At 47.2% G+C, this 72,089-nt stretch overlaps 1 protein-coding gene and 2 long non-coding RNA genes across 3 annotated transcripts; 1 reads left to right on the plus strand and 2 right to left on the minus strand.

Annotated features, from left to right (window-relative positions):
• Positions 1 to 37,393: 37,393 nt before the first annotated feature.
• Positions 37,394 to 38,968, minus strand: LOC144164383 (uncharacterized). The gene is made up of 2 exons (XR_013321177.1): positions 38,910 to 38,968; positions 37,394 to 37,519 (listed from the first exon to the last, which is right to left on the minus strand). It is a non-coding gene; the product is annotated as an uncharacterized LOC144164383 (long non-coding RNA).
• Positions 38,969 to 40,796: 1,828 nt separating this feature from the next.
• On the plus strand, positions 40,797 to 47,524 carry LOC144164388 (uncharacterized). The gene is made up of 7 exons (XM_077694915.1): positions 40,797 to 40,901; positions 41,964 to 42,145; positions 43,231 to 43,390; positions 43,902 to 43,964; positions 45,752 to 45,839; positions 45,928 to 46,068; positions 46,601 to 47,524. Exons 1-7 carry the CDS (start codon positions 40,813 to 40,815, stop codon positions 47,483 to 47,485), a joined length of 1,608 nt encoding a protein of 535 aa, XP_077551041.1. The 5' UTR covers positions 40,797 to 40,812; the 3' UTR covers positions 47,486 to 47,524.
• A 1,938-nt stretch (positions 47,525 to 49,462) lies between these two features.
• Positions 49,463 to 51,358, minus strand: LOC144164400 (uncharacterized). Its single transcript, XR_013321188.1, has 4 exons — positions 51,104 to 51,358; positions 50,187 to 50,283; positions 49,958 to 50,116; positions 49,463 to 49,887 (listed from the first exon to the last, which is right to left on the minus strand). It is a non-coding gene; the product is annotated as an uncharacterized LOC144164400 (long non-coding RNA).
• Positions 51,359 to 72,089: the final 20,731 nt, after the last annotated feature.

Raw genomic sequence — 72,089 nt, forward strand, 5'->3', positions numbered from 1 at the left:
GGCACACTCATGCAACGCACTCGCACCTTCTCACGGGGTCTCCAAGACCTCTGTGCAGCAGGTGCGGAGAGGCCCTATCCGTGATCCACATCCTCATACAATGTAAGGCACTCGACATTACACGACACAAACACTTCCCACAACTACACACGCGACATATTCCACCACACCCGTCATACTTCTTAGGAGATGAAGCCATGTTCTCTGTTCAGCGAACCTTAAGGTTCCTATCTGAAGTTCGTTTCTTACAACTCATCTCTTATCACCCATAGTTTTACCCCTGGTCCTATACACCAGCCACCGTATTTATCTTTTAACCACTCACGTTCTTCACCCTGGCCCTTTACACCAGACGTGCTCATAGTATTTAACTGACTTTATCCGATTTCCCTCCTTATCAAATAACTTTGTATTTGGCGCTCTTTGCCCATGTCGGCCTTGCGCCATTAAACTTAAACCATCATCATCATCGTCCAACTTTCGCGCCTGGTGCCATTGCCGAGCGGCCCATGAGCAGCGACCGTTGGCAGGCGCGGCGAGCGTCGGCACGGCCGGACTTGAGGAGCGGCGGGCGCGCACAACCGGCTGCCGCGGGAAAAATGACGTCATCAGCGTCCGCAACGTCACCAACCTCCTTTCCCGCTCGCCACTCGTTGCCATGACGATAAATGCAACGTTTTTCAGACGCCACGTACCACTAGGGGAGGATTTGGCGCTGTTGGCGCGAATTACGCGGGACCACGGTGGATGCGAGAGAGGCCGCCCCGTGGCGTGGCTAACAGGGATGGTAACACCTCACTTCGCAAGCTTCTTCACCGTACGATCACAGCGCACAAACACAACACGACACACAAAGGATGTTCACCGGCGGTAGAAGAGCGCATACGATGGCTTTTCCTTCAATAAATTCGATGTATCGCCAGCTGCACTGCAATGTCTGACCTTCGATGCTGGTTGAAAAGATTCGCACACGGCACATAAATCGCCAACAACACGAGGAAAGCTATAAATTTGCACAGAACAGCGAGAACGACCGCACGACCGCACCACGCCGGACCCCGCACATCCGGGATTGCGACCAAGCGACATTGGCTTGGTTTGAAGTCGGTTTGCGATGGCTATGCCACAGCTACGCATTCTTGTGAAAACTGAGCGTGAAAACATTGACACGAGATATCAAAAAAACCTACGGCGGCTTGTGAGTCCTATGTTAATATTTACAATAAGTTTTTATAGAATTATTACCATCCCCTCTAGCAGCAGTAAGAATATTATATTGCAGATAACCGAACACATAGAGATAATATACTGACTCTAGAGGGAAAGCGCGCCGCTGAGCCAATGCATTGGAACCGTACGACACACAGTGGCAGACATGATACAACGATTTGAAGGTTGCCAGCTGAGCTTTTGCTTACTAAAAACGGCGAAAGCGATGGGTTGTAATCTGGCAACGTGCTACTGTGTCGTTTCCGCGTCCGGCTAGCGAAGCATGCCGGGATTAATTGTAACATGGCGGACCGCTGGCCAGGCGGATTTTGTGCAGGCGGCGTCGACAGCATTGCGTGGTTTTATCTCCTGTGGGTAGGTAACCGACGTGTTCTCGGTTCAGCGTGTGACTTCTATGTACTGAGACTATTTCAGCAAGATGTGGCAACGCTCACCAACACTTGCGCGCAAGCTTGAATGCGACTGATCGCATGCGCGAGGACGCCAAGGAATCAGCTGATCCGTACTGGGGCGAACAGAAAAATGAATCTCCGTCATGATCTCCGAGCATTTTTGCGCTGTGCCGCTTTACTTGCCATTCTGTGACATTTTGCGCGTCGCTAAATGCTTTGCAAATGAAGTAAAGTGAACTGTGACTTTAGCTGAATCTAAAACCTTTATTGACACACACACACAAAATCCGCTATCGCATGGGCCAACGCTGATATTGCCGGTGAGTCGCGGCCCTTTGAAGCACAGGAACAAAAGAGCGCGGTCGATCGCAGGCCAACGGAGTGGCAGAATGCATGCCAAAGAGTATACGAAATACAATCAGCGGCGTGTCCCGTTTTCCTCTCTGTCTGTATTCGTCAAGCTCTAGCTGCTTTCCACCACTTCAAAGGGAAAGCCTGCGGGACTGAATGGGCAGTAATTTGCTGCACAGAGCGCGCGGGGAGAGAACATTGACTTATTGTCTTATTGTGACTGATTTAAAAAGAAACCGCATTTCGTTACCTATTTTTTCCTTCTACCTTTACGAACGTTTGCGCAAAAGATCGAAGCACGGAGAGTTGTAAGAAGTTCCATGAATAAAACAACTGGAACGGAACGATTATAAAAGCTCCTTTTATTTCTCTTCCAGCGGGAACGATCGCTGCCACTCCGTAGCCTGTAGTGAACTTGCGGTAGTCAAGGTCAGATCGGAATCGCTGTTCCGGCGTCAGTGCAGGGGCAATAGATAGGGTGCTTAACGTGAAGAAACGAATGACAGCCTCGCGAGCGCCCGGGAAGGCACTTGCTCAGCGCGTGCGTCCGAGTTGTTCCAGTTGTACACGTTTTGCACGCACGCAGATCTGAGCTGGAGACTGCACACACACACTTCGCAAGTCGGGCGCAAGGGCCTCGCCCCTTCCTAGCACACTTAACGAAAATCGAAACCAAAACTGAACTACGCACTTACTCTTTGTTCGCTAATTAAAGCTTAATTACAGTAAAAGTTTTTTTATAGAGCTAGTTTAATTACTGAGACAATTATTTGTAACTATTTTGCTTCAGTTCTTTGTTTTAGTTAAATAATTACGGAACAACTGTTTAGAAGACTGAATAAAACTGATCTGGCAACCATGAGAATTATATCATGTCAGCGCCCACGATTCGTACGGTCTCGGAGCTCGCTTTACCCCCCTGACCGAACACCGCCGAGGTCGCAATGTTGGCTGTCAGCGCCACTGGTGGCAGTGGCAACGCTGCGTACTAGACATTCGTGACAGCGCGGTCACTCACGGCCGGGCTGGAGGAGCGGCGGGCGCACACTTTCATACGGCCTGCGCTTCGTGTGTAGTTCCCACCTTTCACCGCCGCTAGTTCGTGGCGCTGCGGACCAACCCTCGCCGGTTGACCTACAGCACGGGCGGGGTAGAGCGGCTGCGCGCGCGCATTTTCCACTGCCCTAGCACTGCCGTGGCTACAGGTGATATCTGTCCGTGTAAATTTACATGTGCGTCATTAAAATAGGCGACTCCTTCCCCCCTTCTGAATTTTTGGTCTAATAGGGTCAAACAGCCTAACATTATCACTTGGAAGCGCCTAATAAAAAAATTGAAAGAAACATTTTAACTCGGGGCACATGAAGACAAATATGCGAGGCCTTCCTATCTTATCAGCGACTGTATTATATGAAAATGGTGAGGCGCGCAATAAACGTGGTATTTCCCGTGACTGAAATATCAGTTCTTATTTTTTCTTTCGGATGATGCCATGGTTTGCACACGCACAGGGCACGACCAGTGACGCGAATGATTTCCCGCCGAGGGAGATACGGTTATCGCTTATCTAACCGTGTTTTTGCTGCTCACGCTCCGGTCGGGCTGAGCGGACCGCTGGCAGCGAGCGCACTGTCAAAAACATACAGAACAAAAACAAAAACAAAAATTACAAGAACATTATGCAACTGAAGTGCACAACCAGTCTTCTTTTTGTGAGATTAGCAGCGAAGGCATTCATTGGTACCGGTAATATTCCGCGGCAGATCCAAAACACGTGCGGCAAGCGTTGTCGGCTCGCTCGGCCAGAGGCGATGCGTCGACTAAGAAAAAAGAGGGTTGGGAGGGTAGAGGGTTGGTTCGAAGCGCCCTCACTGTCAAGAATCTGCTGTATCGTTTTCTTGTTGGGTGCGCAGGCCGTATGAAAGTGCGCGCTCGCCGCTCCTCCAGTCCGGCCGTGGGTCACTTTAGCTTAGCTCTAGCTTAGCGTAGGAGGGTGCCAGAGGAACCAAAAGAACTGGTTATCGCCGTGTGTGGAGGTAGATGGCACGTCTTTTGTGTCCGGGCGCCCGCTTCGGCGAACTGCAGCAGGAGAGAGGACGGAAGAATTCTGGAAAGTCCAATCTTTGAAAGCAGCTTCAAAGTTCTTGATCTGCTTGCGGGCGCAGGATATTTGCGAGGCGCTTGTGTTTGAGAAACGTAGTCCGCGGACGTGTTGACATCGTTAGCGAGAGAGCGGTTCGGAGTGTAACAAGCGGCACGCCAGCCCGCTAATTTGTTCGGTTTCTCCTTTTTTTTTTTTTTTTTTGTAGTGGCGTGAAGCAGTGTCAGGCTCGTTCTTTCTTTTTGTGACCCTGTGCAGTAAAGATGAGTGGTTAATCAGCGCTTCAGTTTGTCTTTCTTCATTTTTTTTCTTCGTTTGTTCGTTCGTTCAGTTCGTGTGAGCGGCGGTGCCTTGGACTGGCGTACGGAGTTCTTTTGCAGTGAAAGAACTGTTTTCACCTGTTTTAATAGAGCGTAGATGCGCGTTTGCTCCTTGTGGGATTCTCTGCATTCCACATTGCTGTTCTACTGTTGTTATCATAGACAGTTCACGGTATCCTCAAGGAAAGTTATGTATGACGGGGAATAGAACTCGCGTCCTTGGGCTCAGACCACGGCGGGGTGCGCGAGTGATAACTGGAGTAATGAGTAATGAACGACGATGAGGCGAAGCCTGCGTTCGCTTGATTTGAACGCTTGTTTTAAAAGTTCGCTGTGTACAAAAATTTAATTGTTCTTTTTTCGACGTTTCGGGATTTACATCAAAGTTTTGCTGTTTTTTTTTTTGAGTATTTATAGGCACAATTTCGTCACTGGAATATTCTTGTGCGTTTGGGTTTGTGAGATAAGTATTCATTTCTGCAAAACAGCGCTGTTAGTATCGTGCCTCCACAGAAAAACACGGAATCATCGCACTAGGATGCGATGTCACATATGCCTTTTGTAGATGTAGCAGATTGAATCGCGTTTTAAATGTACCTCCTCCCCACCTACCTTCCCGGAAGACAAGGTATCACAGCATTGTATGTGTGAAAAGAGGTAGGGGGAGTGACGACTTTTTTTTGTCCCCAGAACTGGGACCCGAGATGTGTAGCCTCCCCCCCCCCCCCCCCGCCTTTCCGTTTTTTCCCGGCCGAGATATGCATGCTTCATGATTCCGCTCCAACTTTCCCGGAAGACTGACTTCGAATATGTCCACTGCCGCTAAAGCGGAAGCTTAGCAGCAGTAGTGGAGATTGCTCACTCATTATGTCAACGCATAAAGAAGAAAATCCGCTGCCATAGCAAGGAAACGATTCCGCGGGAGTCACGTGCCAGAAGAGATGAGTCACTAGAGTTTTGTCAATGTTTATTTCTTACATTGTTTTGTGCAAAGCATGTTGCGGCAGTATTTGAGGAAATGCAGTCAAAAATTGTCCAATATAATTGATTTCCCCACTTAGCAGGTATATTTATTATTTGGGCGAAGATGCTGCTGGTAAAGGCTACTGGCCTAAGGAGTTTTATCAGCTTTGAAAATTAAGCTCGAACCATAAAACATGGACAAAAAAGAAGGACACTGATATATATTTCAACAACGTAGCACCAACTAGCTCGACTCTCAATTTTACTTGATTTTTGTCAGTAGAGACTCTATTGAGTTTCAATTAAACGAAGTCATTTGATATTCTGTTGAGTTTTGTCCATTGAACCCTTGTTGAATTTTTATTGACTGTACTCAATAGAAATGTCAATGTATAATAAAAAAACATAAAAGTAACCTAGTAGTCCTAATTCAGCAGACACAGTGGGCAGCGCTGAAAAAAATAGTCCTTCAAAGTGTATGTTTCAGCCTGGTGAGTTTTGTCAATTGGTTCTCCAAAGAGTTTCAATAGACTGGTGTCAATTGCTTTTGTATTGCGTTTTCTCAATACAAATCCTTTTGAGTTTCTACTGACACATCTCAATAGCCAATTGAGTTTGAATTAGGTTTCTGTTGACTCAATAAAAACTCAACTGGAACTGAATTGAAACTCAAAATCCATTTTTGTAAGGGTGCAGCCGCAGTCAAGGAAACTGACATGCACAAACTATAGGGAGGGATACGCATGCGCCCTCCGCTATCTCGACAGCAGGCGCTGGGCCGCAAGGTGTCGCGCCGATAGCTATCGCGCGCCGCTCGCTTGGTCCGGTTTATTCTGTGGACGCCTGTACATATGACAGTACTTAGTGGTGCCTTGCATCATTCAGCACTGAATTTTATCATTTTAGCTCTGAAAGAATTTCTAGCTCTGTTATAAGGAATTTTAAGTTTACATTGCTGTGAGCACATATATTTAATGAAGCTTGCTTTCTTTTCCGTACAGTAGTTAAAATTTGTAGGTTAATGCACGGAAGCCATACTTGAGCTGTAATGCATGCCGTAGTTGCAGACTATCGGCTAATTAAACCAGCTGGTGCATTAATGTTGTCTAAGACTTTGCGCACGAAGGCAATTTTGTTTGCCTTCATAAGAAAAACGGCTGCTCTAGAAATGCACACCTCATGCAACTGTTTTAATAACAGCAGCGGAGTGAGGAATGAGTTTTAAAAAAAATTGAGAGGGGTTTTATGAAAAACAGTTTCGCTCCGACCGACTTTATATACAGTGACCTCCCATGCTCGCCGATGCCAAATGTTTTTTTTTTTCTCCTTGTTTGGCCTTTTTTAGTTCTTTCCTATGCCAGTGCACCAGCTTGTGCTGCTTGTGATCCCCATTGAAGCATTGTGAGCTATTTGTCCGGCCTGTTGTCCATGGTATTTCGCCTCCTCCTCAGTTGCACTTATTATAGGCTCATTGACAGTGTGCCAAGTACACCTGTGGGCTCGACAGTGTGCTTCAGTGAATCGCTTTCTAAATGCGAAAATATTGCTTGCTATGCTGCGAAACGCCTGCACCCGGTCGGTGTCCACAGAATGCACATTCGGATATTGTCTGCAAAAAGCGTCCACAACAGCTGACAATTTCCTAATGCATTCCTAACATTCCACGTCACAGAATGGTGCGCACATCCATGGCATTCCATGGATGTTTGTTCCATGGCGTGGACCAGAAAGAAATAAACAAGAAGCACTTGGTGTGCAGTGTTGCATATACTGCTGCAGAAAAAGACACATTTGGCGCTTGGTCAATTCCGATTTCCTTGCAACACGCTCCATAAGACGTGCAACACAAAAATAAATGTGCATTCAAATAAATTGCTCCCGCGGTCTTTGTTGGCCCTCTGCTTCAGTCGAGGCAGTGCCGCAGCAGCATGGATAGTGATTCTGTAATGAGTGGCTGCACCGAGTGCACTGTCGGGATTGTAGGATATAGGCGGCATTGGCGGAACGCTCGACAACAAACCAAGCCATAAAAGACGCTGTCGCGCTGTCATCCTGTTAGAGTATCATGAGATCCTGTGCAATTTTCTTGCGTTGCACTTTGAGTCAACCCGATGGTTTACTGTTGCATACAGCTGAGCAAGGCCAGCAGCGGCATGGCAAAAGCATTTTCTTTTTGGTTGGTTCTTATCGCTTTGGTATACGGGCGTGGCTCAAAAATATATCACGAAGATAACTATGTGTACGGTTCTCATTGCCGGCCCTGACCAGGGCCAACTCTCGTATACCCAACTTTGCCATTTGTAGGGCTGGCGAGCCACCTTGAGGACGGTGCTACACGAGTGGCACAGTTTATGTGAAAGAGCCGCAGCCCCTGAAGAAGTTTGCATCAACTAGTGCCCCTGCAGCTGGAAAATTGTTATGCTCCCGCGCAAGAATGACGGCATTTCCCTGCTTGAAATGGCCAACTTGGAAATGCTTTGCACAAACTCAAGCGTTTCCTGTCAGATTTCGCATGTGCGCAAAGACCGTCACGCCAAAAGAAAGCTTCTCCATGTAGAGCCAAGGTCAGTAAAGGTTATGAATGTTTGAATGGATGGGAATGCTCAAAAATTAATAATGGTAGTCGAGCCAGAAAGTGTGGTACCCGTGCGGTTTAGTTGTATACGTTGACTTTTCCATTGGTGAGAGTCAGGTCTGGACGAGCCATTGTATTCTAGGTGCTGACCGGTGATATACATACTAACTAGAACGGTCGGTTGTTATTGGTACAGAAACTGCATTTCGTGCCAACAGTCACTCTGTGAGCAAAGTGAAGCTGGTGAGGTTGGAGATTATTTAGCCCCACCTGATGGAGTGCGCCGTCCCTACCCAGCAATTTTCAGCACGCTGGCCCTCATTGTCGCCGGCTGCCATGGGAAGGTCGCTATCTATGAAGCCAGCCTGGTTTTAGCCGTAGCGCAGTAAAAAAACAGCGCAGAAGGAAAGATCCTTTCATTCATCCTCGTCACCTGACCATACACATAATCCACATGGATTATATGTGTATTGTTGAAATGCAGTTGCAGCATGCCAGAATATAATTTTGAATGGGTACGTGTTTACCTCTCATGGCCATTTGTATTCTTTCTGGTGCCTATAGTTTTGTTTTGTACACCTAATTGTAACCACACAAATGGCGTGTACAGTGCATTTGTGTAAATAAAATTTATTTACAAGTGCGATTCCTTTTCTTGTGTTGCACCTTTTCAATATAGTTTGTATCAACTTGTCCAAGTGTCAGTCCTACGAGTAACCTTCATCGCCAGGTCCTGCCTAACAGATTAAAATGAAAATATGGCAGCAAAGCAAGTCATCAAACCTACTTTATTTTTCACTAAGTGCATACAGAAAATTTTCACTGAAGAACTGTCTGTTGGTCTGTGTACACTAGCTGGCCGGAAAGGCCTCCATGGAAGCATTACAAATTGAAGGAGCTCCCATTCGTAACATGACTGGGACAACAACTCGACCGAAATGCTTACAGAGGTGGCACAACTTTGCACTGCTACAAAGAGCGTTGCCTGCCTGTCTGCTATTTTTGTCTGAAAAGGCAATATCCGGTGTACACCATGGTTTGCTCACTGTTGAAAACAATACCCCAAATTCTGAAAGGCTGCAATAACATAACACTCGCCTGTCAAAGCACTAAATTTTTGAGTCGTAATATTATAAAATCTGAAAATAAAGGTCCTATATTGGTCTATGTAATTGAGCAACCCCAACAGCTGAAACTTGTACCCTTTTTGTGTGTGTGGGAGGGGGGAGAGGCTTTGTTCAACTTGTGTGCCGAAGCTGCACATGCACCTCGAAGCACACCATATTGGGGGCTATGGATCAATTTTGACAACTTGGGGACCTTGAAATGTGCAGCAAAATCTCTACACACAGGTTTTCTTTTTCGCCTCTACGAGAAAAATGGCTGCCATGGCTGGGATTGAACCCACATCTTCGATCCTGTCAGTGAAACATCCGAGCCACTGGGCCGTTACAGTGGGTAGTACATAATGGTTTTAATTTAAACTGGATCTATTTCCTGTTAGCAGAAACGTAATTTAAAACAGAACAAAAAGTGCTTTTGGTAATTTTTGCTTGCATCAATAACCTGCTAAGGTTCCCTACAGAACGCACAGCTCCTTAAGTTGTATCAAGCTATAGAACACATGGCAGATCCTGAAGACGTTTTTAAGAAGATCGCAAAATAGAGACCCACGATTAAGGCAAATGTGTTATCCAAACTTATATGGACCGAGCTTTCAAAATGTAAGTAGTGAGAAAATGCGATACCCTGGAACACATGAACGCAATAGCCTAGAAACTTCTAACAGCACCTCTAAAGTGAGTGACCTAGCGTAAATTATGCTGTGTTTTTCCTATTTTGATTATGCCTCAGGCAGGGCCACATTTAGTCAGGAAAGCCAGCTTGCAAATGTGACGTCCGGCTGGATATCACAGGTGCCACGCATGTATACCTCCTCAGTTAACGCTATTTTGCTAGCAAATGGCAGATTTATGCTGTACGCTTCTTCTATCCGAAGTGCAATTTTACCGTTTTAGGTATTCAAAATTTACGAACAGAGCTATAAAAGTTTGTTCTGCCATACAACATACAATCCTTCAAGCTTCACCACAACGAACGCCTGTTTGGGTCGGCTTTTCTGCACGACAACTAAGCCTTGCAAGAAAGCCTAATGCAAGCAACACCTTGAGCAAAGCCAGAGTGGTAACTCTGCTGTACAGTAACTGAAGTGGAATGTTACCTGTGCAAAGTTAATAAGCCGGAAAGAAGTGTCCGGCCAATGGGATGGCATGAACGAGAAATTGAGTTATTACTTGTTGGCTATGCCTCGGTAGCATACTGGTCCTAGTAGGCATGCATAGCAAGGGCCTTATTTCAATGACTGGAGGGGCTGCAGCCCGTCAAATATACTTCTATTCAGAGCACGTTGAAGAACCCACATGTCTGCAAGAAAATGTGTGCCAAACTTTTTTCACTGCTCCAGTCTCTTATTCACCTTTTTTTTTGTACCATTTCTAAATCAGTGCACAAACTCTACATGTCAGGTTGTGATTAACCAATTTATCTTTTCTCTCTCTTTGAGCTCTGCTTTCAAAGCTGTAAACACGCTAAATCAATGATATTCAGTCGAACCTATTTTATTCTATCTGCAGTCACTTTTTCTATTCGTGTGTGATTTGCGGTACAAAATTTGATATTTGTACACCCCTTCAAAAAGGTGTATCGCAGGAGTAGTAAATCTAATTTCTTTGGAGGAAGTGGAAGTTTTTTTTCCCCAATCTGAAGCAGCGCGCACAGCATGCTTTTTCTGTAAATTACATACCCTCCATTATAGAAAAAAGAATTTGTGTGAGTAGTAGCGCTTGAGCGGGGGAAGCACAGTTTGATTATCGTTCTGATTTTTTTTTGTTCAGACTGACGAGTGTGACAATGAGCATTGATATCAATTGAAATACTTTGCCTGTCCACCCGTGAGACTATTTAGCTTGCAGAGCCAATGCACTGCACGAATACGAGGCAATAAAGCCGCAAAGGCCGGAACCCGGATATATATATATATATATATATATATATATATATATATATATATATATATATATATATATATATATATATATATATATATATATATATATATATATATATATATATATATATATATATATATTGTAACGTGGCGGCAGATGACACGAACCATGAGGCGACGAAGCGATGTATTTACATGACTATTTACAGGCAGCCATTCCGAGCCCGGGCTCGCTGCGCCCCGCACCCATCTTCTTCCTTGTCGTCATTAGTGGTGGGCCATGCCGGCGCGGGTATTGTCCCGTCCCGTGACATCACCTCCCCGGTCGATGAAGACCGTCCTCGACGACGAGGCAAATTGGCGAATAAATGCGGCTGAGATGAAAAATGCAGTGACAAGTCACTTGCCGCCACGGATGAGGATGACGACGATAATGCCTGGCCCAGCAACAGCGATGGCGTCAGCCGTGACGAAGCACCCAAGGTCCCTGAGCCACGTCGGACGGAAGGGCGGGGGAACACATCATCGGCGTGTCTGGGTCGGCTCGTCTCGGCTGGTCTTGACTCGGGTCTTTCGGGCTGGGGACACGTGGCGGGGGACATCGTCTTGTTCTGGTCTCGACTGGGCTGGGGCGGTCCGGCGCGGCTCCATTGTCCTTGACGGCTGCGTCCACGTCGATGCGATGCGGTGCTGGGGCCAGGATGGGGATGACGAACCCGCACACTCCACCAAATGTAACGTGGCGGCAGATGACACGAACCATGAGGCGACGAAGCGATGTATTTACATGACTATTTACAGGCAGCCATTCCGAGCCCGGGCTCGCTGCGCCCCGCACCCATCTTCTTCCTTGTCGTCATTAGTGGTGGGCCATGCCGGCGCGGGTATTGTCCCGTCCCGTGACAATATATATATATATATATTGTAAGAAAACTAAGCTTGAGCTCCCCGCTTCTCACAGTCGGCGGCTGTCCTCTTTGCTGTCTTAGTAAATTGACCACTGGTTGTGCTCAGCTCTCTTTTCCCAAACCTTCATGCCTCTATTCCAGTTAAAACGAACTCCTTGAATAGGATGAACAACACTTTTGCTGGCTTGTAACATCCACAACGCAAAAACCTCAGCTTAAAACAAATTTCTGGTAATACATATTTTTACGATTTCCTCGAGTTTGTCTTAATGAGCGTCTACTGTATATATGCTCTACCCTGCTCTCCTTACTGTCGTTCTCTGTGTATCCTGTGCAGCTACAGCCCTTACTAAGTGGGCCCAGATGGAACCCGCTTGTCTATAGCGTGTGTGAATGAGACGCAGCATAAGTTGCTCTTCCTTTGGTTTTTTTTTCTTTAAATGGCCAATTTGGAAATGCTTTGCACAAACTCAAGCGTTTCCGTCGGAGGAGTTCGGCTTTTGAGGCACCAGACACGTGCATGAATATCTCGTGGTCAGCCTCCCTAGTGCGTGTGCACTAATAATACCCTGCCCTTGCCAATCCTCGAGTGGGCATGCGCCATTCTTCAGCACACTTGCACACAGTTTGTCGTAAGAAGCATGCTAAGCTTCTTGTTAAGTGTGTGATGAGACACCCTTGACTTGACAAGTTTACATCAGCCAAATGACCTAAAGTATTAGGGACCATTTGAAAACACGCACTTTCGGTAGTAAATTACCCAGGCTGTTTCATTGTAAAGGTTGTAATTGTGCACCCGAATTGATAAACAAAAATAGCGGAAGGAAGCTGTGGTGTAATGACACATTAAGTTTGTATCAAATGAAGGAGAACAATATGTGTGAGTGAGACCCCTCTTTATCAATCTATTCGAAGGAATGTGCCTTCTTAGATAAGTTCTTTTTGTGTGTGCTCTGGTCGAATGCTTGTGGCCTTTTGTTATTGCTTTTCTCATACATGATGGACATACCCTAAATAAATCAGTTGCAAGTAGCGTCCGTCCTGTTAGTTCAATCCTGGGTGATTTGGTATAAAACAGCGCCTCATCCTAACGCCAAATACAAGCATAAAACAGCGCGGCACTTTTCTGCTGTGTATGTCTTTGTACCTACCTTGCTGAAATTAATAAGCGATGCAGGCATAGTGGGTAGCACAAGAAACATGCAGTAACTAGAGCTTCTATGTACAGTTAAAATGCATTGTCCGTTTCCTTGTTCACCCTTCGCACTAACTTAAGATTACATGCTTTTTTAGATTCTTCTAAACTGAACACAAATGCTGGCACACGTCAAATTATGCAACGACTAAAGATCCCACGGGCTAGAATACACTACAAATTCAAACAGACTTGACAAGCTGATACACTGCAAACATACCAAAGCGGAGCTTGCAGGCTCTAGTAGAATGAGGTTATTCATAGAAGTCCTGAGTAATTAGTCACTATTGCTAGGCATATTCCATCACAACTACGAGATAAAAGTGACGGCCGGAAGCACGCCGGCTAATACACGAAGAAGCACTGGCACCAATGTCGAAAGCTTGCAGGGAGCGTAAAGCTCGCCTTCCACTCTCCGATTCCTTGGCACAAACGGGTGGCGGTGCTGCACCAAATGCACCAAGGTGAGCCAACTTCACACAAGGATCACACGGAGAACACTCAGCAGCAGTTTGATGAAAGCAACCAGCAAGATGGGCACATTTCCGGCGCTGTACAGTGGAGATCGGCTTCTTCTGTAGATCGGCTGATGCGCGATACCCGCTTCTAGGTTCTGTAGTGCTGGGCCGTGCTGGGCAGCATCACAGCAGACCGCAGCGACTAAACCCACGACCGGAGCCGGTCGTGCTAAAACCCGCCCGCAACACGGTCGTTGTTCCGGGCGCGTTGCAAGTGTTGCCAGCATAGCCATGAGGGGCAGCGTCCAGCGTCGGTCGCGGTCGGAACAAATCAGTGTTGCCAGCACGCGTTCCTCGAGTATGCTGGCAACAACGTCCGGTCGGCGGGCGGGTTTTAGTCGCTCCGGAAGGAGCGGCAGGCGCGCACGAAAGTGCGCGTTCGCCGCTCCTCCAGTCCGGCCGTGAGAGTACCACGGCCGGACTGGAGGAGCGGCGAACGCGCACTTTCATACGGCATGCGCATCGAACAAGGAAACGATACAGCAGATTCTTGACAGAGTGATGGCGCTTCGAACCAACCCTCTTTTTTCTTAGTCGACGCATCGCCTCTGGCCGAGCGATCCGACAACGCTTGCCGCACGTGTTAAATGCAGAGCATTTCAGTAACTCACGATGTCACCCGCGTTGACGTCCGTAGTCGTAGTCCGCACCCCTCTCCCTACACTATATAAAAAAATACTATCTGGCGCCTGGTTTCGATCCCTCGACCCTGCGGGCGGAACGCAATGTACATGGTGCTCTACCCACTGCGCCACAAAGCGGACACACAATGGGAGGCTACGAACGCACCTTATATCCTTGACTCATTCAAATTACTGCTGACGAGCGCTCTCTCGTAGCAGTTGCCACAAGTGCAACAACATTAGCGTAACGCAAACTACTTAACGTCGTGCGCCCCCTGGAAATGCTCTGCATTTGATTGTGCCCCTCGCGAGGGGCATGTTTCACTGCGTCGCCATGCGAACACTTTGCCACGCTTTAGTTTCAGTTCCGTATTGACATTCTTTGCTGCCTTAACCAGTTTCAAGGAGCAAACGTATGCTGAAAGGGCGCCTTTTCGCGAACTTGATGCTTTTTGGATGTGCCGCGGAATATTACCGGTACCTTCGCTGCTATATCTCACCAAAAAGAAGACTCGTTGTGCACTTCAGTCGCATAATTAAGTTTTAGCTGTATGTTTTTGACAGTGCGCTCGCTGCCAGCGGTCCGCTCAGCCCGACCGGAGCGTGAGCAGCAGAAACACGTTTAGCTAAGCGATAACCGTATCTCCCTCGGCGGGAAATCATTCGCGTCACTGGTCGTGCCCTGTGGCGTGCAAACCAAGGCATCATCCGAAAGGAAAAATAAGAACTGATATTTCAGTCACGGAAAATGCCGCGTTTATTGCCTGCCTCACCATTTTCATATAATACAGTCGCTGATAAGATATGAAGGCCTCGCATATTTTTCTTCATGTGCCCCGAGTTAAAATGTTTCTTTTAATTTTTTGATTAGGCGCTTCCGAGTGATAATGTTGTAACGTTCCCCTTTATTGGGTCGAGTTCACTAAGTAGTCAAACAGTCCGGTTCCTGTCCTTTCACCTCCTCTTCTTCCTCCTCGTCTGCCTGCTCTTCTGGCTGCTGCCCGGCTCCTCGTCGACCTCTTCCTCTTCCTGTTACACAGGCCGCCCCTCTGTTGTCAACCCTCCTGGATTGATACGGCACTACGTTGCACATAGACGCAGCTTCCACGATGTTATTAGGTCCATTGTAGCATATGTACTTCAAAATTCCTTGTTTGCGAGCAGTCTTCACAACCATGTAGGGCCCTGAAAAAGGAGCCTTTCAACCCTGCAAGCCTTTCCGGACAAGTACGTAATCCCCAACGTTAATGTTCGGAACCTTGCCGGTGTGAAGACGGTCGTAATGCTTCTTCATTGCGATCCGGTACCTTTCATTTTCTTTCTGGGACCTTTCTTGTTCACGGAGCACTATTGAATCGATAATCCCCATGAGGTGATCGGCATGCAGCCACTCAGATTTCCCATGATATGCAAAGTATGGACTGCATCCTAAAGCGGCTGTGTGCTAGTGGTTGTGGTGTGCAACCGCGGCTTCTAGAGCACATTTCCAGCCCCCTTTGAAATCTGGATAGAGGGAAATGAACTGCTTGATGTCACGTATAGCTCTCTCAGCTAAACCATTGGCTTCAGGGTGGTACGGCGCTGAGAAACATAGCTTCACATTGCGCTGGAGAGCCCAATTCTTCAACTGCTCGCTCCGAAAGGCTGGTCCGTTGTCGGCCACAATTGCTTTGGTGTCTTTAAACATATCCCGGTTCAAGAGAGAGATGACGCTCCTTGCATCTTCCTTTCCGGCTTTACACGCGACGCGACCATTCGCGTGCGCTCATCAATTGCCAGTAGGAACGCTTGCGTGCTGCCTCTCCCCTCGCCTTTTTCCCTGAGCTCCGCGAAATCAAGGTGGATCGTCGCGAATGGTTCTTTGGAATGTTCTGCGATGATCATTGCACTACCTCTGGGTTTGAACTTGGCCTTGCAGATTTGACACTGGTGACAGGTCCGTACGTATTCAGAGATGTCTTGCTTCATGGTGTCCCAATGAAATATTTGCTTGATTTTCCAGTATGTGCGCCAAAATCCGTCATGTCCGCCAGAGTGAGGTGAATCGTGGTAAAGAGCCAAGATTTTTGGTACACTAGTCTTCGGTACCTGTACACGACCATCTTTCAGCGACATCGTCTCTGTGCCATCCCATAAGAGCACGCTCACGTGGTGATCATCACATGGGGCAGGTATGTGGAGTCGTGACATGGCATCGGAGTCCGGTAGCTTGTCACCTGGTCTGTGAGCAATGTCAAATGCGAACTGCTGTAGTTCACTGACCCACCTGGCCAGCCGCCCTTTTGGATGGGACAAATTCAGTATATAGGTCAAGGCTTGATTGTCTGTGAATAACCTGAAGCGTCGGCCCTCCAAGTACGTTCGGAAGTAACGTTGCGCCATCACTACCGCCAGGGCCTCTTTTTCGGTCGTAGAATAATTAATCTCTGCCTTGGTAAATGTGTAAGAATAATAACCAATGGCCCTGAGCTGTCTTTTCGGTGCTTCCTTGTCATCCCTTTGGTACAAAATCGCCCCGGTTCCGTAATGCGATGCATCTGTGGTCAGTTCAAACGGTTTGGTGAAGTCTGGGAGCGTCAACACTGGGTCCGACGATATTATCTTTGTAAGCTCCCGATATGCGCTGTCGCATTCTTTGGTCCATTCAAAGGGAACATCTTTCTGCGTCAATGCTGCGAGGCATTTCGACTTAGTGGCGTAATCCTTGATGAATTCCCTCAACTGGCCGGCGAGTCCTAGGAAGACGCGTAGAGAATGTACGTCATGGGGTTTGCATAGCTGTAAAATTCGCTTGACGGATTCCTCTTTCGTGCTTTTCGTCTTGCCATCAAAAACTCTTCCCAGAAAGACAACAGAATTTTTAAAAAACTCACTCTTGTTGAAATTAAACTGAAGATTAATTGAAATTAATTTCAATTAATTAGTTTAATTAATTGATTAAACTGAAATCTTGCCGACGTTCCCCGGCACCTGCGCGCGGCAAGATTTGCTTTGCTCGCTGCGGTGTTTTGCGCTTGCTCTGCTGATTTAGTTTGAATTATGAGGTTTAACGCGCCCGTGCTACACAGGCGATGAGGCAAGCGGTAGTGGAGGGCTCCGGAATAATTTTGACCATTTGGAGATCTTTAGCATGCGCCAAAATCTCGAAGACACGAGCGCTTGTCGCTTTTATCCTCCATCGCAAGAGCGGCTGCCGCGGCCGGGAATCAAACCCGCACCTTTGGTCAGCTAAATCTACCGTATAAACCGGAATATAGGTCGAGTTTTTTTCCAAAAAAATCCGCACAAAAGTCACCCCTCGTCTTATATAGCGGTCATTGGCAGAATATAAATCATTGTCTGGCACCAATGTGCAAGCGCAGTCCGTCGCCATCGCCACTCGTGTCGGACTGCTTTCTCGCACTATCAGGCCTTTATTTGATTTCGCTTTTCTCTAGTTTTTCGTCTTTTACTCGTTTATTGTGCGTTCTTGCGTACATTTCTGTACGTCTCTGTTCCGAGATGAGTGGCGGCAGTCGACGCCAGTTCACCGCGGCGTTTAAGCTGACGGCGATTGAGTCCCCGAGCAGAACGGGAATATGGCGGCGCAACGCCAGTTAGGCGTTTCAGAGAAAAGTGTGCGGTACTGGCGGAGCCAGAAAGCTAAGCTGTGCGCGTGCAATTCCCGAAACCGATCGTTCCGTGGACGTCAAGCGGTGCACCCCGAGTTGGAGAACAAAGTGGCGGACTTCGTCCGGGAACTTCGCTCATGATCGCTCCAGAGGCCATGCGCGGACGGGCTCCGCGAACTGTACAATGAGTGGATAGCCGGCGACAACAAAAAGACCTATACGGGCCGGTTGCGACCGTGTCAAGCTGGGTGTCCTTCTCTGGGCAGTCGCTGCCCGACGACATGGTTACACGAGCGTTCAGGAAGTGCTCCATCAGCAACGCGCCTGATGGCATGGAAGATGACAGTGCGAAGCAATCATTCTTGGACGACTCTGAGAGCTCGGACGAGTGACTTCGGCAGGCATAGTGAGTGGCAGTGACAGACGGCCGTCGAAAATAAATATAGACATTGTGAGTGCGCTTCTGTGCCAAATTATTTTTTTTTGTCAGCTTTTCCCACCTCAAGGTAGGGGGTCGACCTATATACCGGGTCGACCTATAATCCGGTTTATACGGTACTTTGGTGATTTAGAAAGTAGACGCAGACCGTTATGACTCCGCTTGATCAAACTTTAAACTATTACGACCCAACATTTATCTAACCCCCTCCTCCCCCCCCCCAAAATACTTTCTCATGTTTTGATGCGTATTCTGAGAACGTTGTTGATCTACAGTAATCTCTCGTTAACTCAAAGTCGTACAATTAGCTGAAAATTTCGAGATAAGCGCGGAGTTTCGAGTTAAGTCAAATGCAGGAAATTTGTGGCTAGGTCCCTGAAAAGCAGCTAGTGCTTCTAACAAAAGCACTATTGCACAGGGGAGATTTCGTTATAAAGGCAAAATAATTCGCAGAAGAAAGAACTGCATACCAGAAAAGCCTACTCGAGCTTCTCAATGCATCGTATGAATTGGTGGTCGCCACCGCTACATTCTACCTTGCTACGAAGCAGACGCAGCATTTATGTTGTAACGCCCGTTGTTGTATGTTGTATCTGCCGTCGTAGTCACTTCTGGGGGCTCCTCCTCCTCCGCATGATCAGCTGCGTCGTCCACAGCTTTCTCAATGATGTACGCGCCAGACAGCATTCCGGTAACGGGGACGCGTAGTCCGCGTAATTAAACTTGCATTTCACGGCCACGTTCGGTGCGTAGTGGGAGCAAGCATTCGAACGGGGACCTTATCAGTTGCCTGTAGCGGACTTTGCCTTGTGTCCTCTCTGCCAGTATTTCAATATATCCGTGGTCCTCCGAAAAAAAAACGTTTCGAGATAAAGCGGGCAAATGCGTATGGCCTATGGGAGGTAACACACACACGGTAAGAAAAAGTTTCGAGAATATATTCTGAGATAGCATGAGTTCAAGTTAACGAGGGATTAATTTGACGGACAGGCACCAGGAATGTTTTCCCTTGCCCTTCTTGACTCTGCGCGTGAAGCAAAAGCAGCGGGGCGCACATTCTATAGGCTGAAAAATGTTTGCTGTTTTTTTACGTTCCTATTTGGAACGAAAATATTAAGAGCCTTCTTATGAGATACCCCTAACGTTGGTGCTTGTACTGTCATTAGTGGGCTTTCTTATTTTAATAACGTACTATGTCGCAGGCACTTGGTCAGTAAGTGTGTACTGAAAACGAAGTGCCACAATAAGTCTGCAGGACCAACTACTGCTTCCTGCATGCCAGGGGAAGATGCCGCTGTATTTACTACCTCAGGCTTGTAATTTTGGGGGACTTCTCAATCCTTCCGTGCATTTTTAAAGTTTATTAGCGATCTCTAGGACGTTTTTTCCGGTTGCTTCAGCGACAAGGAGCTCCACCATGACAGCCTTATGGATGTGCTGCAGCCCTTATCCACAACAAACACTTTAACGGCGTTGGTTGCGACCAGCACAGCGAGACCTTGACAGCAAATTTGGTTGGTTTTGTATACATTGTGACACGGATTCATTTCTATATAAAAGGTTTAAACAAGTTTCGTGATTACATGCGAAGGCGGGAGCTAATGATTGCAGGCGAGTTATGAAAATGCGTTGGCCAAAAATGTCAATTTAAATCTCTCTCGCATAACCAACCGAAAAGGGGGATGAAAGAAGAAAGCACCATAAAACTCGTCCAGGCTTTCATCATCAGCCGGATAATCTACGTCACCCCTTACCTTAGTCTCAAGAAGGCAGGAAAAGAAAAAATCAACAATATGATTAAAAGGGCATATAAACGAGCTATTGGACTGCCAATGTCAACCCCAAACGACAGGTTCGATGCTTTGGGCCTTCACAACCGCATCGACGAGCTCATAGAGGCGCAGCAAATCTCACAATTTGAAAGGCTCTCCAAAACTCCTACGGGGCGACAAATTCTAAGAGAACTTTGCATTCCCTATGGATCGACACAAGCTGAAGAAGTTGCAATACCCGCCACGCTACGAGAGCTTATACGCACAACTCCACTACCCTTAAACATGGATCCGACATATAATAAGGCCAGGAGAACAGCAAGAGCACAAGCTCTCACAAAACAATACGGCAACAACCCCGAAACAGTATTTGTAGACGCCGCGGACTATCCCGACAAGAACGCCATGGCTGTGGTGGTAGTGGACCACAAAGGACAAACGCTCACCTCGGCGACAGTTCTCACAAAAAATACTAAATCTTCAGAACAAGCAGCTATCGCTCTTGCGATCACCGCAACTCGAGCCAGATACATAATCAGCGACTCGAAGGCAGCCATACGTAGCTACAGCAAAGGGCGGATATCCCAAGTCGCCGCAAGAATGCTTCAACAGCTGCGAGCACCAAATTACCGGTCAACGAAACTTATATGGACTCCTGCACACGAAGGATTACAGGGCAACGAACGGGCCCACACAGCTGCTTGCGAGATCGTCACCCGAGCAGTAGTTAACCCCCCTGCAGTGGCAACAGATCACTCCGAGAAATTCGATAGCGTCAACTCGTACAAAGAGATCACAAATTACTACAAACACAGCAGGTGCGAATTTCCAGCCGCCCACCACACACTCAACGCTGCGCAGGCCAAAGCATGGAAGCAGCTTCAAACCAATACCTACTCGAACCCGCTGGCCTATAGTCACTTCCATCCAGAGATCTTCTCGGATAAGTGCAAGCACTGCGGCCACCGCGCAGACCTCACGCGCATTATGTGGAAGTGCCAAAAAAAACCACGGAGCAAGACCCCTCTACCCCGCATAGATATCAACCAGCTAGAGCACTGGGAAACCCTGCTATGCAGCTCTGATCCTCTAACGCAGCTACGCCTTGTCCAGATGGCCGAAGAAGCCGCCAGGGACCAAGACCTTCTGGCTGACTAACGCGGCAAAGAGAGTCCAAGCTCTCTACTTCTGGGCGAATAAAGTTCTTTCTCTCTCTCTCTCTCTCTCTCTCTCTCTCTCTCTCTCTCTCTCTCTCTCTCTCTCTCTCTCTCTCTCTCTCTCTCTCTCTCTCTCTCTCTCTCTTGTTAGCGTCAGTCCCAAACCGTTACCTGTGTAGACTTTGTGCATGATTTCCCGCGTAACATTTTATATGCTGGGCTATTGAAAATGAAAACACAATGTGTATTTTGTTCTAGTTCCGTTTATTTGAACCACTATGTTAGCTTTCTTGACTTTGTGTATGATTTCCCGTGTTATATTTCATTTTTGTCGCGGTCAATATATTTTCTGATCTATGCTTGGCTTTGGTTTTATGTGCGTCTAATCCCATTGGACCACAGATATCCGTAGGACGTCCGTTTTACAACCGAACGCGCTCGACATCTGGTGGACGTACTTCGGATGTATTTTTCTGGGAAACGTGAACGTCCGTTCAATTTGGTCCGACGGACGTCCGAGCTACGTTTGTGCATGGACGTTTACTATGGTTCCATCAACAACGTCCACTGGACGCCCATCGTACGTCTGTATACGGTTGAAGCAATATTCCTCGATCATGTTTGTAACTTGTCGTAATTAGCATCGCGTTAATTATGTTATCTATATTCTTGCTGCCTGAAGCGGGGGGCAAACAATTCGTAAGCTCAGAAACAATTGCAATAGCTGTAACCCTCGCGCCTTTCTGGCTCGCGCACAAGTAACTCGTTGCGGGCTGAACGAATTCAAAAAAAGAACGACAGCAGATCTCGTAAGTTTTATAAAAACGGTTGGGTTGATATACAATGTTGTATTGTTTGATTTGCTACTAATTAGGCTAAAAAGTATTTTTTGTGCGACTAGTTTTTTTTCCCTTTTTTGCGATGCAAAGCCAACACTGGTCGACACGTCAAGCTGTACTGCCATAGCCATTCGCTTTTGTGCGACAATCCATCGTGTGCGAGTTGTGGGAAGCGCCAACGAACTTCGATTAACTTAGACAAAAGAAACCCTGCTGCTTTCTTCTAGACATCTTTTTGCATCCTCAACGAAAGGTAAGACATTTGTATAAGTGCCGGTGAGTGGGGAGAGGGCGAGGAAATCGTGTTTAGCTTTCCGTCTACTGCAAACGCCGTACCAGCCGTACGTTGTGCCGAAAAACGCGCTCAGGGAATCACCTCTTCTTCGCAAACATAGGCTCTTAAAGCTATCAGCAGTACGTGCACGTACTCTCGTTGGAAGAAAGTCGTTGAGCATGCCCGCGTTCACATTCAGCCCGGTGCTACCTACGACGGGGTGTGCGCAGTGGCTACTTTTACGTTCACTCGGGTTTACGGAAGGGGTTGTAACAATTTTTACTGTGTGAGCTCGTTGCGGAAATGGGTTATGCATTGGCCTTGAGGTGAAATGTAGGCACGTGTCACGAAACGTGTGGGAAGCCGTACGGTGAGTTTTAGGTATGGGGGTGATTTCACGACCCCAGAGGGGACGCGGCCGTATAGGCACCGGTCACTGCTCAGAGGGCGCGACGATGATGATGATGATGATCGTTGTGGCCAGAAACCCTTTGTATCGGGCGGACACCGAAATGTCCAAGCCAGGTGAAAAAGTTAACAAAATACATATAAAAAGAAAAAAAACCCGGCTGAATGCCTAAAGTCATTGCACCATCCCCACCAGCGAGAAAGCTAAAGGTAGCAGTTTTCCTGCAGTCTTGTGCATATGGTACACTGCATGCGTATGTATGTCCACTGCACTGTCACCATTCACTGCAGTTCACTCGTGCGTTCACTGCACCGTCACCACAGCCGCACCCAGCCGAACCGATCGCTGCCAGAGTTGCAGTCGCTCTTTCGTCGTGTGTACGTCCATGGCATTGTCGACGCCGTCCTCGAACCCTAGCGCCTGTTGTATAGTGGCGTTGACTCTGGCAGGTGGGCGCAGCTTGTGGCAGTGCAGCACCAGGTGCTCCATGCTTTCCTCGTGGTCGCCGCATGCCCTGCACTTTGCTGCTTGAACCTCTGGTGTGCTGTCGTAGTGCCGGCAGTACAGCAGCGTGCGCAGTGCCCCCGCACGGGCCTCGAAGAGGAGTGTGCTGCCGCTGCTGTTGTCGTAGACACGCATCCGGCCTATATCTTGCCTGTGGTTGCGGTACAGTTCCAGGGTAGACTTTTGGTGCATTGTGGTCTGCCAGTGAGCGCGTTCCTCTTCTTTCACCCTGGAGCGCACCTTCTCCGTGATCTTGCGCGGCGGGCCCACCTCGATCGGGCTTGTAGTGAAGCCGAATTTTCGACGGAGGTGGTAGAGGCGGTTGCACCACTGTGTGCGAACACCCTTGAATGCCATGTAGCGGAAAAGTCGCCGCGCCCAGCGTTCGTCGTTCATGACTCGGAGTCGCTCTTCGAATGCAATTTTGCTGGTGGCCTCGCGAGCCTCAAATGTTGACCATCCCAAGTCACCCTGTATGGCCTCCACAGCCACTCGGCCATGGCAGCCCAAGGCAAGGCGGCCCATCTCTCGCTGACCACGCTCGAGCCACCCCCGTGTTGGCGCCGGCACACACATTACAGCGTTCGCAAAGGTGAGACATGGGACGTGCACCGACTTCCACAGGTCACGGACCAACAGGTATCGGTTGCACCCCCATAAGCACCGTCTGCGCAGTATACAGCTGGCGCGTCTCGACCTTTCTTTCAGTAAAGCCTCGTTTGTAGCATACTTGTCGCCAGTGGTGTTGAAAGTGATGCCAAGGTAACAATAGCTGTACATCGGTGAAACTTCTTCCCCGCCAGGCAGCAGCACAATGCGAGCTTTGTCCTCTGGGTCGGAGAAGCACAGGACCGCTGACTTGCGCGTGTTGAAGGCCAGTCCTAGTGTTGACAGATGCTCAGCCGAGGCGGTGACAAGTCCCTGTAGCTCAGCCACACTTCCAGCGAGCAGGACAAGGTCATCGGCGAAGACCAGCCCCGGTAGTGTCCACATTTGCGGGAGTCCATCTTCAGAATAGGGCAACGTGAAACCAAGTCCCGACGAAATAAGGGCTTTCTCTAGCCCCGCTACATACAGCATGTATAGCAGCGGGGAGAGCGGGCACCCCTGCTTCAGTCCCCGGTGTATTGCCACTGGCTCCGTGTGGACCTCTCCGAAGCATGCCACTGCCTTGTTGCTGGTGTATAAGCGCCGCAGAAGGTCAATCCATTTGGATGGCATAGCCAGGTCGCTCATGTGCTGCAGCATACGGCCGTGTGGGACATTGTCATATGCCTTAGAGACGTCGAGAAAGCATGTCACCAGGCCGCGGGATTCTTTCCGTGCAATGTCTATGCACTGGGAGAGTACAAACAGGTTGTCCTCCACCCGGCGACCCCGTCTAAATCCATTTTGCAGCTCCGTCAGGTGACCACTTTGCTCCGCCCACGCGCTCATCCAGGCCTTAAGCACTTGGGTAAAAAGCCTATACAGTACGCTGGTGACTGTGAGTGGCCTGTGATCCCTGAGAAGGCTACTGTCACCGCCTTTCTTTGGTATTAATGACACTTTTCCCAGTAGCCATGCCTCTGGGATGGGGTCGCCGTGGATTATGCCGGTGAGGATTGCTGCAAGGTGTGCTTGCGCCACTTCCCCCAGACACTTGACCAGTTCCGCAGGGATGCCATCGAGTCCGCTTGCCGTGTGAGCCCCAATGCGAGCAAGAGCACGTTTGAGAGCCAGCGGTGTCACTTCCCATTGGCAGTCAGCCATGTACGAGTCCTGTTCACTTGGCGGCTCTCCTACCAGGCTGGCTTTGTGCTGGACGTCACCTTGGTTGGGTGTATGGTCAAAGATTCTACCCAGCGCCGCCCCGCGGAAGCTTGAGCTAACTCCACTAACTCCGGGTCGGTGAGAGCCAGACGGCCGGCGCGCGTTCATAGATTCGGCACCTCGGTTGTTTGTTTGTGCGATTCTGCGATTGTTTTTGAAAGGTGTCTCGTGCTTGAAAACTGTTCCGGCAAATAGTTTCCCCATGTCTCAAGTGCTTCTGTGCGATTTCCGCACAATTACGGGGCTGAGCTACTACTGTCGGCCTCGCGTGCGCGAGAAGTTAGAGATTGTACGTTCCCGCGCGCGTGTGCGCCGTGAAAGAAATTGATGGAACAGACATCGTTGCGAAGTCCCATTCTCAGCAAGGGAAGCTTATTTACAGCGCCGATTCAAGTCAGTATTATTTTTTTCTCGTTTTACAGCCTAATAAAGTGACCCCAGCGTACACCACGGCGCTCCACGACAGAAGCGTGTCTGTGTTATTGTTTCCTCTGTTCGCCCAACCACACTACAGTTACTTTTTCAGTTGCCCTTCTTCAGCTCGGTTGGTGTTGTCACTGATTAAAAACGGATTCCAAACGTTATTAGCTTATGAAAAAGTAAGCGCAGTTCACACAGTTGGAAATCTGCTGTGGAGCTGCGGTTGTCTTTACGAATATTTCGTTTAGTTTCGGCTTGTATCTTGTGTGTAATGTTAGAGTCGTATAATCGGCTAATTGTGATACAGTTTGTTCAGGCCGTTCAGAATTCCAAAAAAAGTATTTCCTCCTCCTCCCCATTCTCTGCTTAAACAATAGCAACCTCAACTTTCAGAGTACACAAAACGCATTAAAGAAGTCAGCGCGAGTGAATGCAACCTTCCCTTTGATAGCTTTCCACGCTCTCGCTTGGAATGCGTGGTCGAACTCTGTACACTTCGGGAAACAAAGTAGGGCAGTAAGTGGGATGCGTACTGACCGTCTTGACATTGCTTTTGCCATCACCCGCGAAGTGCTGTGAACATATTCTTGTGCCGCCTTTTGGCATCCATTCGGTGCTGTGAATGTCGCTAAAAAAAGGTTACTGCTGATAAAACAATAGTGCTGATAAAACAATAAAACAATAGTGCTGATAACACAATACTGCTGATAAAACAATACCTTGTTTTATGCAAATACTACGACGGCATGCGATTCATCGCAGCGCGCGATGTGTATGGAACACTGAAAGCAAACATTTTAGTTTTACGGCCCTTCGTGTCTGCGCTGCTCATAAACAGTCATCGCACTCATAATACTCCTTCAACTGACAAAAAATGTCATGGCTTTCTTACTGCTAAAATCCATTTCTTGCGACGCTGCCCGAGAAACCTGTACAGAACGATGGCAGGCTGCCTTCCGCGATTGTGGCAGTACTTCACGCAGCGGTAGCGGCGTGGCCACTAATTCTTTCCTGCAGCATTTTGATCCTTTCGGACACTGCAACTTGCAATTACAACTTTGTTTCTTAAAAAACTTCCGCCACACAACGTCGAACCGCACGCAGCGCGCGCGTTTTTACGTGCGCTGAACGGCCGGTCGCGACATCCACCGACTCGGAGTTGCTAAGCGGCGGCGAGAGATGGCGCTGCAGTCGCGCGCAAACTTCACTGTCCGGTGCATATACGCCTCGAGCTTCGTGATCGCTGCGCCGCCTGCCGCCACTTCTCCGCGGCGCTTACGGGATGTCCACTGCGCAGCTGATAGCGGCTCATGCAATGTTTTGGTTTTCTTGAGCTTATTTTTGCCTTTCCGCGCCCTGAACATCTTGTTATGGTGATGTTTGTAAGCAAATAGTATGTTTAGGGCACTTCAAAAAACAGTTGCGTCCTGATTAGAGTGCTCGAACGCCAACAAGAGCTAACCGGGGACGCGGTAGTGCGCGCTTTTTCGCCGCCCTTACAGCCGTCGGCAACGGCAGCGGCATATCACCACTGTCACCTGCGAATATGTCAGGCGCAAGTGAATTCTATTGAGTCCTAATATTGGCACAGTGAGAGGTTGGTATTGTTTTGCAGCGCGAACAACGAATTCGGCCTTGTTTTGAATGTATACGTCGTAGAAAATATCATTCGGGGAGGTGATTACCTAATACCTGACAATAGCTTGTGCCCTTATAGAAATAGAAGCCACGCGATAATGTTAAGTATATTCCAAGTCTGTGGGTGGATAAATATGGGCCCACTTCCGTCTGCTGATAGCATGGACCAAGGAGAGTTCATGAAACCACGGAAAAATAAATGGTCTGCCAAGTCCGGAAGTAATGTAATAGCTCATGCGGGAATGAAAAAAAAAACAGTACAACTTCGGAAATCCTAGAGACGTTCGTCTTACCTTAAGCAAGGTTGAACTCACTAGACCAACTAGATGAGAAATGCACTGATATTTTCCAAGAAAGGGAGGGGGAGGAGGGGGGCGCTTAACTGTCATTGTGTACAAATGCGGAGCGAAATCAAAGAATGACCGTTTTAATAATCACAGACAACCTGAGCGTTCACCTTTATTTTGTTTTTCGACTTTAACGAATAGCTGATCACTCGGCGGACACATTTTTTGAAGTATAAAGTACGGAAGTGTACAAGCGATTAAAGGTGTCGTTGGAAGAGTGTGGTATCTGATAAGGCCCTCTGATTTCACTTTTGTGCTAAATTCTGTAGGCTCCCTGTGTCATTTGGTGATGTTTCGAAGAAGCGTTTAGTCACGGCCTCGGATATAAGCGGGGGATATATGTAATCGGTGACTGTTTGGGAAAGCTCACCTCGCGACAAGATGACCCAGCCGTAAATTATTTGTGATGACTCCCAGATGTAATTTTGCATTATCCATCGTACTTATTACGTATAATGTCCATGAAATTTATGCCACATTGGCTTGTTCAGGGTAGTGATCAATATCCTAGATATGAAGCTAACTGGCGGGATGTCAGGTATGAGTGTTCCTCTAGATTATGAAAGCACACGAAACCGATTTACATCGTAGTGTATAGCCGTAGCATGAGCATCTGAACGAACGTTGGTTACGGTGGTACTGTTAGTAAATTTCAGGGCAGTGGAATTACAATCAGCTCCATGCATAGGCTGGTTTCGCGACGCCGAGCTGTGACACACACCTGGCACTTATGCGGACAAAATGTACCACAGTAAGATCGCGTCAGAAACATTTACACTCTCGTAAATACACCACATTTGCGAACAGAGTGATTGCTCCACATAAATATGTATTTCCAACGCATACAAACGGAGAATATCGGTCGCCAACGTGCCTCAAAAGCCACGGCGACAGTGGTGAGCGGGCCGGCGACTCCCGCGTATGCTTTCGAAACGGGCCGCTAGGGGGATTTCAGTGGCGCCCCTACAGGCAGCGCTGGAAGCAACAAAACTGGTGCTGATTTCTTTTCTTGTTGGTGTGACGAAAATTGCTCGAATCTGCATTAGCTGTAGATTCGCGCCAACCAAAATAGTTCAAAAGCAGGCTAAAATTCTTTTTGTGTGTCTAATTATGTAGCCATATATAGGACTAAATAAACCATGAAGTTTGAATTTACATGTATTTGAATTCTTCTGTCGGGTGGCTCCAAAAAGAAACCTGTAATTGTTGCTTTTGGTTTTGCAGGTGCTGACCGAAGAGTTGGGGAAAGTTTGAGCCGAGATGTTCCTGGCATGAAGCGTGATGGGCACATGAAAGGTTGTATACTTACATTGGAGGTTATAAAGCGTTAAATAAAAAAATTTGAAGCTTTGCGACAATGTCTCATCTGTTTTGCACGCCATATTTTGCAACATGTAATCTATTTCATTCAGTATATTAGTTTTCAGTAGCCTGCTTACCTGTTCAATACTTCACTTTTTCAAGCTAACTTGTTGTTCTTTAGCGTGCATTGCTGGAAGTTGTCTTTAGCAGTTTAATGGAAATATCCCAAACATACTCGGTATAGATTCATAAAGCTTAATAGTGTAGGTTTCAGTTTTCTAGTAAACTTGAGAACCTGTACTTTCTGTAAATTTAAATGCTTTATTGATAACATGCCTTGAAGTACTACTGCAGCTTTAAGAATACTCAATACAAAAGCCTCTTCTGTAGCTTGATTTGGCAAAACCTTAATTCTAAGTGTTCGTACCACACACGGTGTGGACCGACAGCTCCACACCTTATTCATGTTTTTCTTGGCAAGAGTGGGAGGAGGAGGATAGACAGCATCGTAATGTGGTGTGGGGCCCTCAGAAGAGTGGGAGCAGTGATGCTTGCAGTAGCATAATACAGTTGAAAGTTGCGAGCTTATTGTAACCCCTTTTCAATGCGGAACCATGTGTACACTATGGGCTGTCATGTTGAAGCATCCTGTTCACCGAGGTAACTGCCTACTACAAGTTATTCATATTTATGTTGACACAGCAGCCCGCAGTGTATGCATAGTCCTTATTGAAAAGTCATGACGATAAGTTTGCAACGTTCCACTGTGCTTCGGTAACATCACTGTTCGCACTCTTGGCCAGATAAATATGAATAGGGTGTGGGGTTGTCTGTCCACAGAGTGTATGGGCAAGCATTTATAATTAGGGTTGTGCCAAAACAAGCTACAGAAGAGGCTTTTGTATCAAGTATTCTTAAAGCTGGAGTAGTGCTTCAAGGCATGTTATCAACAAAGCACTGAAGTTTACAGCGAGTACAGGTTCTCCCTGATTCGAAAAATTTAGGACTAGAAGCGGACGTCCGGAGGACATCCCATATCCGCATTTTCTTATCCCTTGGACGTCCCCTGTACATCTCGGTTTGGAAATGTCCGATTTTGAACATCCGCCGGATGTCGGGAAATCCGGCTAGGACGTATGTCGGACGTTCATAGGATGAGCAATTCCTTTGCATCGGACCACCCCACGGACGTCCCTAAAACGTCCGCTGGCTTTCTGCGGATGTCTAACAGACGTCCAAATGTCCGACACCAGATGTCCAGCGGATGTTTTATGGACGTCTGTGGTCCAATGGGATCGCTTAATTGTTGAACAGACCCTGTATATTTCCAAAAATGCGTCCGCCGTACGATCAGCTCTTCGTTGAAGTAGAAAAACAAAAGGAAAGTGAACGCGAGATTTGTGTGTGGGATTACTAAACCGTTCAGTGCTTGATTCCGCTCCGCATTTGTACACAGCGTCCCCCTCCTCTCCCCCCCACTGATGCCTCGCGAAAAAGCAGCTGCAATTCGCGTATAGTTGGTCTAGTAAACCCTACCCAGACAACGCACATACATCCTAGGGAAGTGCTAGGGATGTCCCACCTGGGAGTTTGGGAACTCCCAGGGACATCCCACTTAAGTTCCAAAAACATCCCAAGTGATACAAAAAAGACCTCGCTGGGATGTCCCAGACTAGGACTTTGCTGGGAGGTCTGACATCCCATAAAGAACAAAGAAAGGAAATTTTTGGGATGTTCCAAAAAGGTGCTCGTAGGTTCTTTTCAGGGCACGTTTGATTAATGCTGGAGGTTATAGCTCAACATTCCATTGCAATGGAGCTTTTCCTCCACTCAGGTACACAATTAGAACTCTGCAAAACCTTATAAAACCATTTTATTGGACGAATTTCGTACATAAAAGCAATCAGTGAAAATCAAGCAGCACTCTAAAGGTGCACCATACACTTCTAATACCACAAATAAAAGTTCGTTATAGCTTAGTGCTTGACTTTGCTTCTGTTTCTGACAATAAATTCGACTAGCTGAAGCAGAAGTGAAATTTCACATGAAAAATTTATAAAGGTAGCACGAGTTTGTACAGAAAGATAAGAATCGTTTCTTCTCTTCTGCATCAGAAATGCGTCATGCACCTGAATAATTCATTTACAAAATAGTGTCAGCCTAATCTTAAGCAATTTATGGCATAAAGAATGAGGTGTGAAAGTGTAGTACTTTCTGAAATACGAAAAGGTGAAACATGTTACACGACACAGGAAAAGCACATTAGTGCACAGAAAGTTACTGAAAATCATTAAAAGGGCCATGCAGACAAAACACAAGTTTGGTTCATTAGAAAGATTGCCTCGATAGAATCATACTGACACGACTTTAAAGGGGCCATGAAGACAAAATACAAATTTGTTTTATTCAAAAGATTTCGTGTTGTATGTGCCCCCAGTGCTTGTCCAGAAGCAAACAGTGCTTTATTCACTGTGAAATTAATCAATTTAAGCTAAGATTTTGATTCTCATGCCAAAACGTGTTTGAATGACGTTTGCAGTGATATCATAACAACAGGTCTTTCAGCTAAACTTGGTGTGCAGCGGAGACTTGTTTACTGTTAGTCAACCTAGATGGCACCGCCACACTGCGGCAAGCAGTTTTCTGTTTTTGGTTTGTTTGGGACCGTATTAAAACCTGGCTTGTTTTCGTTCATGGAGAAAATAATCGTTTCATAAAACACAGTGTTCGCTCGACAAATATGGTCACGCAAGACACATCGCTCGCGTCAATCGGCCAGTGTAGTCTGAGACAACACCAAAGACCCGCAAGTGCTGTGCATCTAAACCAAGCATACTGCGAGCAGTACCGACAGCAATGTGCATCGGTACTTCTATGTTTACGTGTGCTTTCACTATTTCCACTGTTTGTCCCACCATTCTTACTGATATAAAAAGAATGTGCCCTAAATTTAAGCTCGAATAGCTCGCTCGGCAAGCTTACAAGTTCTGCCTAATTTGAGTTTGCTTTTGCCAGCCTCTGCCAATCGCACAGCTGACTGGTATGACATCATCGGTTGTGTTGTGGGAAATGAGGTATTGGGTCGCATGGCCATTCTTTTTTCCCCAATTATATAGCATATTTGAGTGAAGTTTTCATTAAAAGTGGTGTCTGCATGATTCTAGCGAGGCAATCCTCTGAAAATGTAAACTTCGCTCAATAAGCTACATAATTAGGAAAAAAGGGAATTGCTGTGCGACTCACAAGCTCACTTCCCGCAATAGGACATATGACACCATACGCACAGCTGTGCGATTGGCTGAGGCCAGCAAAAGCAGACGCAGGTTAGGCAGGGCTTATAATATGAGCTATTATCGCTTAAGTGTAATGTATATTCATTTTATAGGAGTAAAGATGGCGGGGTGAAACAATGGAAGTTACGAAAGAAGAACCAGTGCATACTGTTGGTACTGCGCGCACTAAGCTTGTTTTAGCAGAACAGCAGTGCGGCACTTTGGGATTGTCTCAGTCGACGCTGGCCGATTGGTGTAAGCAACATGTGACTAACTGTTGACGTATCTCATGTTTCACGAAACAATTAGTACCTACCATAATAAACCAAGCCAGGTGCAAATAGTCAAAAACAAAGCAAAGGTGAAGAGTGGTGCGGAGCAGTACGGTGGCGACACCTAGGATTTATGGTAAACAAGGCTCCGCAGTCCGCTGCAGACGGGACGGCGCACTTGAAATTCGCTTGAAGACCCTTCCTTGTGTTGTCATGGCAGACGGCACAAAACACACGATTTGGCGGGAGAATCAAAATTTTAACTTGAATTGATTAATTTCTTTGCGAATAAAGCATCATTTGTTGCCCGACACGCACTATGGGAACTACAAAACCCCAAATCTTTCGAATAAAACAAACTTGTATTTTGTCTGCATGGCCCCTTTTAATGTGGCAGTCACAGGCTGTGCAGACACTTTTGAACAGTATGGGGCTACTGTGAGGCATCGCTTCGCACCACACACATAGAAACCATTTGAAAGGCCAGCTGATCTAGTTCTGATTGATATAAAATACTATTTTTATAATCTGCTGCAAATGAAAAAAAAAAGCTCATAATTTTAAACTTGTAAATCAAATTTTGGATCACGTGTACCTACATTCGAAAAGAATTACATAAAACTATTCAACATAAAGGGAGGACATTTGCTGTGTGCTTATAAGACATGCCAAATGGCCACATGATGATAAAATTGTTCTCAGCCAATAGGTTTTCACCTCTCTGCTAAAAGGCAAATAAAAGCTTCAGAAGAAAATCGATGAACAGGTAACATTACACGGCTTGGAGCAGAAGAATAAGTTTGCACGTGTTGGCTTATGCATATTTTCCTACCTTTAAAATTTCGCTGCATTTTGTTACCATTTTACGTACTGAGGTCTCAGTGTAGAAATATATGTGCATTGAAAAATTAGCACTGAAAATGTGGGACTGTGTAAGGATGTATTTGCGATATTTTACCCTTCGCAATAAAAAAAAAATCGAAATAAATGCAGGCAAATGTTGACGGCAAAAAATTTAGTCTACAGCCAACGTGTACAAAAATTATCACTACTCTGCACTTAGTCATGGGAATTTTAGGTAGAGAATTTCCATTTTTAGGCTTTTTAGCAGAAATATGAAGACATTTTTGAAACCAATTGAATTCCATCATGCAGCCACTAATCGGTATGTATTATAAATGCACAGCAAACTATCCAATTTCTGTTTAATTGTTTTCTATAACTCTTCGAAAATGCAGAGGCAAGTGAAGCAAAATAAGATTTCTCGAGTTTGAAATCAGGATTTGTCTCTCATGTAATAAGATAAATAATATTGATATCACTCAAAACTAGACAGGCTGCACTTTGTAATAGTACATTAGCCATGTATGTGATGCTAGCTGACACCCAGCAGAGACCATACAAACGTCCAAATGGACAACCACACCCTGAGGGAGTACTGGTGCCTTGCACCTTATTCTGGGATGATGCCCTGAATCCGTATTTTTTTTTCCACATAGTAGCTTACCACACACAAAAAACATAGTTTAGATTAGTGTCAGGAAATGAGCAGTCGAGAAAATGAGATTAAACAACTTTCATATCATTCCTCGGCAGTGACTGCATTGCAGCTCCAAGGGTTTTCTAGTGTGCCGCAGCTCTTTCCGCAGCACGTCAGAACTGTGTTGCTGTCTTCTTATCCTTTGGAGTTCCGTGTGGCTGGGGAGGCTTTCCATGGTCCATGAAGCTGCCTGCACATAATTTAGAAAACAACTTGTAATGAATTCAATGAACAGTGCAGACACCGGCTAGCTTGAACACTGCCAGTAAAAAAAACACAACTCGAGCATTACCGAAGTGTACAGATAACAAGGCACGCTTAGCAAGGCTTTACTTACCATAATGTTAAGAGCATGTAGCAGGCACAGCAACAACAAACACAATGTTAATGCGGTGATTTCACACCATGGGTAAAAGGGCATGCTTACAAGTACAAGCTGAGCTTCGCTGATCTCTCACAATGCCCGTCCTGATTCATGCTCTCGTGATTGCACTAGTCAAAATAAACCTCGTGGCCAGAACTCTCACAACACTCCAGCAGCCCATTGCCACGTGAAACCTTGAGAAGTTTGCGGGTTGTTTTGCGCAGAAATTTGATGTGTGATAGGAATTTTGCTATTTGGATTTGTGAACGATCACTTTAGTTCTGTGTCATCGACATGACCTTTACATTCCGTGATTACTCAAACATTTCACCTGCTTGAGATGGAAATGAAACAGTTTTCCTATATAATTTTTTGTCAAGAGATTTTTAACTGGCTCTTACAATCATGCTTGTTTGCACTACGCATCACACACACGCAAGCTACTGAAGCCATTTACTATTAAATATTTGTCACATGCGCCATTACATTAGTCTTCCCTTCGATCCAATGGTGCAAAGCACAATGGAATATAACAGAGTAACAATAACAAGGGCGACACTAGACACGGGAGTCGCAGTTTTCCGGTAATGCCCACCTGGTTTAAAGCTCCCTGTAAAAACTGCTAACTGCATCTCTGAGTCTCCGCTTTCTGACAAGAGACTACAGGAAACTGGCAAAAAAAAAGCTGCTTGGCAGTTAAAGACTGACTGCAATACCAATATTCAGAGCATATCGTGCAATTTGAGAAAGATTACAAACAAAATGAGTGAAAGGTTGTTTTTACTGCTCATTAAAAATTGTTATGGCTTTTTAAGAGTAACCGCACCGTGAAGCCAGTCTTTGCAGCCCTTTAAATACAATGCACAACTACCCCAACAGTGCCCAATTCTTTAAAACAGTCGTCAAAGCAGCCCAGATCTGGGTATTCAAAGCGGCCCAGATCGCGTTGCCATTTGTTGCATAGTTTGCCGGAATTCTCTTTGCTGAGGAGGTTGTGTAGTCACCAACATGCCCATCCACAAACGGCCGCAAAGTTGCAACAGCAAGCCACATTTATACCCCGGCTACAACAGGGTCCCAATGTCATTTGACCCAAATGGGGTGCTTCGAATGCCATTCATAATCCGCCGTGCTACACTATAATCCCGATGGCATTTGAAAGCTTTCACAATTGCTTGCCATGCTGTAGTGGCACTGTAGTTGCCCCGTTCCGTTTTTGTTCAATAACACAACAATCAAATTTAGGAGCAGTCTAATGCAGTAAAATGATATCAAATTAGAAGAGACGCCAGTTTTGACTCTAGTGTGGTGGCTGTTTGCGAAGTTTTAGTTTTTTTTCTTTCTGCAACTGACCGACTGGTTTTGAGAGTACGAAAATTAAATATGTTGATTTCATATTTTAAGTAAATGAACAGTGAATAAAGTTCCACAAAAATATTTTGTTTGTTTTACGTACGGAAGTATTATATTTTTTTATTTCCGATCGAACACGCTGCGTGCGAGTGCTAGAAATGGCATTTGAAATCCCAAATGTCTCTCTCGGTGCTCATTTGGCTCGAATGTCGTTTAAGCCGATGGCATTTCAAAACCTAGTGTAGCAGCACAACTAGGCATTTGAGTCAAATGGTATTTGGTTCAAATGACATTCGGACGCTAGTGTAGCATGGGTATTAAATTGCAGCACAGACCGCACATAGGGAACGGTCTAATTAGATCATTGCCCAGCACATAACGGGCAGGCGATCACGCGAGCTGAGTAAACTGAGCACACCACACACTGACATGCTACTCAGTGAAAACTGTTAAACGCGTCAATTATAACGCATAACGCCTGTGCTATGCCGCTCTACCATTTCTGCAAAAAAAGAAAAAGAAAAACGCAGTCGGTACCGAGGACTGTCACTGAACTGTCGCACGTGTTGACAAAACCCGAGACGGGGTTTCATCTAAATACATGCGAGAAATGAGTGATTTCGTTCCGGGTAGCGCGGGACTGATGATTGAGGCCTAGAACCAAGAACTAAGCTACGCTAGAAGTTTTAGTTAGTCCCAGTGGACCACAGACTTCCATCGAACATCCGTTGGACATCCGGTGTCGGACATTTGGACGTCCGTAAGACATCCGCAGAAAGCCAGCGGACGTTTCACAGACGTCCGTGGGATGGTCCGATGCAAAGGAATTGCTCATCCTACGAACGTCCGACAGACGTCCCAGCCGGATTTCCCAACATCCAGCGGATGTTCAAAATCGGATATTTCCAAACCGAGATGTACAGGGGACGTCCAGGGGATAACAAAATGCGGATATTGGATGTCCGCCAGACGTCCGCTTCTAGTCCAATATTTTTCGAATCAGGGGGAACCTGTACTTGCTGTAAGCCTCAGTGCCTTATTGATAACATGCCTTGAAGCACTACTCCAGCTTTAAGAATACTTGATACAAAAGCCCCTTCTGTACCTTGTTTTGGCACAACGCTAATTATAAATGCTTGCACCATGCACTCTGTGGATAGACAACTCCACACCCTATTCATATGTCTTTCCAAGAGCACGAACAGTGATGTCACATAAGTATAATACAGTGGAACGTTGTAAGCTTATCGTCACGACTTTTCAGTAAGGACTATGCATACGCTCCGGGCTTTGTGTCAGCACAAATATGAATAAGTTGTAGTAGGCAGTTACCAACTCGGTGAACAGGATGCTTCAACATGACAGCCCGCAGTGTACACACGGTTCCGTATTGAAAAGCGGTTACGATAATAAGGTCGCAAATTTCCACTGTATTATGCTACTGCAAACATCACTGCTCCCACTCTTGCCAAGAAAAATATGAATAGGGTGTGGAGTTGTTGGCCCACACAGTGCGTGGTACAAGCATTTATATTTACGGTTAAGTCAAAACAAGCTACAGAAGGGGCTTTTGTATCGAGTATTCTTAAAGCTGGAGCAGTGCTTCGAGGCAAGGTATCAATAAAGCGCTGAAATTTACAGCAAGTACAGATTCTCAAGTTTATTATAGAAAACTGAAACCTACACTACTCAGCTTTATGAATCTATACTGAGTATGTTTGGGATATTTCCATTAAATTTGGAAGACAAAACCTCCAGCAATGCACGCTAAAGAACAAACAGTTAGCTTGAAAAAGTGAAGTATTTTGCTGAATAAAATAGATCTAGCACACTACAGATTACATGTTGCAAAGTATGGCATGCAAACTAGATGAAACGAAGTCGCAAAGCTTGAAAATTCTTTATTTAACACTTTATAACCTCCAATGTAAATACAACCTTTCACGTGCCCATCGTGCTTCATGCCAGGAACATCTTGGCTCAAAATTTTCCCCAACTCCTCGGTCAGCACCTGCAAAACCAAAAGCAACAATTTCATGTTTTTGTCCTATACACGGCTACATTATTAGACACAAAAAGAATTTTAGCCTGCTTTTGAACTATTTTGGTTGGCTCGACTCTACAGCTAATGTAGTGGCATGCCAACAAATACCAATGATGTTTGAAGTACTTTTGACTGCACCCTTCAAAAAAATTTTACGAGGCATTGGGGATTCTTTACTGTTGTGGTTTTATGTCGGAACATGCTTCTGTCATCACTTCATGGCGAACTAAATTTTTGACTCTTGAAAACCTCTACAAAGCCAAATGATAGCTGAAACTGGTAGGATTCGCAGTGCTTCGCTAGATTCCCTCGATCTCACTGACAAGCTGTACTGTCTTGCGCACTAGCATAAGCAGTTTGCAGATAGGGTACTGCAGAACAAATGCCTAGCCTAATTTAAAAAAAGAAAAACTGCATACCTCGGTTGCATCGAGCAAAGCTGTTCTATGCCCGCCGAATATTCTACAATATAAACATACATTTTCACCAACGCGCTTTGACGGCATCTATCAATTATGAGGTATGCACGCCGTAGTGGAGGCCGCCGGAATAATTTTGACCGCCTAGGTATCTTCAACGTGTGCCTAAATGTCGTACACACGGGCGCTTTCTTTTCGCCTCCATCACAAAAGCGGCCGCCGCAGCCGAAAATCGAACCCGCGTGCTTGGGCTCAGCAGCACTACGCCCTAGTCACAGAACCACCGCGGCGGGTATTGACGGATACGTGCGTCTACAAGCGCATACAGCAAGCACGGTTAGTATATTAGTACACGCTTCATGCTCACGTCAGCAAAATGCATTTACTTCGCCGCGTTCGCCGGCATAAGCCACACTATAGGGCACCTCGGCGTAAACACTACGGCCGCGTCCTCTCTTGTAGGGTCGTGAAATCACCCACCTAAAACGCACCGTACGGCTTTTTACACGTTTCGCAACACCGTGCCTACATTTCAACTCAAGGCCAACGCATAACGCATCTCCGCAACGAGCTCACACAGTAAAAATTGTTACAACCCTTTCCGTAAACTTGAGTGGACGTAAAAGTAGCCACTGCGCACACCACGTCGTAGGTAGCGCCGGGCTGAATGCGAACGCCGGCACACTCAACGACTGTGTCTTTTAACGAGAGCACGTGCACGTACCGCTGATAGCTTTACGGAAACGGTATAACTAATTTATCGCGCCTATGATTGCGAAGAAAAGATGATTCCCTGAGCGCGTTGGCACTGTCATTCAAAACGCGCTAAGCCAGTTATGCCTAACTTCGGCACAGCGTACGGCGTTTGCAGTACACGGAAAGCTAAAGACGATTTCCCGCCCCCTCCCCACTCACCGGCACTTATAAAAATGTCTTACCTTTCATTGAGGACGCAAAAAGATGCCTAGAAGAAAGCAGCAGGGAAGCTAGTTGGCGCTTTGCAACTTGCACACCATGTTGCACACATAAGCGAATGGCTAATTGGCTATGGCTATACGGCTTGACGTGGCTTGTCACAGTGTTGGCAGTGTTGGCTTCGCCGGCTTCGCATCGCACAAAAGACAAACAAAATTTAGTTACTAATAGAATACATTTTAGCCTAATTATCAGCAAATCAAACAACTGTTTTTATGAAACTTTACGAGATCTGCTGCCCTTCTTTTTTAATTCGAACATAACTATATCATATATCAAGTTGACTCGTTCAGCCCGCATCAAGTGTTTTGTGCGCGAGGGCTACAACTTTGCTTTCTGAGCTGGCAAATTGTTTGCCTCCCGCTGCAGGAAGCAAGAATATAGACAACATAATTAACTCGGGGCTAATTACGATAAATTATTAACATGATTGCGGAATATTGCTTCAACCATGCAGACGTACGATGGGCGTCCAGCGGACTTTATTGATGGGACCACAGTAAACGTCCATGCACAAACGTAGCTCGGACGTCCGTCGGACCAAATTGAACAGACGTTCACGTTTCCCATAAACATACATCCGAAGTACGTCCGCCAGACGTCGAGCGCGGGACTTGGACGTTCGGCTGTAAAACGGACATCCTATGGATATCTGTGGTCCAATGGGGTGTATCTTTGTCTACAGTTGTCCTTGCTCGGCTTTCCGGCACCTGCGGCATTTTTTTTTATCTGTTGCAGTGATGCCCCTTCTACACTAGTTGTATTATAAAGTCATGTAAAATAATCAACAGCTAGAGGTACAAAACAAGTTCGGCGACGCGAAAAAGTGCAGTAAACGTTGCAACTTTTCCCGACAGCCCGGGAGAAACCTTTCGAGCGTTTCCGCACTGAGTACCCACTTTCGACCACAGAGCAAGAAATCATGCATAAAACACAAGAAGGGCATTGTAAAGGTTTAAACACTGAGTGGTGCATATAAACAACTTGCAATAGTTACCTTGTGAAATGACGTTCCAGCAGCACGGCGCGACGGCGTGCAGCATCCGCGGGCGGCCATGTTTATAAAACTGCAATGGCTGAATCGGCTGAATCAGTTTCGTAAAAAGTACACAAACGTCTCTAATGCTGTAGAATAACAATGAAGCTTTAAAATGTATTGATATATAATAAAATAAAATAAAAATTTTACTTTTTAATCTATAGTTTTAAATATTGTACATAAATACGAAATAAAATAGCAACAAGGCAGACCGAGAACCAAGCAGCAGGCCATCTGAGCGGGATGGGGATGGTTCTTTCCTCCCTTAGAAAGTTGCCGTGCTCAAAAGCAGCGTTTTCAGTTGGTTTTATCAGTGTAATAGCCTTTCTCTGAAGCACTTCCACGCGCTACCTACGGGTGTGCTTTATTTTATAGGTCGACGCGCGAGACATTTGCTGTACGGCTGTACCTCCTTCACGCGCATTATGCGCGCCTATGCGTTTTATTCTTCTATACCCAAAAATAAAACATTGGGCTGACCTAATCAATATAAAAGCACGCATGCGCTTCAGCATACATCCTAATCACAGCCATTCTTGGACATTTTTAGGACTCTCCCATCGCGGAAGTCCCAGGGATGCCCATAGGCTGTGCTGTTTGGGACATGGGATTTAGGCCCTTTTTTGGGACGTCCTTAGGATGTTTGGTGTTGTCTGGGTACCTGGCTAAGTTTCGACGAACGTCTTTAGCATGTCAGAAGCTGCACTGTTTGTTTTTTTTTTTCATTTCTGTTAGAGCTATTATGTTTCTTAATAGGTGACCGGCGTTTCGCAGTTGCCGCAAGGTACCATGGGTACTTTCACTTCCGGTTCATCGCTAGCAGAATCATGGCGGCTGCGGCTGGGTCTGTAGCTGGCGAGCCCGATCTTCGAGACTCAACAGAGGGGATTGATTTAGCGCCATTACCTGCTGCTTGGTGAGTTATGAGTTTTCATACATCTGAGGTTACTATTATGATCATGGTTAAACGAGTCTGTACGCGGAAACATCCATATCGAGACAGCGGGGGACGAGGGGTGCGGGAGTGTTTGCGCAAGCCTATTTCGCCCGTCGGGTAAGCGTTCCGGGCTCAGTTCTTTTAGCTATGTTTTCCTTTGAGGCAGCGTTATTTAGTTGTGAATATTTATACCGTATCACGGACTGAAATCAGTGTCGAAATGGAAGTTCTGAAACTCGTTTAGCTGCAACACCCGATCGGTGCCTTGACGCGCTTTAATCGCGCTCCGAAGCACTGCCGTAACTGGCGTCGTGAAACGTGGTGTCATAAACTCACCGAAGTACTCGCCCGCCGTTGCGACCGTCTCAAAGCGTGAAAACGGGCGTCGTGATATGCTTGCCGTACTCGTAAGGTTGACAACAATTTTGGGCTTCATATCATCACCGTACTACTCGCTGACATGCTCGCTCGCCGTCGAATCGGGGGTCGTGAAATCACTGTACTTCTCACTCGCCGTCATGGCCATCTCGCGAGGCGAAGAGGGGCGCAGTGATATGCGTGTCGTAATCGTAAGGTCGACAACAAAATCGGGCGTCTTGAAATACCCGCAATACACGCTAACCGTCGCGACGGGCGCGACGGCGAGCGTGTAGAATTGGTGATTTTAAGACTAACATCACGACGCCAGCCCTCTGAAGGATGTGTGAGCAGCGTGCGATTGCAGAATCCCGTGGCTCTTTGACTCCAGCGTATGCGATCACTCGCACTAAGCGTGTCCCTGTGTTTATCACGATCACACCGAATGCCCTTATAATGGTAGCGAATAACAGAACGTTCATAAACGTGTGCTACAAACTACCACTTCGTTTCCACGAGATACGTCCGTCTGCTTGTATATATATGTACCAGAGTAGGGTGACGGTAAGGTTAATGTGGTTAGAATTTGTTTGCCAAGATTTTGTTGGATGCCCTTATAACATTTTGTATAGTGAAAGCGACAGAGCTCGTTTGCTTTATCATTTTGTTTATTTCTTATTCCAGCGAATCCAGTTCTGGTTTCGACTTAGAGAAAAGTCGCAACCAGATTTATGCGGAAGGGGAAGGACTGTGGCCCCCAATCACCTACGAGCACATCTGTGCGTACTTCGTCGACAAGCTGTGCTGGGATGGCGACACCGTGAGGGCCTTCAAGTCTGTTCAGGCTTTTCAGTATGTGAAATCTGGTAAGTACTACATGTTGCTTAACAATAATACTTATCGCAGGAGTTGTGTGCAGCATGGTCCAATGTGCGTGCTCAAGAGCGTGACTTTCAGCTTTATTTACCATTCACAAGTGCTGGTGAAAGAAAAGCAATCTGAGAGCCACTACTTGCTCCCACACCTTTGCTGCACACAACTTGTGAGGCAGAGTATAGAATGAGCATGCTAACCGTACCCCATACGTAGTCTAAAAAAGTGTAATGTGCGCCTGTGTAGAGAAAACAGGAAGTTGACAACTTTTCAGTGACAAATAAATTTGAATATAAGTTGCTGATAATGAATCACACCATGAAAGTAGAAAACACGAAGAGGGTCAGGCAGACAAATATTTCAAAAATGGAAAGGTTTGTGTGTGTTTGTATTTTTTGTGTGTTATTCTTTCATGGTATGGTTCATGGTTCATGGTTGGAGTCAGATGGAATATGGTTCATGGTTGGAGTCAGATGGAAATCAATGCGTTCATCTCACCTGCAAGTTGTTAATGACATTATACATGCCCTATACATTCACATAGTCACAGGAGACACCGGTTATAAAATATACTGTATAGATGTCATATCACTTCTAATGGGGGAAAAGTTTACAGAAAAGAAATATGTCCCAATGTTTGCCAATGTAACTAACAGCCATATCAGTCAGTGCCACACCACTAACACAGATTAAGTACAGCTAATGATTAATAGGGCTTGCAAGCTCCCCCTGCCTATAGCCAGAGCATTAATTATTCTTTTCCTAGTCCTTGCCTGCTCCTGCTAACCTAGATGCTCACTCTCCTACACTGCGGAAAAAAAATCCTTCCTACACTACTGCCCTAAATAATCTGTGTACTCAAAACCTAGCCGTCTGAGAAGTGTCTGATTCTATGTGAAGTGAGCGAAGCATGTGCCATTCATACGAATGCTGGAAATGGTGTCGCCCAGAAGGAACAGCATGAGGTGCCAGTTCACATCGTGCCGCTGAGTGGCCACACTCTCTTTAATCCATAATCCAGTCGTCTTTGGTTTGCAAATCTGCAGCTCTGGTTTGAACCATGGTTTCTGTTTTGCAGGAAAAGTTAATGGAATCAAGGTGGCACAACTGGAGAGCGGAATATCGATCGTGAAAGGTGAAGTGAGCCCGTCCCAGCGAATGGGAAAGCCGTACACCTCCTGGATAGGCGTGAGGCCATCTGGGGAAATCCTGGATGCCCAGTGCACCTGCATGGCTGGGTAAGACTGCATGCATTACCTGAACACTTTTCAGTTGTGTTGAACAGCACTATAGAATGGCCAAACACTATTTTGAGCCGCAAGTATTTTATGTGAAACCTAAAATTGCAGTAGCGCTACTGAAATCTGGCAAACAATTTCACGGTTCAGTAAAGCTTGGCATGATTTTAATCGTAAGATTAGTGCCGTCTAATGAGTAGTTGAAGGTGACTTAGTGCGTACCATAGCCAACTTATAAAATACATAACCAAAAATTTTTATGCAGTGAGGGTGCTTCAGTCTTGCGATATGACAAGTAATGTCTCATGTATTGATTCAGTCAAACATTTTATTTTCTTAGCTCAGAAAGAATGTTTCATTTTTAGGAACACTGAACGCATTTTGAATTGGTTGCCCCTAACTCTGACATGGAGGCATTAACCATGGCTTGCTGCATGCTTATGCTAGAGGCAGAGTGGCTGAAGCACATATTTTTCCATTCAAGTGTGCCTTGTAAATTACACGTCTGCAGGCTGGGACGAGTCTGTAGCCACGCTGCTGCTGCCTGCTTCGCAATGGACCTCTCCCGGGGTACGTCACGCGGCGGCCGTGACGTCACGGCGAGCGCACGTGCTGGGTGTGGCCGGGAGGGTGGTTGGCAAAACATTCGGACCCGCGCGCACGCGTATGCAGTGAGGCTGCATTAGACGCGCGCAAAAGTGGAGTTTGTGTTCATGTGTTCGGTTTTCTGATGCCGGTGGGTTGCTGTGCTCTCGGCTAAGCAAATCGTGCGAGCAAAATCAGCGGCATCAGGCTTTGCCGCGTCCCCAAACAGGTAAATTAGGCAGGTATTGTGGATGCGCGCAATGCGCCGAAGAGGCTAGCAGCCCAAGCAGCGACATCGTCCGCTCTTACTCATAGCAACGTTTCTCATTCTCGAACTTCTGCTGTTCTTCAAAGCGCAGTCATATCGTCTACATTAGCAGTCCGCGCTGATTACTGCCATGAAATGATGCTGTTTATTAACCATCTACTATCATGTAGTACCAGCAGAAATAGTACTGGGGGTTGGAGTCAGATGGAAACTTTCTTGCTGGGAAATATTGCCATGTTTTGATGAGATAGAGTACTGTATTAAAAATACAATGAATGCCTGACCTGCTACAGCTACGCGAAATAAATGTTTCGAAGAAGTATCCGCGATAGCCGCCTGCCGCCAAATCGACCACGACAAGTGTGGTTGTATGGGGAGATCTGTTCAAGTCGAACGAAATTCATTGCTTGTAAATGCAATACAGTTTTACCTTGATCAATAATATTATGCCTTGAGGACGCGGCAAAACTGACATGCTTGCCGTGCTCACATGCATGTAGCATCATGCCTTCGGCGTGAGATGGGCCGCTCACGCGTCTCGAAAAAACTCGATATCTGTTGGCCCTAAGCGAACGGACTCAGTGAATGTATTCTTTTGTTGCGGCCTCCCGACGCCGGCGTATTCAGCGGGTGTACAAGGACACTAACTTTAACTATCATGAAATAACGAGTACGGATAATTATTTCAGTGCCACTGTCGCAAGCTATACGCACTAACAATATGTGGCTGCTATGTTACTCTCACAATGGCGATGAGCCGTTTCGCGATTTTACTGGGGAAAAATGTAACAAAGCAATCGGTCACCTACGTAGAGCACGACATCATCGCGATAATTTTATTTGAATAATTTTTGGTTTTTGCTCTTTATATTTTTGTTTTGTTGCTGCTAATTTTACTTTTTAATCTTTTCATGCTTTGCCTTCTTTTTAATCTTTTCATGCTTTACCTTTCCTTTCCCCCCTCGACATGAAATCGTTCGTAAGCCACTGTATCCGGGCGACGCAGAGATACCAAGAACAGGGAGCGTATACGCTGCCTGAGGCACCGCGCTCAGCTTAAGCGGACCTCGAAAACAACAATGAATGAGCTTTCCTTGGTATGTGTCCCAACATAAAGCATCATAACAAAACATTCTTGGAACGCGTCGCAAACGCATCAATCTTCAGAATGACTCGTTAATGCTGTCACGCACTGATTATCCGAAAGCGTCACTCGTCATATACGAAAGTGTTGCGGAGGTTGTTGGTGCAGAAAGCTACATGGAGGTGCGACGTCCGCAGCTAGGATAGCTAGACCCCCACCTGTAATGTAGGCGGCCAGCGACGGCCCGAACCATCGGCACATCGTTCTTTTCGAGCACCGCGCGGCCAGGCCGGGCCGGCGAGTAACGTTGGCCGGCGGCGCAGGCGCGTTCTGCCAACCAAAGCCGCATTTCGCGGCCGCCAGCAGGCGCCACCCGTCGCGCACGTGCGCTTCGTGACGTCACGGTGTTTACATACAGGGAGAGGTCCATTGACTTCTGGACCCAAGAGGCCTTGGAGGAGGAAGCACCGACAGACCTCCCGTGCAAGTGGGTGAAGCCTACCCTGAAAAAGGTACGCATCATTATGCACGTTAGGCTCTGAAAGCAAACTCGAGTAGTTTTATCAATGTTCTGTCATATCCGCACTTATTTATTTGCAGGTAGTCCCGAAAGTGTCCAAGGACATCGTGTACGTGCGCCACAGGTGTGATACGCAGGAGAATGCGTGTCCTCGAGAGCAGGAACTACCCAAGCTGAATGGGACGCCAAACATTGAGGAGTTCCTAGGAAAACTCGAAATGGTGAGCAAAGTGCTACCTTGCCAGCGATCAGTGCTCATTCATAAGCATCATACTAAGTTCTCATCGCTTTCAAAAAGAGCAAACCTAAAACCGGACTCATTATGCATATACACATTACGAAAAACTGTCTGCAGACGGATTCAAATGCAAATCACCATAACGCCCGTGTAGAAGTCATTTGTCTGAACTCTCTTTAAACTGTCTGAGCTTATCATGTGGCAACAATTTAAACTAGAAGGATGGGAGGGAACATTTTAAGCACAAATGTGAGCGACTCACGTTCTAATGCTGCCTGCAGGTATTTTGTATGATCTAGTCTGACATCGACTTGGGCAGATTCAAAAGTGTTTGCTCACAATCCAGCGAAGGTTTATTGCGGCTAACGGTGGCCTAAAGGTTTTGGTGCTCATGAAGAAAACTCCAAGCGGTTGAAATTAGTCATGAAATTTGCTAAAACTTGCGAAATGAGTCCTAAAAAAACGTTTCTTTCTAAGCAACAGCGTGATGTTTAAAGGGTAATTACTTTGTTCAGGTGATACCAACTGCAAGAGTGTTCACGTTGACCGGATGCCGGGCAAGGCCAGAAGACCCTCCGCAACCACAGCAGAAAGCTCGGGAATTCACATTGACCCTGGAGCAGCCGCTCTGCGAATTCAACCTCAAGGAGCTGAACTCCCGAGGTTGTGTGAGCCAAAATGTTCAAGAGCTATCGGAGTTCCTTATGAGTAACTTGTCAGTGACAGAGTATGAAGCAAACCGCATAGAGGTTGCAACGCGCGGCCAGCAAGGGTGTCCCGCATGGTTTAGGCACCGCAAGGGTCGTATTACGGCGTCCATTTTTAAAGATGTATGTCGGTCTAAGCGGGTCAAGTGTGCCACACTGGTGAACAAAATGCTGAAGCCACGTCCACTGGATACCCCTGCCGTGCAGTACGGTATCAGAACCGAGCCCGAGGCAAAAAGGAGATTGTTATGGTATCTCAGCGCATCGCACACCAATGCAAGGCTTGAGGATTGCGGTCTGATGATTCACCCGGACTATCCCTTTTTTGGGTGTAGCCCAGATGCAGTGTTTTACTGTGACTGCCATGAACCGGCCTTGGTAGAAGTGAAGTGCTCACATGTTTTGGAACACTGCGAGCCAAAGGACCTGCTAGAGGCGGGAAAGCAAATGTCAGACTTTTGTTTTACCAAAGAAGGGACCTTGAAGTTGACACATGCGTATTACTACCAGGTTCAAGCACAGCTCCATTTGAACTTAAAGGGAATTTCGACCTGCTTTTTCTATTACCATCTGCCAAAGGGACAAGGACCCATCCTGAGGATTGTAAGAGATGAGGCATTCATGGACACCAACATAGAGAGCCTAAACAGTTTCATGCGCGAGATTATTCTTCCAAGAATGATCCTGATGTAATCTACGTCATGTGAAGTTAAAGGGGTCGTGAAGAGATTTGATTGATTGTAGGGTTTAACGCGCCGACGCAACGCAGGCAATGAGGCGCGCCGTGGTGGAGAGCTCCGGATTAATTTTGACCACCTGGGGATCTTTAACGTGCGCCGAAATCTCGTACACACGGGCATTTTTGCTTTTCGCCTCCATCAGAAAAGCGGCCGCCGCGGCCGGGAATCGAACCCGCGACTCGTGCTCAACAGCGCAACGCCTTAGCCACTGAGCCACCGCGGCGGGTTCGTGAAGAGATTTAACGCGGGGAGTGGTGCAGGCAGAAGTAACCACGTTTAAGTAAACTGAGTGTAAAGTAAACGTCACTGCTAGTTGCGCTGCCGACCGACAATGTGCGCATGTGTGCAATTTTCTCTTCACGACCCCTTTAACCTGTTGCATTTTTTTTCGTACCATTACTGACAAATGTGACAGTTTTGAGGTCTGTTCAGTCATTTTATGTGTGCAATCGCCTTCAAGTAGCAAGGGAAGGGGTCCTTATACCTGTATAGTTCGTTGCAGTGACCCTATCATGTTTATTATAATGCACATTTGCTAGTTCATTGAATATATTGTTACTTCATGAGCAAGATTTGGATGATCCACTCTGTCATTAAACGGTGTCTAGAACTGTTATGTTTACTCGTTGGTTGTTCTTACCATTCTTCACCAGTGTTGGGGAAAGGTTGGTCAGCCCAGCCACCACCACAATGATTTCGTCGTAGAACTTGACCAGTGTGTGCGGCACAGTTCCGGTCATTATTTTTCATTTCTTAAGGTGGCCAATGGATCTTTCTACGATTATCCGGGACGATGAAATTCTCCTAGAGTTGGTCACCTCCCGTTCCAACAGCTGCTGTCGGTTCTTCGTGAAGCTGGGGGTGACTATCTGCACGTTCCTTTCGAAAAATTCTTCATGCAACAAGAATCCCCTGTCAGCCAACACCTGGTCCCCAGGCTCGAGTAGGTCCATAAATCCTGAAAAAAAGTTTAATGTTTCCCTCACTAACTAGCCGACTATACGACCGAAAAAGTGGGGTGTACTAAAACAATAATTACCGCTGGCAATGGTGAGCTCCTTGTCTGAGACCCTCCCTCCGCACGCCCTCGAGACAAACACCACTGCTCCATGGGGGTTGACAGCCACAAGGTACTTGAGAGTGGAATTTTGTTTATAGTTGCTCCACACGATCTGCTGCGTGTCCATGTTAAGAGGCCTAAAAGAAAACATGTATTCCTGTTGCATACTGCAAAAACTAAATTCAAGAATAGCTAGTCTTTTTTTTAAGATTTTCAGTTTCACCTTAAGAAGTATACGTTACGCAGCTTCAGTAGGTAGCAAACCAAGGTGAAGGCACTTCCCCAAAATACACTTTCATGCAGCATAACCTTGCCTCGAAACGGACACTTCGGTGCAGTCAATGACAGCTCGCAGCTTGGAGAAGTGCTTCTGCTCTTTCAACGTGAGCCAGCTTTGAGCTACTTCAGGGCTTGGAAAAACAATCAGGCCCCGACAGAGCTGCGTCATAGCTGTCAGCCAGACCCGGAAATCTCGACTTGTCGTCCTAGGAGAGACCTCAAAGCGGTAGGCCAGGTCTTGAAAGGACATGTTGTGCCTCAGCTTCATCAGGAACATTAGCAGCTGAGCGCCCGTTGGGAAACTTTTTTGGGCAGCAGGCATGAGGGGTGTGAGCGTGCTCAAGATGAGCATAAAAAGGACCTTTGTTATGCCTGCAAGGTGTAATACGTTGATCTGACATAACAAAATACAAACAAGACATACTACTGTATAGTTCGTGCAGTGAGCCACTGACACATCAAGCGATAGTAAAATTTAGAACACGTACTTTTATGAATGAATTTAATGAAAGAACAATAGTCAAGTTTACCAGCAGGCGTTAGTTTTCACACCTTGGGGTGGACACTACGCCTGCTAGTGTGGGGAACGGGAGAAGGGAGGCAAGGGAGAAAGCAGTTACAATATTAAGAAGGGAGAGAAAAAACGCGAACACACACAAACACCGGAAGGAATCCGCAGTCGGTCACTGGCGCAGCACTTTCTGCAAACTGAGAGGGCAATCCTGCTGTGATGTTATTGTTTACTCCAAAAAGTAACATTGGATTCACAGAAAAGAAGCAGTAAGGTATGTATAACGAAGCTAGTGAAGTTACCTGCATAAAAAAGCACCACATCGTCACGCATGGTAGTAATGTCCTTGTCCAGCTTCTGCTTGTTCCGCATTGCTTCAAGTTTAATCTTCAGCAAAGAAACTTCTCCTTTAAGAGTCTTCGTTTCCTCCATGAGGTGGGTGCAGTTTGTGCAGCGAGCAGAAACGGGCTCTGTCTGCACCTCCACACTCAGTGTGGAGATGCATCTGAAATAAATTAAAGGTCGTTGCTGAGACATGAACAAAGTAACTGCAATACGCACGACATGTAACATACGCTGGCAAGCTGGTCTCCACACGCTGTTGGCACTCCATAGTCTGCTCAGAATCCTCAACATTGGACGTGTTTGCTTGTGCAGGTGGCACTTGAGGTGCTGCCCGAGCTTGCTGTAGCGCCAATGATCGCTTTGCAGACATCAGCATGTGGCGTTGGTAGCTGGAAAAATGAATTACAGGGAAATCGAGAATTCTGTTGACAATGAGCTTCAAATAAAAGTGTTAACTACCTTTTTGTCTTTTTTTCGGACTGCCGCATGGTTGTAGCGTCGTGGGAAAAGAGTGACGGGATGTAGTCTACGTGGTTGGGATCAGTGTTTGGTGTTCCTACATAAAGAAAGGCACATGAAATCAAGACAGTAAATGAACCAAGCACATTACTTAACAGACTGGGAACAGTCGCGCGATTCTAGAATCTACGTGCTACGCAATCGCACAAAAATATCTGGATAAGACGGGCGGGCCTCTAAGTGTTTTTTTTTTATAGGAAAGTGGTCTTTGGCAAAAGTCTAGACCCAACCACGGGTTAAACGAAGCGGGCCTGCGACCCGTGCAGCCACGAGGATTTCGAGAACGAGTGCTCTTCATTCAATCTTAAGTTGATCTCGAATCGAGAATAACGATTGGTTGTGGGGTTTAACGCGCCGACGCAGCGCAGGCGATGAGGCGCGCCGTAGTGGAGGGCTCCGGATTAATTTCGACCAACTGGAGATTTTTAACGTGCACAGAAATCTCCAACACACGAGCGTAAAAGCGGCCGCCGCGGCCGGGATTCCATACCGAATCGAGAATAACAAACGCCGAGGTAGCAGGGCCATGCACACAACGGGAGTGAGCCCGCTCCGGCAACGCGCACTGCCGCAGACAAATATTTTTCAGAGGGTAAACAAAAGCGTTACAGTTTGGCTATGTTTGATCACTACGTTTCATTACACACAGTTCATACATAGCACTCGTCCGCGTGAACGCGCACTTGTTTGTTAATAACAATCCCCGGTCGATATCGAAGACGGCATGTACTCTTTGATACGAAAAATACGCAACGCTCACTTCTACCGCTACTCGACTTTTCGATGTGTTAATAGCTCAGAAATCGTTGTTTCATGCGACTCCTACTTGAAGGAAAACAGAATAAGGCACTACTAACCTGTAACGAAATGGGCCTCGCACAGACGGGCTCCAACGCTTGGTTGCCACAAGTCGCCTCGCTGCGTCGCTCGCTTCACAGCGACAGCCCATCGCAGGTTCCGTTCTTTGTTCCACGGGAACCGAAACATCTTATTACCTTTCTGGCTTGCGTTCGAACAACCTACTGCGGAGCAATGAACCATTTTTTTTTTGTGGTAGAACGCAGCTGCAGCTCTCGCGGCACGGTTCTCAACGAGCCGCTGCTGCCGCTGCATCCCCGCACGAACCGGAAGCGCAAAATCACGTGATATTAGTCATCCGGTGACGACACTTCCGGTCAAAACGCCGGTCACCTATTCCAGACTTGCACAGCATTTTTTTCCCGTGATTTCATTAATTAACTTGCCTTGGTTCTTGCTATATGGCGTGTGTGGGCAAATATTTAACCACGTAAAGGCTTGGAATTTACTTAACATTTTCGCATGGTTTATATTCTTATAACAGGCATTAGTTATTGTCCGGGATTGGGTAATCATATCCCCTAAACACATTTTTCTGTGACGTGCATATTCGAAACGAAGCCGCGTTCGTTGTCCACGCTGCAAAATGAAGCCAACCTCTCCCTGTACCAGTATCAGGTCTAAACGAGGCGACGGAGGCGACAGTAGAATTCATTTGTGCCTGACGTTTTGGAGGATGTTACTGCCGTCGCCGACGCCCGGAAGAGCGGCGACGAAGCGCGCAGAACCGCGTCCCCGGGTAGCTCTTGCTGGCGATCGCGTACTCTACGAAGACACAGCTGCTTTTTAAGTGACCTAAACGTACTCTTTGCCTATAGACGTCACCATAACAAGTTTTTTTTAGGGCGCGGAAAGGCGAAAAGAAGCGAACAGAACCAAAACACTGCATGAACCCCTATCAGCGACGCAGCCAACGCAGCGCAAATCCTGTCAACGCCGCGGACAAGCGGCGGCAGGCGGCGCAGCGATCGCGAAGCTCAATCGCCGCCTAACGCACTGGTGGACAATGGTACGCAGCTGTCCGGGAATATAGGACTCTGTCGTGTGATCAGACTTTTGCTTGTTCGTTTTTTGTTCGCATTTTTGTTCCTCACTTAGTGTTGTATCTGCTCCCTCTTTTCCTTTTTCTTTGCTGTTCGCGTCCTGTCATTCCTAGTTCTTTGTTCTTTAGTGATGTTTTTGATTTATTGTTTTCTCTCTTTTTACTTAGCCCATTGTTCCTTGTTCTTTAGTGCTTTTCTGTTTTCATGTTTGGTCTGGGTGACCCTATTGGCCGCGAGGCCCACCACTGGAGAGGCCGGCGCTGCGATCGTTTTGACGTCACTTGTAGGATCACCGTTCCTATCTTGCTGCGTAGTTGACTTGCAGCGCGTGACACTTCGCTTAGGAAGCGCGTTCTAAAAGTATTTTCGTGTTAATTTGCTTCGTTTGAAGTTAATTCTCAGTGTGTCAAGCGCAGTTCGACCTAATGGTGACTGTATAACCGTATCAACTGTGGTAGATTATCCGCAAACACCATGAGCGTGGTGGTGTATTACGCATGCGACCGAAGCGTAAGCAGCGGCTTGTTACCCCGATTCACAATGTGGACTGCGACGATCGCCGAGTGAAGTTTCTAGATTTGCCTTGTTTGCAAGAAATGTATAAAGCAAGAAATCGTGAAGCGTTAACTGCTCGCAGAACCACACGCACCCAGCGTGCCTGCCCGCACAGCCGACGGTGCGGCTCAAACCGACGCACGTCGCGGCAGCAACAATTCTTGTCGCCGCTTTTTAAAATCACACAAGTCGTGGAAAAGAAGTTCCAGATTGGTGAAAGTGGATGTTAGTGTGATGAAAACTTCTGATAGGTAGTGTCATCACCTGTGGTTTTCAAAGCGATGCTAAAATATCTGCCGCGATTTACGCCGACCGGCCGTGGAGGTCGGTCCCGGCGCGCCGGCCCGTTCACGCACGGTGCGGCGAGCGGCCGAAGGATGGCTATGCTTGCGCGCAAGAATCGGCCGACGCCGTGCAGGTATCTTGATCGTCGATCGCTTCAACGGAAATCACCGCGCTTACAGAGTTCCCAGTGCGGTGAAACGTTCGGTTAGGGACTGTCACTCGCAACTCTAATGGCGATGAAATATCTGCTGCGACGGCAAGCCTAAAGTTCCCAACATCCGATTACGTGCATCCGAAGCCGGCTGCGAGCTGTTGGCGAAGGCCCTCCCGTCGCGCACGCGCGAGTTGCGCTTGGGTTCCTCTAACTTCTTGGGGGCCCCCAACGCTCGGTTCTCCTGTTCTAAATATTCCCATTACCCGAAATCATTAACGACATGTTTCGCTTCGTACGCAGCCTCGCCTTCTGTGAGCAGTCGTGCGTTTCGAAATTGATGCTTGAGAAATGCCGGCTTACTGTAAACATACAAAACACGGTGCAATTATAAATTACCACGCCGAGCACCTAATGAAAACTAAATATAGCCTTGCCCGAACCCGCTCGAAGGCGTTAAAAACTCGCGTTCATACCGTTCATACTTTGCGGACAAGTCGCGAAAAGTAAACATCAGCCGTGCAGAGTACAGGCTACGGCAGTGATCGTTAATCAAATCCGGGCATGACTATCAAAACATCGTAGGGGAAATAGGCACTGATTAAGCCAAACTGCAGACCATAACAATACTTATAAGCATGTGCGGCGAAGCAATCTGATCACCGTTCTCGCGTCATTCATTTACCAGGCAATGCGGGCAGTTCGCGCGGTACATGAGATCATAAGTGAGCGACGCGTTTCCGTCGCTGTTACAAGGTGTTGGCTTGCACACACATGTCCCGTCACAAGTATTTCATAATGAATTTACAGCGTACTTTTCTCGGCATCAGTTGCATCGTCCTTGGCGTTAGCTGGCTGCGTATGTAAGAGCTGTGGGTCGCGAAGGTAGCAACTACCTAGACGCGGCTGTGTCGCCGGGAACAAGCGAGTCGTTCATTGCTTGCCCGAATTATTTGGTTTACAGACAACTTTTTTGGCAATTTGCATCAAATTGACAAGGAGCGGGTGAGACGGTGGCCACAACAAAAAAAAAAAAAACACGCTACCGCATACGCACGAGAAATGTGTTGTAGCAGACGACAACACGATTCGGCGTCCTACAAGTGACGTCACTCGTAGGTGGCGCCACGGTATGTCCTCGAGGCCAATTCTGAGGCGCCCGCCCGCTTCAAAGGGAATGACCGTCAAGTATCTATCTATCTATCTATCGAGGCGTATATGAGTCAGTAGTATTAACTCTATGCGTATATGGGTATAGTGCCTAGTAGGCACTATACGCCTCGAGCGCGGCCTGTAGGGGCGCCACTGAAATCCCCCTAGCGGCCCGTTTCAAAAGCAGGCGCGGGAGTCCCCGGCCCACTCTCCCCTGTCGCCGTTGCTTTTGGGGCTCGTTCAAGACAGCGATTTACCGTTTGTCTGCGTTCGAAATACCGAATAACGTGGAGCAGGCACTCTGTTTGCAAGCGTGGTGTGTTCACGAGAGTATAAACGTTTATGACGCGATCTTAGTGAGATCTATATGGGCGCCGGGCGTGTGTCACAGGCCGGCGTCTCGAAGCCAGCATTTGCATGCAGCTGGTTGCAATTCCGCTGCCCTGAAATTTAGTGGGGGTGTCTCCGTAAGCAGTGGTTCCTGCAATGGTCATGTTGCGGTCATACACACTATGATGTAAATCGACTTTGTGCACTTACAGAATCCAGCGGAGCACTCATACCTGACAGCACGCAAGTTGCGCCTGCCAATATCACATATCAGATCGTGATCAGTACCATGAACAAGCCAATGCGGCATAAATTTCACAAATATTGTACCAAAGAAGTACGATGGATAATGCAAAATTACACTCCGGAGTCAGCACACGACGACAAATTTAATGCTGTGTCGTCCTGTCCCGAGGTGAGCGCTCGCAAAGATTCATCTGTTACATTTATCCTCCACGGGAAGAGCGAAGATGGGCTTATAGAGTAATCCGCGTCCGTGACCAAACTATCCTTCGAAACATCGTCATATGACACAGGGAGACTGCAGAATCTAACATAAACCGAAATCAGTTCTTATCAGATACGACACTATTCCAACGAGCCCGTGTGTACGAGATTTCGGCCCACGTTAAGGATCTCCAGGTGGTCAAAATTAATCCGGAGCCCTCCGCTACGGCGTGCCTCATCGTCTCCGTTGCGTCGGCGCGTTTAAACCCTGCAATCAATCAATCAACTCTTCCAACGACACCTCGTATCGCTTGTGAACTGCCTACCCTGTATTCTTCAAAAAATGCGTCCGCCGAGTGATCAGCCGTTCGTTGAAGGCGAAAAACAAACGAAAAGTGAACACGCAGCTTGTGTGTTCGATTACTAAAGCGTTCATTTGTTGATTTCGCTCCGCATGTGTAAACAGCGATAGTTGAGCGTCCTCCTCCTCACCCCCCCCCCCCCCCATGTCTAGCGAAATAGTGCATTTCGCATCTAAATGGTCTGGTGAATACTACCTTGCTCAAATAAACGTCTTTAGCATTTTAGAGGCTGCACTCGTTTTTTTTTTGTTTTTTTTTTTCATTCCCGTACGACTATTCTATTTATTCCTGACTTGTAGACCATTCATTTATTAACATATACCTTGGTTCTTACAATAAGGCATGAGTGGGCACATATCGGACAATGCACAGCCTTTGAGTGTACTTAACATTTTTGCGTGGCTTATATTCCCATAAAAGGCACAAGTTTTTGTCAGCTATTGGGTTATCACATCCCCGAAACATATTTTTCTACGACGTACATATTCGAAGCAAAGCCGCATTTGTTGTCTGCGCTGCAAAACGAACCAACCTCTTACAGTGCCAATAGCAGTTCTAAACGAGGCGACAATAAATAGAATTCACTTGTGCTGACGTGTTCGAAGGTGACCTCGGTGATATGCTGCTGCCGTCGCCGACGCCCGCAAGAGCTCGGCCAAGAAGCGCGCAGAACCGCCTCCCCGGGTAGCTCTTGTTGGCGTTAGAGCACTCTACCAAGACGCAGCTGTTTTTTTTTAAGTGCCCTAATCGTGCAGTTAGCTTACAGACGTCACCATAACAAGTTGTTTAGTGCGCGGAAAGGCAAAGAGAAGCGAAAGAGAACCAAAACACTGAATGACCACCTATCAGCCACGCAGCGCTAATCCCGCAAACGCCGCGGGGAAGCGGCGGCAGGCGGCGCAGCGATCGCGAATCTCGAGGCGTATAAAATGGGTAGTGCGTATACGCCTCGAGCGCAGCCCGTAGGAGTCAGTAGTATTAACTCTATGCCTGTAGGGGCGCCACTGAAATACCCCTAGCGGCCCGTTTCGAAAGCAGGCGCGGGAGTCTCCGTCCCGCTCCCCACTCTCGCCGCTACTTTTGCGGCATGTTCACAACTGAGATTTAGCGTTTGCAGGCGTTGGAAATTCATGTTTACGTTGAGCAGTTACTCTGTTCGCAAATGGGGTGTGTTTACGAGAGTTATAATGTTTCTGATGCGATCTTACTGGGGTATATTCGGTCTGTATAAGCGCCAGGTGTGTGCCACAAACCAGCGTCGCGAAACCGGCGTATGCATGGACCTGATTGTAGTTACGCTACCCTGAATTTACTAGCAGTGTCTCCGTAACCACTGGTTCTTAAGAGGTTCATGCTACGGGTACACACTGCGATGTAAATCAGCTTTGTGCGCTTACATATTCAGCGGAACACTCATACCTGACAGCACGCCAGTTACTTTTGCCAATAATATACGATATTGATCACCACCATTTACAAGCCAGTGTGTGTTAATATCGCGAATTTTCAACGTAAGTACGGCGGATAATGCAGAATTATACTCGGGGATCAGCACACGACAAAGAGTCGTCTAGTCGTGAGGTGAGCGCCCGCAAACATTCATCTGCTACGTATATCCTCTGCGAGCAGCGCGCAGACGGGCTTAGAATATAATCGGCGTCTGCGACTAAGCGCTTCTTCGAAATATCGTCACATGGCACAGGGAGCCTGTCGAATAAAGGAGAAACTGAAATCAGAGGGCCTTATCACATACCACACTCTTCCAACGACACCTTTCATCCATTGTGAACTGCCCACCCTGTATACTTCCAAAAATGCATCCGCCGAACGATCAGCTGTTCGTTGAAGTCGAAAAACAAAACGACAGTGAACGCGAGATATGTGTGTGTGATTACTAAAACTTTCATTGCTTGATTCCGCTCCGCATTTGTACACAGCGTCCCCCTCCCCGCCCCCCTCCCCACGTCTCGCGAAATAGGAGTGCATTTCGCGCAGAGTTGGTCTGGTGAGCCCTACCCGCCTTCAGTTTCAACGAATGTCTTTAGCATGTCAGAAGCTGCACTGTATTTTTTTTTTTCACTTACGTTAGAGCTATTATGTTTATTCCGCACTTGCACAGCATGTATTTTCCGGTGGTTTCATTAACTTGCCTTGGTTCTCAATTGCTATATGGCGTTGGGCACATATTTAACGACGCACAGGCTTGGAATTTACTTAACATTTTCGCATTGTTTATATTCTTATAAACGGCATAAGTTATTGTCAGGGGTTGGCTAATCACATCCCCGCAACATATTTTTATGCGACGTATATATTCGAAATGAAGCCGCATCGTTGTCCACGCTGCAAAATGAAGCCAACCTCTCACTGTGCCAGTATTAGGACTAAACGAGGCGACAGTAGAATTCATTTGTTCCTGACGTATTTGGAGGGGACAGGGGTGACATGCTGCTATCGTCGCCGACGCCCGCAAGAGCGGCGACGATGCGCGCAGAAGCGCGTCCCCCGGTAGCTCTTGCAGGCGATCGCGTGCTCTACGAAGACGCAGCTGCTTTTTAAGTGACCTAAACGTACTCTTTGCTTATAGATCTCACCATAACAAGTTTTCTTTAGGGCGAGGAAAGGCGAAAAGAAGCGAAACAGAACCAAAACACTGTGCGAGGCCCTATCAGCCACGCAGCGCACATCCCGTCAACGCCGCGGAGGAGCGGCGACAGGCGGCGCAGCGTGTTTCCGTCTCCAAAACGCTGTAACACCAAAACTTCCGGTGACGTCACACAAAAATAAAAAAACAAAAAACAAATACGCAGAAGCCGTCTGTGCATTAAGTAGTAATAAGGATAATCATAAAAAGTAAAAATATTGCTGCGCGTGTAAGCATTTGCATCGAAACGTTTCACGCATTAACGAAAGTGGGGCGGATGCGCCACGAGCGCCTACGAGTGGTAGAAGGCGTAGAAAGCACCCGTAATAAAAAAAAAAACGAAAAAAGAAACAATGGCGTCGTGCGATTTGTCCAGGAACTGTTACGAATGTAGTGCATCATAAGGCTCTAAAGTCGTCTGCGCCGTGTGTGTCTTGCCAAGACGTCATTTGTACGTGAGGAAGTCGTGGTGGGCTGTTTTTACTCGGAGCGTCGTCACCTATCTCCTGCCGAGAACGTCCTGGCTTCATTTGTTGCTGGTGTGTTGTGTGTCTGTAGCAGTTATCAAAAAAATAATAATAATAAACAGCGGGCGAGCGCGATCATCGTACAGGAGGCGATGGCGCGCTGCTTGTGTTTAAATTCTCGAGTGACAATGGTTGTGATCGCATTGTTTTTCAGCAGTATGCCAAGCTTTTCACATGGACCATTTCAGTGCGGTTGCTTGCCCCGAGGCCCGTCGCCGAAGCTGAGCTGTAATTAGCGATGTAATTATTAAGGGTATTTACTAATTAACAGTGAGCGGTAGCGGTATGGTAAAAATGCACACAGACTGCCTTCACTGCGAGTTGTGAGCTGGGAACGCTGTTTGGCGTTCCGCCTGGACGGAACGATATAAGCAAGGGCTTTCTCGAAATCCCCGTCACCTTATCTACGCTTGATAAGAGCGCATCCTGCACCTGTAGTAACTATTTTTAGTCAAGTTCACGAACAAAAACACAGCCTCCGAAAAAGTTGTAGTTCTGGGTATTGTATTTCTGAAATGCAAGGGCGGAAAGTACATTGCACGATCTCTTTCTCAGCCAGCTAACAAACGTTGATAGAATCGCAGGAATAATATTGGAATAATACTGCAGCATCTGAGTTGGGACCATTTTTGCAGGGGCCGTGCTCACATTTCTCGAAATTTCTATTTCCCCAGAACGCGTATGTGTCAAAATTGGAAGGTTAGCAGCAAAAGTAGATAAAGAGAGCGTTAAAATTAAACTGCACCTGTTGACTGTCATTTGCGAACGGTTTTGTTTATTGTCCGTACCATCTAACAGTGCTTCAGAGACCAGAGTCACGTCACTTTGTTGGTACAGTGTAGGGTATGGGGCATCTCATAGCACCATTCCCTAGTAGGCTGCATTGCAGGTGCTTAAAATATAAATTATAGCCTACATCTGAGAATGTAATTCCCAAAGCCTGTGTCACCGAAATCATGCAGGTGCCATTGACAAAACTTTTTTCACTTATTCTCTACAGCTCCAATGCCACTATCTACCACCAGCTCAGCTCCAATTTCTAAAATTTCAGTAACTGGCGACAGTGCCAGTGTTTCAGTAAACTACTTATGTACTTTATTGCCGCTTTCCAGTTTTCACTACAATTTGCGTCGACTTTTTGTCCCATTAATTGCAATTTTTGAGGTGAAGATGTGTGCTAGCAGTCCCTTTTTCTTTTATTGATTTGATCAATCGTGTGGGGACACAAACCAAAAAAAAATTGCAGTTTCCAGCCACCTCATTGCATAGAGTTGATTTCCTGTACAAGCTGGGTCAACTTTTCAAGTGTAGTCACACGCCAGGAGCATCTTCTAGTGGTAACAAGGGCCGAGCACCAGGCTTGTACCTATTTTCTCAATAGGTGCCCGGCACCACCAAGGCACACGAATGCACATGGCGACTTCCACAGCTACGCTGCACACTCTACTCAGTAACCGCCTGTGGTAGGACATGCCGCCAGACTCTTCCTCCCTTCGGCAATGCGGTGTTGTAGAAGGCCGGGGCCCCACCAGATTGACAAAGGTCGGAAGCCCCTCGCAAGGGTAAAGGCAGCTTTCCAGGCGTGAGTTATCCTTTCAAAGGTCCGCACTCGACTAGGGACACCTGTACCCATTAAAGAAACCAGTGGGTGCCTGGCGTTGCGCAGATTCGAACCCAGTACTTCCCCATATGAGGCGAGTGCAGTACCTCTGAGCCATCGCTGATGAGGCATAGCCACGTTACGTTTCTGCAGTGCATTGCAGAAAAGTTGTTTCCACGTAATCCAGGAACAGATTGACCGCCAGACTCATAGGGTTTTCTGCAGAGGGTTTTCTGACACCAGTGCTTAAGGCGGTTGCAGACTGCCTCCAAATCAAGTTTAAAAGGCAAAACGAAAGTGCAGAGGCCCGATGAAAACAAGGTGAAAGTGATGTCGTATCTTCATAAGCCATCGCACAACATAAAGAAAATTATTTCATGGCGCAGTGTTCGAGTAGTGTTTTCCGCACCATGAAAGCTGTCCAGGCTGTGCACGCACATTGAAAATGCCAATACTGGGAGAGCTGGCAAAGGTCATGGTGGAGGTGTGGGTCCTATAAAAAAATTACACTTGTATTCATGAGAAGCACCAACTTCACAGTCTCTGGCATTTTCTCTCACCGCGGCTTCATGGCTGTAAACAAGAGGTGTGCTTGAGAAGCAGCGGCTTTACAGCCCGAGGGCCTCACATGAATCCATTCCAGCGTACTACATAAGTCTGCAATTCTTGCCGTAGCCTTCTAGTCAGAAGCAACAGCCCACCTCTGCAAAGGAGCAACATTAGCACCTCGAAGGACTGACATCAAACCATTGCAACCTGCTGGGCAACTGGTTCCTATTCTTACTGCAGCTGTACAGCCAGAATATTCTTGAAATGCAGCAACATGAAGCGCTAAGGTCCTGAACTATTCTGATATGCCGCATCATTTTCTATTCTTACCGCACCTGCATAATCAGATGCAACCGTGCATGCTTGAAAATCAGTGACACAGCACTCTGAAGCCCCTCCAACTCGTCATAGTTGCTAGAACAATAACTTCCAAGTGTATGGAAGAGATGTTGAATCTAAACAAACTAAAGATTTATGGGAAGTCTCTGAAAAAATTGTCCCACTTGGTAGAATAATGGCTCTATCGTTGTAAGGGGACGCTGGACACCTGACTGTTTGCCAATACACTTTGTAAACTCCTTTTGAAAAATTTATACTCTACTGTTAAACTGCACAAGCACCAAAATGTAATCATGAAACTCCAGCCATCACTATGAAGCACAATTTCAAAAGCACATTTTTATTGCTCACAAAGGTCATTCTACAAACTCTGAAGAAAAATAAAGGAAAGATAAATTGCTGCGTTCATTCCTCAGAAATGCACTGCACAATTCCAAAATAACTTTAATAGCTGACGACACTTCAGACAGAATCCAACACTGCCAACAAAATAACGGCAATTTGAGATCAGTACACCCTTAGTCGGCCCCTTTGATGCCACCTTCATTAGCAACGGGAACAATGAACCAGTAGCGTAGCAGGCATAATAAAACACTGCGTGTATGTGGATTTTTAAAATCAGTTTATCAAAAACACGTGAAGTAATGCCACGGGGCCACATACTTTCAGATTTCTGCAATGACGGGGTCCAAATCCAGCAATGTCTTTGGTTCCTTTTTCATAACTTGTAAAGAATACTACTGTAGTGTCCTATGTAGTGGCGCTGTCATCCCGTACTCCGGAAACACAGCCGCGTGTGGAAATTGCGGCGCACAAAACTGACAACTGTCTACCTCCGTAGCCCGCGGTTGAACCTGCTTCATGTGTGGCCACCTCGAGGTCACTTTCAACAGTACTGTCGAAGTTTGCGTCGCGGGCGTGGAAGACGCCCGGCCTGAGTCGCCGAAATTGTTCCAGAGGAAGACGCTGAGAGTGTCATGAACATTCTTACTGTTCACACTGATAATTAAGCGTACGGGTGTCTACTTTTATGCCGGGGTTCAACCTGTTTCTCTGGCATCACCCCGGCGCATCATAAAATTTTTAGTGGACACTGGCTCAGCTGTATCAATAATGGGAGAACAAAGCTTTCAAAACCTATTCAGAGACCAAGTTGAGCTGAAGAAATCGAAACCAACATTACTGGATTTTTCACGTCGAAAAATTCCTGTGCGTGGACAGTTCCCTGCCCTCACTGTGCACAAATCGGAAACAGCTGTAGTGACCTTCCACATTACCCAAGGTGGAACATCACTTCTGGGTATTGATGCCGTACAAGCTTTTGGTCTCCAGATTGTGGGCACAGAATTACACTGCCTTACTATGGCCAAACATTGACACAAACCAAGTAAAACGTTGACACAAGGCCCCAAAATGCATCCACAGCACTCAAACAAGTTGTCACCGCCCACCACGAAACCACGCGAGTCTGAAGAAATAGTCTCTGGTGACGTCTGTACATCAAGATGAACTGAGACAAGCGACAGTGGAGGATAACACTCTCCGAGAAGTTTCCCGTTACGTGCAGACATCGTGGCCGCCCCGCAAGAATCGGGCACCTAAGCTGACTCCATACTATGAAGTCCGAAAGGAGTTGGCAGCAGTTGATGGCATGCTCTTCCGTACTAAGCGCATCGTAGTTCCTGTCAAACTCACAGCGACTTTTGCCCAGATGGCTCACAAATCCCACCCTCGTATCGTGAAAAACCAAACAATGCCTTCGAGAGAAGTATGATGGCCAGGGTTAGGCAAACATGATGAAACAGCTATCCGCAGTTCCATTTGTCAGCACGCTGAAAAAAGTGCCAAGATCTCGCCCACACCACTTCAGCCAATTCCTCTTCCTGACAAACCTTGAGACAAGATAGCTATTGACGTTGTTGCTCCTTTTCAGCGTGCACCTGGAGACTACCGATTTTCCATTTCAGTAGTTGATTATTTTTCAAAATGGCTAGAAGTGGCTTTTTGCACTGACGTTACCACTCACACGGTGACGAAGTTGCTTCTAGCACTCTTCGTACGTGAGGGTTACCCTACTGAAATAGTGTCTGTTCACGGTCGACTTCACATCAAGGGAATTTGAGTCCTTCCTTGAAGACCGTGGAATCAACCACATCTTTTCTGTCGTGTACAACCCACAGGAAAGTGGTCTCGTTGAGATTTGATCGTGTACTGAAGTCATACATTCAACTAGCTCTGCTGGAGCAGCGTCCAGTGAAGGAAACTGTGACTGAGTACTTGGGAGTATACAGAGCCACCCCTCGCAGCACCACCGGTCTCTCCCCGGCCGTTTTTCTACATGGCCGACACATGAGAACTTCTTTGGACGTCATTGGTCAGCTGACAGCTGACTTCAGCACAAATCCTTCACGGGAGATGAGTCCGCTCGAAAACAGAGTCGCAGAGTGTGAACGAAAAAGTAAGGCATACGCTGAACAACAGCGAGCTGCAAGAATCCCCAAGTTCCAAGTTGGCACCTACATACGAGTGAAGAAACCAGTTCCTGGACCAGTTCCTGGCTCCAAGTTATGGACCACTATTAAAGATCCTAAAAAAAATTGGCCGCTGGTCCTTCTATCTGGAAGACGGTCGAACTTGGAACGCTTCACAGCTATCAGCGGTACCAAAAGAGGCATCACCAGGGCAAGAAACTAAGGACAACTCTTGCACGTACAACATGCCCCCGTTGACGGACTACAAAAGTAGAGCTGCACCATCGAAGACTTGGATCACTGCACCTGGGGGTCCGCCACAAACACAATCTGCGAGTTCATCCGCAGATCAACTTGAGTCTTCACGCGCTGTACCACCACATGTTCCACCGAGCCCACCACAGCCGCAAGGTTCGCAGCCACAAAGTCTGGCTCCAGGCTCTGGCACTGAGGAGTGCGGTGTACCGGTAGAGGGAAACGGACTCAATGCCAGGGCCACCACCTGACCGGCCCAGGAGAAATCGCAGACCTCCAGTGCACTTCCAAGATTACGTGCAGTGATTCGACAGCTGTCAGGGCTCATACAGACAGTGACCGTATTGGTGATTTCTGCACACAAACGGTGACCGTATTGGTGATTTGTGCAGACAGGACTGTCTAGTCTAATGATTGTTTGTTCCCCGTTAGGGAAAGATGTAGTGGCCCGCAGAAGCACCAGGTGCCGCCATATTATCCGTCGATGCCAACATGTGGTACCACCTCTTTAATATGCGTACGCGCGCGCGCGCGCACACACACACACACACACACACACACACACACGATGTGCAGTGCAGTGTATCTGTACAGCCGACATAACTACGTATGCTTACGAACAACCATAGTCCATAGCAGTCATGAAACACTCTAACGCCAGCGCATTTGATTACCTGAACAATATTCGCGCTCATTCATACTGCTTTGTTTGTAAGATACGCAGTCTCAGACGATTGTGTACAGGATAAAAACCCATCGTTGCTCCGATTGTACTACCACCCAGAGCAACCTGCGAAACCACTCCGTAAAGGATACCTTCCGTTGTCAGTAGAGTGAACTAGAATGAGTTGTAACACCAGCTACGTAGGCCTCACGTTTAACGTCGGGTGAGCCCATGTTCACAGCCAGAAAAAGAACCCTTGTAGCTTGTCACCACTGCTGTCGTAGAACAAAGCCACTCAAATTCCATCAGGGAGATTTTACACACACAACACACCAGCAACAAATGAAGCCAGGACGTTCTCGGCAGGAGATAGGTGACGACGCTACGAGTAAAAACAGCCCACCACGACTTCCTCACGTACAAATGACGACTTGGCAAGACACACACGACGCAGACGACTTTAGAGCCTTATGATGCACTACATTCGTAACAGTTCCTACACAAACTTCGTGCACAAATCGCACACAAAAAAAAACGCCATTCTTTTTTTTTTTTACGCGTGCTTTCTACCACTAGTAGGCGCTCGTGGCGCATCCGCCCCACTTTCGTTAATTCATGAAACGTTTTGATGCAAATACTTACACGCGCAGCAATATTTTTACTTTTTATGATTATCCTTATTACTACTTAATGCATAGACGGCTTCTGCGTATTTGTTTTTTGTTTTTTATTTTTGTGTGACGTCACCGGAAGTTTTGGCGTCACAGCGTTTTGGAGACGGAAACACGCGGCGGCGCAGCGATCGCGAAGCTCGAGGCGTATAGCAATTTCCGGTGGGACTTAACTACGTAGTACCCCGATTCTAGTTTAGTGTGACCAGTGTAACGGTTGCGTGATTGGTGTGGTCGGTGTGGTGACTCCGTGGTCTGAACGGTTAAGCTTACGCGTCCGTTTACTGGTTCGCAGTGTCTAGAGTGCCGTCCGACGGCGCTGCAAGCGTATGCTCGCGTGCCGTCCGGCCGGTCGGCTCCGGTCTTTTCGGTACAGGACGTTTCGGTACAGGACGTTTCGGTACGGTCTTTTCGGTGCACGGGCGTTTCGGGACACGGGTGTTTCAGTACAAAGACGAATTTCGGCGAGCGCTTTAGGCTGCGGGCGTTGTTTACGGGGTGATTACAAGCACGGAATTTGTACCTATTTATTACGGATGTTTTGTTCGAAATTATGCGTTATTTTAGGCCAGCAGTTTGTTATGCGGCCTACCCAAAAAAACCTCATTCAGACAACCTATAAGTGTTCATTCTTTTGTTTCTTAGCAACCTATTATCACAAGAATGTTATATAACAAATCAGTGACAGTATCATCGTGTTTTCTCACTCGTTTTTTTTACTACTTATTATCACCTGTTTATTTTTTTCGAAAATCAGTGAGGTAAATATTTTATTTTTGCACTTTGCGGAGACCCTTCGACAACGGCTGCGGGAATGAGTCCCACCGCACGGGGAAGGAACCTGTCCCTTTATAACGTAATGACGAAGTTGCAATTTCTTGTGTTTCTGCATTTGTGTGCGTTGCTTTCTTCTGATAACGCAAGTACTTGAGGTGTTATTAGCAACGCATTACGGAAGGCACCTATTGTAGCTTGCCGCACGCTTCCGTACCGACTTATTCGTAGTTAGCAGGGAGTCGGACTGCGGCGGGTTTATTGTGTTTGTGAATCAAATTTGAAAATGCTGTGTAATGACGTTGAAAGCACTCTGTAATGTTTTATGCAGCATACATACAGTTATTCATCTTCGCAAGGACTGCTCATTCGTAATTCTTGACGTTTTGCTAATATGGTCGTGACCTGAGACCAATGTCACCTGCTGCTCCCCATAATCAGTACTTTTTTGAGCCGCACACCATTAAAATGATGTTCGCAGCAGCAGGTGTCGGCACGACATTATACATGGCATATATATATATAAAAACAAGTGCCGACTGCAACAGGAATGCTGCAGGTTAAAATGAGCAGGTGCAACTCAAATCGCGTGGGATGATGTAAGTGAAAAACCCAGTGTAACACTTTAGCGCTACTATTCCGACGGATAATGTTTCTAACTGCACTGTTAAACCATTTCATTCTTATTTATAAGATAGGTGTTCACTTAGTTTAACAGCCCGGACGAGCGCTTAGTGCGTAAGAAATATTTCCCGCAGCAAACATGCACGTCAAAGCAGCGTCCCCGAAAAGGAGCCACGTTGGATCGCGGCTCATTGGTACCTCTGAAGTTTAGATACGGTACTTTTGTGACAAAGAACTTCGCTACTCAGAACAAAATTTAAAAGAATGTCTAAGTAATTGAATAACCGATTCAAAGAACATTTATGCGAAAAGTAAACAAATAAAACAGGATCGAGGAACTATCATCAACAAATATTTATGGGAGAAATCGCTTGAAAAGTTTGCGGATTCGTAAGTAGGCGTTAAATAATCACAATTTGAGCTCAGAGGCCGTCTTAAAAAAAGAGATCCTAGAGATCCTGTGCAAAATCAAATCAAAACAGAAACAAATAGAAGAACTAACTGATATGTGCATGCAGCGAAAACTCCTTAAACCCGTAAATTATTTATTCTGGACCAAAATTTTGGACCAAAGGGGCTGCGGAATCCCAATGGAGTTTCCCCGTGGGGTCAGTCACCTGTCTTCCCAGAATTTCTCTTGACGCAGGCGGCCCCGCACGGGGCACCTTGAGCAATCTTGGTGACGGTACTGGCGATACCGCGGACCCCGAGCCCCCAAACATAAGCTGGATCTTACCGTGGCGATATGTTTATAGGTGGAGGGTTAGAAACCACGAACGGTGGCTGTCGGAGCCCAGGTCAAGCTCCGGCGGATGGGCTCCCTGTCTGTTTACCAGGCAGGGAGCTCCGGGACCTCTTTGGCTACCAGGGTAAGGTCTAAGAAGAAAGTACCCCCGTCTCCCTGCTTTTCAATGATTCATATGGCATTTTCGACACCCCCCCCCCCCAGACGTGATCGGCCCCCAAAAAGGGGCCGCACCGAAGTTTCCTTTCCACCCCTACCAACTATCAATGTTCCAAAACATGACAACTATCCCCGTTTTTGGTCCTCGAATCAATAGACAAATCCAAACCCGTCTCCTCCCAATCTGTATTCCTCGTCTCCAAGTTCCTTGAAGGAATCATTGGCAAATCTTTCGAGGCGAAAAAACTACGAACAAGCGAAGTGTTGGTTGGAGTCAAGACGCAGCAGCAAGCCACAAATCTCCTGACCCAAACCCACATGGCAGATCTGGACATCACTGTCACACCCCACCGCAGCCTCAACAGCTCGCAGGGGGTGATATCTCAGCCAGATCTGCTAAGTGAAACAGAGGCCGACCTTCTGGAAGGCCTGAAGGATCAGGGCGTAACAGCTGTCAGGAGAATCACCATCCGCCGCAACAATGTAGAAATACCAACAAAGCACGTAGTCTTAACATTCAGCAGTTCAAAACTTCCTGAGCACATCAATGCTGGTTTCATTAGGTGTGGTGTACGTCCGTACATACCTAACCCGCGCCGCTGCTACAAGTGCCAGCGGTTCGGGCACGCTACGACTTCTTGCCGCGGCAAACAGACCTGCGCAAAATGCGCCGCACACGACCACCCCACTGAAAAGTGTGACTCCACCACCTTCACCTGCGCAAACTGTCAGGGGCCGCACGCGGCATGGTCCCGCAGCTGTGAGAAGTTTCACCAGGAGAAGAAGATAATCCACGTAAAAGTAGCCGAGAACATCTCCTTCCCCGAGGCGCGAAAGAGGTTCGCCTCTTTCCCCCTGGGGAGGTACGCCGACGCAGCTCGCCGGGGGGTGGAGCGGCGTCTTGTTTCGGCGGGGACCCAGTACCGCTAGTCGGACTTGGTCCCGCCCCCGCCCCCCTCTGGGTTGCCTCAGGCAGCCCAACCCGCCTCCGCACCACTCGCTGAGCCAGCAGCGGCTGTGGTGGCAACGACGTCTCGTGGGGATGCTGCTTCACCCACTGTTTCCTCCTCTCCACCGGCCCGAAGCGCCTGCGAGGGCCCCGGAGGAGATGGAGCTGGAGGAAACCGCAGCAGTTCCCACCTCCGCCGCACCGCCTGTGCCACCCGGGGCGCTCCTGACGCCCTCGGCGGTCGCGGCCAAAACGAAGGGCACCGCAAAGGGTGCCCAGTCCAAGTCTAGGGGGCCCAGTCCGCTGGGCACCCCCTTGCCCTCAGATGACGCCCTAGACGTCGAGCCGTTCCGGCATGCACCACAGCGGAAGGAACGGGCTCCGGCGTCCAGGTCAGTAGACAAAATGAAAAAGCCCCTTCCAAGAGTACAAGCCCCGAAAGCCGACACGTAAACACACACATACTCCAGTAGATCTAAACTTCAATAATGGGAAGAGAAAATATCATGCAATGGAACTGCAGAGGCCTTCTTAAAAATCTTGATGATGTTTATGAGTTACTGCATTCCAATCAGCCAAGTTTCATGTGTGTACAAGAAACACACTTAAGTTCCAGACATACAAACTTTTTGAATAGTTACCAGGTATTTAGGAAGGACAGGGTTGGTGGTGGTACATCTTCCGGGGGTGTGGCCATCATTGCCCGAAAGTCCTTGGCGTGTCATTCTATCCTGTTACAGACCGTCCTTGAGGCTGTCGCAATTCGTACCATAATTTTCAATAGGCTAATAACTCTATGCTCAGTTTACATCCCTCCTGATTTCCAGCTCTTGAGCTCGGATTTCGAGGGCCTTATGGATCAGCTACCCACACCTTTCATTCTTTTAGGCGACCTCAACGCACATAACTCTCTTTGGGGCTCTGCTCGCACAGATGCCCGAGGTCGCCTTATCGAAAAATATCTAACATCTTCGGGAGCATGTCTATTCAATACAAACAAGCCTACATACCATAATATAGGACACAACAGTTATTCACACCTCGATTTGGCGATTGGCTCTGCAGTACTCTTTCCATCTCTAGAATGGGACGTTGGCACTAACCCATATGGCAGTGACCACTTCCCAACCACATTAACATACTTAGGTAAAGGCCCGAGCAGTCCATCTTCCCATAACAGGTTCAATGAAGATAGAGCGAACTGGAGTACATTTACAGAAACATCTAAACTACACCACACATCCATTGAACACCTACACGTTGAAGAAGCTACCCAACTCCTCACGGCGCACATCCTCGACGCCGCTGAGAAGTCCATTCCCCACGCCTCTGGTGCTCCGCGCAATCAGAGGAGGCCGTGGTGGAATGAGGACTGTAGGCGGGCGCGAGAGGCCCAGAACAAGGCGTGGGGTATCCTTCGACGGTACCCCACGTCGGGCAACCTTATTTTGTTCAAACGGGCCAAGGCGTTAGGAAAACGTGTGCGCCGTGAGGCAAAACGAGAGATTTGGCGCACCTTCATTACATCTATTAACTCGTACACAGACACACACAAAGTCTGGACACGAATACGAAAACTAAAAGGACAACAGACACACAGCCTGCCCCTGGTTAGTACAACAGGGGACACACTGGAAGACCAGGCTGACACACTTGCACAACACTTTCAACACGTTTCCAGCTCTGCACACTACACAAACACTTTCCTGAGACATAAAACCACTTGTGAAAAGAAGTCCTTACATGATAATAACAGGTCAAAATCTGGTTACAACTCTGAATTTACTCTGTATGAGCTGAAGGCTGCCCTGAGCACATGTAAACCTTCAGCTCCAGGCGCAGATCAGATTACATACACAATGATACAACACCTACACCCAGATACTCTTGAAACACTCCTACACTTATACAACAACATATGGCTTTCGGGGCACATTCCGAAATCTTGGAGGGAGGCTATTGTAGTGGCGTTCTTGAAGGAGGGTAAGGACCCGTCTTCTCCCGCCAGTTACCGACCCATCGCCCTCACAAGCTGCCTGTGCAAGCTTCTCGAGAAGATGATTAACAGGAGACTCGTGTACTTCTTAGAATATAATGGTCTTCTCGAGAGCTGCCAGGCCGGCTTCAGGGTGGGGCGATCCACAAACGACCAACTCGTCGCCCTTGAGTCGTATATAAAGGATGCCTTTGTCCACAAACAGTTTTGTGCTACGGTCTTTTTTGATCTTGAGAAAGCCTACGACACTGCTTGGCGATACGGGATGCTATAGAGACCTGAAATCATTCGGTGTTTCGGGTAATATGTTTAACACGTCTTTATAGCTACCTGGCAGAACGAACCTTTCGTGTAAGAGTTGGTACTGCCCTTTAAAATGTTTTTGTGCAGGAAAATGGTGTGCCTCAAGGTGGCGTTTTGAGTTGTACGTTGTTCATAGTCAAGATGAACTCACTTCGAAAGGCGTTGCCACGAACCATTTCCTGTACCATGTATGTAGATGATGTCCAAATATCTTTTAAATCGTGTAATATGTCAATTTGCGAACGCCAAGTCCAGCTTGGTGTTAATAAGCTAGCTGGCTGGGCTGATCAGAACGGTTTTAAGCTAAACCCAGTTAAGAGCACTTGTGTTGTGTTGTCCAAAAGGCGTGGGATCAGGCCAGATCCAGACATCAAACTGAATGGTGTCTCGATACCGGTCAAAAAAGAACACAAGTTCCTAGGTATAGTCCTTGATGAAAAACTTTCCTTTATCCCCCATATCAAACAACTAAAACAAAAATGTATTAACACTGAATATTCTAAAGGTCTTGTCGCATCACTCGTACAGTGCTAACAAACAACTGCTGCTGCGAGTGTTTACCAGCCTGGTAGGCTCGAGGTTAGACTATGGGAGTGTTTTGTATGGTTCAGGAAGGGAAACTGCTTTGAAAATGATCGACCCAGTGCAGCACTTGGGCCTTCGACTTGCGTCTGGTGCTTTCTTACCGGCGGAAACCCTACAAAGGCTCAAGATAACACCGCTCCCACGGAATGTCAATCCCGACAACAACCCGGGGAGACGTGCCGCAAGAGCCAAAGCCCTTACAGACACGTACGCGAACGACACCGGCGCCCTCTTCGTGGACGCGGCCAAGTACGCAGACAGAAAAGACACTTACGTGGAAGTGGTGGTCAAAGCCATGACCGGTGAAGTTTACAGTGCCTGCAGCATCCGGGCACCGTCGGCATGCCAAGCAGAGGAAGTGGCCATTGCGCTTGCCCTCACGGACCGTCGGTGCTCGACGATACTGAGCGACTCCCGCTCGGCAATCAAGAACTACGCCCGCAACTCAGTATGTGCCAGTGCAGTGCGCGTGGTACATTGCAGTGCAGTGAACGACTCGGTGCCGGCCACCCATCTGAGGTGGTTCCCGGCGCATACAATAACTACAGGCAGCGGCAGCAGCAGCCATCCCAACCGCCACGAGACGGCGGACGCCGCCGCGCGAGTACTTACCAACCGCGCGGCCGCCCCCACCGCCCTCGCCTCGGCGGAAGGTGCGGACTGTGAAGACTGTATATGTGCACTGATGACGACGACGAAACGGACCCACTACTCGGGTATGCGGAGGTGCTGGGCTGGTACCGGTACGGTCGCCGAACCATGCCCCCGCCCCACCCAGGACTGACACGCGAACAGGCGGTGTTAT

The sequence above is a fragment of the Haemaphysalis longicornis genome, unplaced genomic scaffold (genome assembly GCF_048455015.1).
Source record: "Haemaphysalis longicornis isolate Haplotype H1 unplaced genomic scaffold, Haemaphysalis longicornis Haplotype H1 scaffold_1, whole genome shotgun sequence".
Taxonomy (NCBI): Eukaryota; Metazoa; Arthropoda; class Arachnida; order Ixodida; family Ixodidae; genus Haemaphysalis; species Haemaphysalis longicornis.

What these genes read in the sequence shown, in the direction of transcription:
- LOC144164388 (XM_077694915.1), top strand. Translation starts at nt 40,813, where the DNA reads ATGGCGGCTGCGGCTGGGTCTGTAGCTGGCGAGCCCGATCTTCGAGAC. An exon ending in CAGTGCACCTGCATGGCTGG is followed by an intron (nt 43,391 to 43,901) that starts GTAAGACTGCAT and finishes ACACGTCTGCAG; the next exon opens with GCTGGGACGAGTCTGTAGCC. An exon ending in TCCTAGGAAAACTCGAAATG is followed by an intron (nt 46,069 to 46,600) that starts GTGAGCAAAGTG and finishes TACTTTGTTCAG; the next exon opens with GTGATACCAACTGCAAGAGT.